Source organism: Crocodylus siamensis, chromosome 2, assembly GCF_052110815.1.
Source record: "Crocodylus siamensis isolate JL-2025a chromosome 2, ASM5211081v1, whole genome shotgun sequence".
Classification (NCBI taxonomy): domain Eukaryota; kingdom Metazoa; phylum Chordata; order Crocodylia; family Crocodylidae; genus Crocodylus; species Crocodylus siamensis.
The window spans coordinates 66,055,603-66,116,550 of record NC_143396.1 but is presented as its reverse complement, the minus strand read 5'-3'; the positions used below and the strand labels follow the sequence as shown (position 1 = coordinate 66,116,550).

General features: G+C 44.0%; 1 long non-coding RNA gene and 1 pseudogene across 1 annotated transcript; both read left to right on the top strand.

The window, feature by feature from the left end:
• The first annotated feature begins 444 nt into the window (after nucleotides 1-444).
• Nucleotides 445-59,805, top strand: LOC149870343 (uncharacterized). Its single transcript, XR_016440437.1, has 3 exons — nucleotides 445-540; nucleotides 55,666-55,746; nucleotides 57,859-59,805. It is a non-coding gene; the product is annotated as an uncharacterized LOC149870343 (long non-coding RNA).
• LOC149870344 (uncharacterized) lies at nucleotides 6,201-13,493 on the top strand (annotated as a pseudogene).
• Nucleotides 59,806-60,948: the final 1,143 nt, after the last annotated feature.

Below are 60,948 nucleotides of genomic sequence, written 5' to 3'. Positions count from 1 at the left end.
GAAATATCACTACTTTCTTCCTTTCACAGTTTGTAAATAGTGTCTAGTCTCATTTTGAATCTAGGCTGAAAAAAAAAACATATGCCATTTTTGGAAAAACAAAGCACCTTTCAGAAATGTCAAAGTGTCTAGTTTTTGGGGTTTTTTTCCCCAAGGGACGGGGGGCTATAGCATTTGGCTGATGAACCAGAGTTCATTAGCCAAATGAACTCTGGTTGCATTTGGCTAATAGTCCTTGCTGTCCAAAAATATATTCTTTTCTGTGGGGGGAGGACGGGTGTGGGGTGGGGAGGAGAACCAAAATGCAGAGCTTTAGCCTTGAGCAGAGCTAAGTAATGGAAAAGTTGACAAGTTAGTTTCTCAGCTGGAGTAAATTATCATGCCTTAGCTGACTTGATCCAGCTGTTGATCCACACTTCTTGCTCTGGATTTTGAGGAAGGATTTGGAAGAGAAGAATGAAGTCACTTTTCATGATTAAGAGTGTCTCAAGCAAAGGAAACTGAACAAAGGAATTACTGGGAAAGCTGAATGAAGGAAATGTAAGTGGTAAACTACAGGATTTATGTAGGAAAGTAGTAAGATAGGAAAGTTTTATGGAGAATTTTAAAGGCTAAGTTAAAGCTTAAAGGAAATACAGAAAGAGACAAGAAACTAGAAAAAGGGATTTAAATGAGGGAGTAAAATGTATAATTACAGCAGGGGAGGAAGACTTTGGGAATTCCTGGGAAGGTATGAAATGAAAGGCAAGAAGTCCAGGGAGAAGGGTGTTGCAGTAGACAAGGAATATTCAAACACAAATGAGTGAGCATTGGGGAGGGAAAGAAAAGTAAGTGTTTTAGAAATCTTACATAGGATTTGGTGTCAGCTGGGATGTGAAAGAAGATAGAAAAGAAGATTTTAATATGACAGCATAGTGAGACATTCAGTCATGAAATGGATTTAGTGAATATTTTCAATCAGTTTCTTGAGAGGAAAAATAATGGTCTCAGTAACTCAGCACAAAGAAAAATTTAGGATGAGATTTCTTGTGAAACCATATGAAAGAAATCTGGAGTGGAGAGGTGGAACTTGTCAGCTAGCATTCATACATGCAGTATTACATAAACATGATACTTTCAGTCCTGAAGCTAGCAAGTGTAAAGTGAAAACAAAGTGTAATTTTCAGGCACTGCAGTCTCAGTATAGTGCTGCCTTGCACAGTGTAGACCTGTGGTTCTCAACCTTTTTAAACTCAAGCACACTTTGAAAAAGTTTAGCTTTCACTCATTTTTTGACAATAGCAGAGCAATTCTTTTGTTGCAAAGAGCTTGGAAAGACCACAACAGATTAGGATGTTGAGAGCTGGATTGATTTTTACTGTAACTCTGAAAGAATTAAAGGATAGTGATATTCAACCAGGATGCCACAGCATCTTGAGATACTTTCCAGAATGTCAAGGGATGCAGCCCAATGTTAGCACTCTTAGGTGTGCAAACACGATTCATTAGATAACCCAGAGATTTCAAATAGGAATCCATAACATTAAAAGCATTCTGTGCTGTTGTGGTCTTCTGAGTTCTATGCAAAAGAAATATTGCCCTATTACTCTTCCATAGTTAATAAAATAAGTGAAAGCTAATGGCTGGCATTTTCTGAAGGTTGCCTTCAGTCTAAGGAAGCTGGCTTGAGGCTAAAAAGATTGAGAATCACTGACCTATTCCTTACTGCAGTTTTAATCCTTTGTGTGCTTCAGGAGTAGCACAACACAACATTTAGCCAATACAACCTTTCACAAATGTTAAACAGCAACAGAAGGAAAAAAGGTGTGAAGGAATGGGGTAAGAAAAGACACAGAATTAAAATGGAGAGACACATGTTAGTGTGGGCACTGTGGGGAAAGAAAAATATTTTGTGACAGATTCAAGCTATTTTGAGCCACTGTTTTGTTTTTGTTTTGTTTTTTCCCCCCACAGAATCAGGGCTGTACCTAACCTCATCTTAAATTAAGTGCTAGCAAAGAACTTCAGATTTTTCAAATGTTGAAAGGATTTTTTTTTAAAAAAAGTGGCAGATGCTTCTGCTTAGGGAAGAGTATGAAATGTGGGACTTTTAGATAAAATACATAAAACACATATATGTAGCTCTGTCCAAAAAACCCCAAAACCTTAAGAAGCAAGAATATATGAAACAAGGCTGGACTGCTAGCAATATCCATAACCACAAAACGAGAGAGGAGGCCAAGTAAAAATCCTTTCTTATATAAGAGAGGATAAAGTTAACCTGACAGTGAATCTTTTATATTCTTGACCATGATTCTTCAGATAAGTTAATATTTGACGCTCTTTTTTAATTCTACTGCATAAATAGGAGGAGTGATATAGATAGTTATTTTAACCAGCTCTTTATCTGTACCAATGCCTTGTAAGATAAAGAATGCCTATAAACCTATCCTTCATATTTATTGGAGTGGATGCAGAAAGTCTAAACTTTTGTTACAGTCATGTGGAAAAAAATAATGTATTTCCTGGATACTAGGGATGGTAAATACCGAGAATCTCGATTTTCTTTAATGGAAAAAAAGGTCTAGTAGATTTCTTCTTGTTATCAGGGCATTCTGGGCATAACTACATGTGCATTTAAGTGCATCAAATTGTAATATTATTAGCTTAATGCCTATTAAGCAGGTTTAGGCAGGTATTTGTGCAGGCATTAAAGCACATTAATGCTGTGTGTGGACTGACTTGGAATTAAAGTTAGTCCCAAGTCAGTTGATACACACAGAGTTAATGCACTTTAATGCATTTACACATTCATTAATGCACTTTAAATTTTTGCACCTACGTTCAATACCTGTATTTGCAGGTATCAAATTTAGGCACAAATAGCCTAAATTCACCATTTTTAATGCACATAAAGGGCTGGTCCAGACAAGCCCTCACGTGCCTCTTGCAGTGCCTCAAACCCCTTTGAGATTCTGCAAGATGCACGTGCAGGAACAGGAAAAGGTTTCCCCGGTGCAAGTTTGCAGTGCGGGGGCAAAATTAGACCCATGGATATCCAAGGGTAAAAAATAACGGAGCAAAAAAAGCCGGGCAGGGCATGGTCCCGAACCGTGCCCTGAGGCCTCTGGAGGCTGGGTCCTCCACAGAGATGCTCTGGCTTCCAGAGTGTCTCTGTGGTTGGCCCTTGGCCTTGTGCTGAAGCACGCTTCCTGCCTATGCAGGACAGGAAGCATGCCAGCAGCAGGGCTCCAGTGCCAGTAAGTAAGGGGCCAGGGGGGCTGGAGGAGGGGGGAGTGGACTATGAGAGGGACCCTACTGGCTCCGCTCACTCCACCAGCTCCCCCCATCCCTTCCCTGCCAGGTACCAATTGGTTGGGCCCCAGAAGCTCCTGACAGTGAGTAGCCCTTAGCTACTTGCCAGGGCAGCTTTTTGTACTGATGGAGCCAGGACAGGGCAGCTTTTTATACTGCTGGGGACAGCACAGGTGCTGGCCCCAGGCTCTAGCTCCCCCTGGCTGCAGATCTGGGAGAAGCCAGGCAGGTTTTATTTTGCCCTAAGTGGCACTCTTTGCTCCACAACAAAGTGCATGTCCGGGCACACGTGCTGAGGCAAAAAGCCCCGACTCAGACATGCACCACTTCTATTTGAGCTGCTGCAAGCACATGTGCTTGCATGTGTGGATGTGCCCTAAGGGTGCACATGTGTAGACACATGCCCTTAATGTCCATTAACTTAAGTTAATGTGCATTAAAGTGTCAGGTATTGACTCATCCTCTCTCTGACAAACCCCTCCAAGAACAGTACTTTAATCACATGTATGTAATATGGTTGCTATTATACCATTTTGATTCCTAGGTAGGACCTGTAAGTGAGAGTCCATGTTTGACTCTTTTTCTGTGTGGATGGGTGGGGTGAAGGGATTTGTATTTTCCAATGCAATTAAAGAAACCAAAGTATTTGAATCCCTTTATTTCAGATAAAGTGGAACCTAGATTTTAAAGCCATTTTTTGGATTTAGTTTTGCAAAACCAAACTGTGATGAGCAAGGAAGTGTGAAATTAAAACCCAAATATGACCACCTGAGCCATCAATTAGACTCTAAACTAAAAGCCATGTTTAGAACTGAAAATATTCCGCATGGTTTGGAACATTTAAATAACTACCATTTGTGTTGGTTGAAAATTTGTTGAAATCAGCAGCCAACTGCATATAAAAGAACCATTTTCTGGGTTGTAATTTAGATTGGTTGTAATTGCTTCTCAGTTTACATCTGGAAGATGATGTGATACAGTTCGGTGTTCATTTGTAAGGATTTCCTGGGAGCAAAAAAAAGCACCAGAAAAAAAAGTGACACAAAGCATGCGAAAAAAGTGTGCACCTGGACAAATAGGCTGCATCCACATGTGGTGTGGGCGTTTGGTTCCCCAGGGAAAACTAGTAGCCGTGTGCTTTGTGCCACTGCTAGTTGTTCCCAAGGAATGACCAGCCACGCACTCTCTGGCATGCGACAAGTTACCCAGGGGCAGTAGGGGAGGCAATGGCCAGCACTGCTCTGGCTCCAGAAGCCTTACCTGGGGTCCTGGGGGCCTCCCAGGGCTGCAGCAGTAGTGCACGTCTGAATGGCCAGGCTCCACTTCTTGAGTGGCGTGTGCTACCTGTGCATGTGTGGCGCCACTCCACTTTTTTTCTCTGTGGGTTTTTTTGATCCCTGGATATCCAGGGTTCAAATAAACCCTCCGTACTGCTCCCTTGCAGCACAGGGAACTGAACACGTGGTTTGTGGTGCTGCAGATGTCTGCCACACCATATACCACATAGCCATGCTCATTTGGATGTGGCCACAGAGGTCTGGTCCTCCAGGGCAACATTCTGGCTGCTGGCTAGGTGTCTCTAGTGATGCAAAAAGCGGTTCGTTTCCTTTGGAGGCTTGCAAATAATTCTCAGGCACACACTATTAGCAGCACAAAAGATGTATTTGCAAATAGGGTCGGAGCAGAGTCAGAGGACTTCAGATTACTCCGCCCTCTGAGGAAATTCTTAGCTGGCTTTTATCTCTTCCCTCCTGGGCACGTGTGCAGAAACAGGAACTCTTACAACTCATTTCCGGTTCATACAAACATATATGTGATTACGTCACTTCATCCGTCGCATGTATATTATAATTAACTACTTAAGTATGCGGGGCGGATAGGCATATATGCATCAGCTAATTACGCACGCTCAGAAAGCTCTCTAGGTCACCAAGAGTTGAAATCCCCCCGCTTTCAAGGACACAGTCAGTTGAATTCCAGCTTCTGTAATCTGCATGTGAAAGTCAGGGGGAGAGAAAAAGGGAGTGATTCTTAGCACAAAAGGTCCTTGGTAGTGTTTCTGCTTATCAGGTACGAGATGCAAACTGTGCAGTTCTAACAACACTCTATTCATTATGCATTTCTAATAATATTTCTAACACTAGTGCTGTTTGTACTGCTGTTGCTTCAGCACACTGTGTGGTATGCTGGGAACAACCAAAAGCGTGGCAAGGCTCATGGCTGCCTGCTGCTGAGTCTGCTGGACAACAGGGCCTGTCCTGGCCCCACAGATACCCCTAGGACCAGTTTGGCTGCCTTAGAACTGGGCACATGGGACAGCCATGCCACTGTACCAGAGGCCCAGCCATTGAGGCCTGGGCCCTGGCAAGCAGTCCCAGGACCTCTGCTTGAGGGCCACCCAGGCTACAGCTGCAGGCATCACTGAACAGCAAGAGGCACCGGAGTCTGTTGTGGGCAATATAAGCAACTGTGGCGAGGCATGTGGGGGGACCCAGCCTCAGGAGTCTGCCCAGGCCAGGCATCCGGGATCCAGTTGTTGGCCTGAGGAGGTTACTGACCTCCTGGCCATTTGGGGCCAGAAGGCTACATTGCAGCAGTTCCCTCAGGGACAGCAGACTGAACATATTTAGCAGGTGATTGATCCACAGATGGCCAAATGGAGGCAGCAGTGCAGTAGCAAGGCCAAGGCATTGCCCAGGCAATTTCATGTTGAGAGTGATGCCAACCAATGTTTGGGGGTAGGGCAATCCATCATGGCCCACTTTGAAGAGCTGGATAGAATCATTGGCCCTACAGCCATGTACCCCTCCCCTACCAGCTAGTCCTTTGCCACCAGGGGAGGAGCACAGTCTATAGCAACCAGTCTTGTGACCCAGCCAGAGTCCCCAGAGGCAGGGCCCTCCTCCATGCCTGCAACAGCACCACCACCACCACCACCACCACCCAGCCATGCCAAGAGTGATAGTGAGAAGGGATGCATACCACAGGCACGTGCCGCACTGAGATTGGCTGCTGCCAACGTGGCCAGCAGTGTCTATGAGCAGTCCCCGCTTGCCAATCGTCACCCCCCGCCCTGCTGCGGACACTGCTGCTGGTAGCTGTGGGCTGTCCCTGCTCACCACTCACTGCCATGTTGCCTCCCCGTGCCCAGTCATGGGAGGCACTAGTCATTCATGCCTGCTGCCATAGCCTGGCCTGAGGTGATGCCAGAGCATCAGGTCTCCTGGCTCCTGGTTGACACCAGTGGGAGAAAGGAGGAAGCTGAGGAGCAGGCTGGGGTGTCACACCCTGGTGACCTTGCCATCAGGCCTTACCCCACTCTGTGTCAAGGTCCAGCACTGGCCCTCTGCCAACCCAGGGCCCAGGAACTACAGTCTCTTGGCCAAGGTGCCTGTCTATCACCACAGCCTGTCAGTCCCACACGGGGTGTGGGGATGTGGGAGCCACCCCCTTCCCCTCCCTTCTCCTGTGGACCACTCTTCCTTGTGCCCTGCATGTGCCCCAAACTGGTCTCCACCACCTCCCTCCCTCCTCTCCTGACTCCCACTCCTCTGCCATGCAGGGACCCCCTTCCCAGGAAGGACGGAACAGCCTCCCCACCTTGCCATCACTCCCAGGTGGATGGAGCTGGTCCTAGCCATGAGGTCAGGGGGGATATGGTGGCATTTGCCTATTGGTCTGCAGCTCTGCACCCACTGGAGTGGGTGGTTGAGGGCTTGGGGGTCATGGAATGTCACATCTTTCCTCTAGGGGAAGAAGCTGGCACCATAGTCTGGGCCAGCAGTGATGCTTGTCCAAGGGAGGATCCCTCCAGGTGAGGCCCTGTGGGGCCCATGGGCAAGGGAGGAGGCCTTTGGGCAGCAGGCCACCTAGACACAGTGGGAAGAGATGAGCAGACTCCAGGATTACCACAGTCTTTGTCAGGGCGCCATCCCCACATAGCTTTGGCTTAGGGGCTGTCTGCCTGGCCCTGTGCCTGAGAATGAAGCTCCTCCCTAGGGAGCCTCACTGGGGCCTGTTTTCATCCCATGCCATGTTGCTCTAGCTGAAAATGATCCTCCAATTGCTCTCTCTGCCGACAGCACATCTGTCAGGGGAAAGGCCACTATCCAGTGCCCGGAAGCTGCTTGCCCACTGGGACATTCCATGGGTCATGGATGTACAGCCTGTACTGGGAGCAATGCACACAGTGGGACAGTATCCAGGAGGACCTGCTCCAGAGAGGGGGCCTAGAAATACTGTCAGCAGGTCCTGGCCAAATTCCACTGCTGTCACCATGACCAGGCCCTTGTCCTGGAGGAGGTATGACCTGGGAGGGTGGTCCTGCAGCAGCTGGTGACAGAGATAAAGAGGAGCAGCAGCTGGCTTGGGACAGCTATGAGGAACTGAGGCAACTGCAGGCCTCCATTGAAGCTGCCATTCAGGAGGAGTGTAGGGTGTCACAGCAGGTCCTGGCCGCTTCTGCCACCTCACTCCAGCACATGCCAGCCCCACCACTGGTGCCTGTCCCCTCTCACTAGCCTGCACCCCCACCACCAGGGGCAGGGCCCAGCTGGAAGATTTTTGGCTGGCTGGTGACTCAGCTGGCATCCCAAAAAGGCCCATGGGCCTGCCATGGCAATCAAAGGATGTTGCTTCTGCCTTCCCCCTTCCTAATCCTGTGCTTAGCTGCAACATCTGCCTCTGAGAAGGAGTGCTTACCCTCCAACCCAGAGGAGCCAGTGCCCCAACCTCATCGGCATGGTTCCCACACATGGCATGCAGGGCTGAGGCCAGGCTTAGGGCTGAGGGGCTGCCAACCCCTGATTCCCTCTTCCCTATGCCTCCTCCCCTGCTGTTTTTCCCTGCCAAAAAGGACCCTCTTTCTTCCCCTGATGCTTGTGTAAAAAGTTGCTTTTTATTTCTGGTTATGTATGGGTTTGTGCATGGGAGGAGCTGGGTGAATAGTGGTGTTTTGGAGGGTCTATGTGGAGTACTGTTGGAATGTTGAACTGTTGGTGTTGGAGAAGTTTTGGGGAGAGGGAGGAAATAAAGTTGTTTTTGTTTCCGCAACAGCCACACTGCTTATGTTGTTGCTGTCCTGGCAGTGGCTGGGGATAGAGGGCCCTGGGTTGGTGACCTGGTGTACGTGGTAGGAAGGCTGGTGCCCTACCCAATTAGAACAGATAGGTGGTGATGGCCTCATGTACTCTGGTTCCTGTGTGCCGCCACCAGAGGTCCTAGCCTGTGACAGTGTTTCTGGTTGGTCAGCTCTGCTTCCTTTGTTGCTGGATGCACCATAACACACACATGGATGGATGTAGCCATGGGGCCACAGGTCTGAGGGGGCAGAAGTTGTAGCAGGTAGCAGCAGGTCTCAGCAAGGAGGCAGTCCCCACTAATAGACTTCTGCAGTGGGTACAGGGTTCAAGGACCACTCTAGGTCAGAGCTGCTGCAACAGTCCAGCTGGCATAGGGGGTACTATTCCCAGACACCAACTGGCTGGGCCTGAGAAGCTCCTGAGGGCAAGTAGCCCTGAGTTGTTCACCAAGCCACCAGTTTATACTGCTGGGGCTAGCACAGGTGCTAGCCCCAGCCTCCAGACCTCTGTCGCTGAAGAGCTGGCAAGAGCAATTTACCCAAAGGAGCACAAAGTGCATGAGGCACAAATTTGTGCTACTACAAGCACATGTCCCTGCATATGTGGACATGTCCATGAAATCTAATCATTTTCTCCATTGATTGCTGGGTCTAAAGAAATGCTGAAGGGATCTCAGAGCCCCATGGAAGAGCATTTTTTGTCTGTCTTGGAACAAAGTGCCAGATTTAGAGAGGCAAAGGGCCAAAAAAAATTGAGATATGGCATTTTGCCTAGTTTTGAAGGCAAACTGTTTTGTCAAAAAAAGTTTGAGCAAGCTTTGGTATACCATGTACTGATGTGATCTGGTAAGTTCTGCAACAATTACATTTCAGAAAACTCCTACTAATAAGATCAGTTTGTCAATAACAGCAGTTTGTCAGTTTCATTCCATTTTTTGTACCCCTTCTGAGCCAGACGTGCTCAGGAAGCTCAAGTGGTATTAGGGACTCTATTACATTTAATTTCCTTTATTGAAGATTTCATGGTTGGATACCTTATACACAGTGACAGTGTTTTTGTTTTAGTTAGAAAAAGACATCTTTGATCTATTTTTACAGTGTTCATAAGACATGATGAATAATGCACAGCATTGGCCCCAGTGTATGGAATCATTATAACGTGCATTGTTCAGAAGCTCAACATATGTAGCAGTGATATTTCTACATTTCTTATACTTGGAAGTGCCTGGACTTTTCCTACTGGTCATCTATCTAAAACTACTTTCCTCAATCTGTTGCAGCATAGGTCATTTTGTATTTTCTGTTTGAGCTTTTCAGATTTGTTTACCATTTGTCATGTTTAGCATTTGCTTTCTATTTCTGTGCTGATGGGAGAAATTTCATATATGCTTCTGGTGGTGCAGGGGTTTCTGTCTCTACTTCTTGCTTTAGTCAAGTTACATTTGGCTGTTTATCACTCCATGGTCACTTCTTGTTTTCCAAAAAAAATACTGTTTACTCTTTCTCCTTCACCATGCCTCCTACTTCCTCTAATTAAACTTTAAAACACAATTTAGAAACACAGACATTCATAGCATTCTGGGTTATAAGTCTTGCATTTCCTGAACTGAGGAATTGGGAAAATCTTATTATCATGATGAAAATTTATAAAGTTCAGAGATACATTATATAAAAGGGCTTCTATAAAACTTAAATATTTGTGAATTTCATATTTTGAAATGCAAAACTCAGTAAATGAAAAGCTTAACAAAGCAAAGGGCATTTTTTAAAACACAGCAGTAATACCAGGCTCTGTACATATGCGTTCTACTCAGTCCATATTCAAATATAGGTACTTAGTGACTGATCTGTTTACAGATATGGGTGGGAGAGTGATCAGTTAAGTTTACATATACCAGCTAGAAACTGTTGATTTGTTGTTCAGTTTATAGATTAAAAAATATGTTGGATTCAGGTACACTATGGATGCGTCTACATGTGTCAATTTAAGGTGCATTAGCCATTTTTAAGGTGCGTTAAGGGTGCAGGTCTACATGTGCATGCTCTTAATGCACCTTAAAATGGTGATTTTTTTTTTTTTTAGGCGATTCATGCCTAAATTTGATACCTGAAAAAACAGGTGTAGACTCTGAGCCCCCACCCCCAACCCCAGACAAACAACCCCTCCATTCACCAACCAACCACCCCAATCCCTGCCCCTGCCCCTCCTCCTCCTGAACTTATTTCCTCAGCTTTGGCATCAGCAAACACTGAGAAAACTGGCACTGGGAGTAGCTTGTGGGATGTGCAGGGTTGGTGGGCTGGGGGGTGCTGGCTGGCCCAGTTGTCCATCTGGAAGTGGGGTAATAAAAAAAAAGCCTGGTGTTGGGGAGTCAGTAGGGAAAGTAGCTCCCCGGGGCTTGGGCTGTACTGGGAACTGTACAGAAGTTAAAGAAAGTTAGAATGGTCTAAAAATAGCCAAACTGATATAAGTTAGACTACTTTGGAAGTAGAAATTTCATGGCATTGAAATTTCAATTGACCTGGCCATTTTTAGACCAATCTAGCCTTCCTGTAACTTCTGTATGGTTTACACTTGATTTCACCTAACAAAGGATATAAGTGTAGGATCTGCATTGGGGTAAACTAAGTTATGGGTGTCCATTATTAATGAATCTAACCTTCTCCTAACCTCCCCACATCTGTATGTAGCCTTAGAAAACAACACTTACAGTAGAATATTATAGATTGAATCACATGCTATTCTTTTATTAAAGTAACCATTTAGAAGAAAATAAGATAAAGCAATCACAAGAATACAAAACAACTATATCAATAAGTCTTTAAAAATGTGCTAAGATTTAAGTGTGGAAAACTGGCAGTGGTACTAATCACCCCAAACTTAGGAAGCCTTATTTTCTTGGTATTCCCCTATTATAACATCAGAATGAATATGCGCTGTGCTAATTCATTGTGAAGACCTTATCTCCTACCAGACTGGAATTTAAAGGGGAAACTGAACTATGAAGCAACCTGCCATTTGCTTTTGTGACATAGCTATACAGGCAGTCCTCAGACTTACAACATAATTGGTTCCTGAAAACCACATTAAGTTGAAACGTTGTAACTCAGAACCAATTTTCTCATAAGAAACAATGTTATAAATGAGGGATTGGTTCCTGAACCAAGGCCTGATACCCTCTTTTCACCAAAAATATCCCAGAATTTTGTATCCTATCAATTATAGATGAGTAATACAGCTACATCGCTATTTACAATATAAATATTTTAATCATATTGATTTAAAAGGACTTTGAGGTGACTTGGCTGGAGTCTTCTCAGGAGTCTTGGCTGCAGGTTTTTTTGGAGTCTTGTCTAGTTTCTTAAAGAAAGTGTCCAAGGAAGTTTGAACAGTTGTCTCCAGGGAGATGAGTGACGCAGCAAACTTGTTCACCACCATGGTATTGCATTGGATCAAACATTGTACATTGAAACTGGTGTTGTAAAGTTGAAACAGGGCGTCAATTTATAAATGTTGTAAGTGCAAAACATTGTAACTCGAAACGTAAGTTGAAGACTGCCTGTACACATTCTGTATGGAACAGAGTTTAGGAGGAATTACCTGTTTGATCTAAAGTGACATTGAACATTGACATTTATATTAATTGAATATTTCTATATATTTTTTTTCCATTCACAAGTTATTGTTTCACTAAAAGCAAGCATAACTTTGTAATGTAGTGGTGTTTTGCTGGATATTTATACGAAAAGATGAGTCTTACAGAATTCTCTGAAGACCAGTGTATTCTGAAGGAGTGTGGTAAGAGGGGACTATCTTTGATGTAGTCCAAGAAAATCTTCCCAAGAATGAGATGATTAAAACTACCATTTTGTTATGCAGTTTAACTGGCTCCTTTTCAGTGGTTTAAATGCACACCTGCCAATTTTATTTAATTTTAACTTTTTAAGGGAGAAAATTACACAGTATACTGCCTGCTTTCTTCAGTAAAAATTCATTACTTTTTTCTTATTCATTGAGAACTATCTAGCTCACCTGTTTTTAAGTGTTTGGGTGAATGAAGTTCTAGCAAGAGTGAAAGACTTGTTTTGCTTCAGCTAAACACAGTCTCAGACCTCAAAATACTTAGATATATTATGCAGTCAATCCAGTCATCTCCAGTCCAGTTTTAGAGTGTGTTTTCACTAATCAGTTCTGTTCTATAGACCAGGGGTAGGCAAAATACAGCCTGTGGGCCAGGCAGGCAGCTGCCCATGGCTGCCCCTTCAGTGGCTCACATGGGGCTGAGCCCTGCCCACTGATGGCCCCAGGTCTGGGCAGTGCTCACAGCTTCCTGGCAGAGCTGCTACCGGTATGGCTGCAGCTGCCCAGGTACTGCTCAGCACAACCCAGCCCCAAGTACTGCTTGGCTTGCCCCATCTCCAGTGCCACCTCCTCCTCCTGCCCCTACCTGGGAAAGTGGCAGCAGCACCCAGGGGTCTGCATGCCGGGTACCACATGCCCAGCCAGGTTGTGGGAAAGCTTCAGCCAGGAACTCCTGTTCCAGTGTGCTGGTCTCCAGCTCCAACTTCTGTCCCGGCTGCCTTTTCACCAATTCCAGAGCTGTAGGAAAGGAAAAGAAATAGAACAGTTTCCCTGGTTTCCTGATTGTGCTTTTTTTTTTTTTATCTTTTTGCTCTGTAGTTTACTGATTTAGTGACTTGGCATATAAACCACAGTGGCTTTGTTTTCACACTTTCTTTGTGTGATCCTTGTTATGAAGTTGCTTCTTATGAAATACTGACTTAATAATATTTTTGATTAATATTTAATTGTTGTATATGAATTCCACAAGGGAATTACTTTTAGTTTAGTTCCTTTTTAGTAGGGAATTCTTGTTTGTAATTTTCCTTAGTCTCTGTTCTAATGCTTGACACGAAGATATGGTAAAAGGCAGTATGAGTGACTTATCATTTGAAAAGCTGGAGAAATCTCCCATATGAATGTATCCAGTTCTTGTATTATTAGGAGGAAAATATTGTAATTTGCAGCTTTCAGACTCTACAACTTTCTCTCTCCGTATATAGAATTCCCATTGGTGAAGTTAGTGAGCTGAGTGTGAAGGTGAAGGGCAGTGTGTGATTCAAATCTTTTTTCAGTGAAAAATGGTTATGCCTGTTAACAGTTGAGACTATCTAGATGGGTCTCTCAATTCCCTGCCCACACACACAGAGACATATCCTAGGGTGTCTTTACATGTGCTCGGGACGGGGGAAGGGAAAGGTGGGGTGGTGGTGGCGGGAGGCCCACTTTAATTAAAGTGACTCCAATTAAAGCACCTGCAGCGTCTTGAGTATTCAGACTGGCTGGCATACTTCAGAATGGCAGCAGGAGCACTTTAAAGCTTGTTTGATGAGCTTTCGTTAAAGCACCTCCACCGCCATTTTGAAGCATGGAGACACTGAATACACAGGATGTGGAGGCTACTGGAGTGTGCTAATTACCACACTCCAGCCGACTTGATTGAGTCTGTTCTGACACCCTGTCATTACAGCATGTTGGACCAGCATCCCCACACATCTACAGGCACCCCCAGTCATATTTTTTGTTACTTACTCTAAACCCAGGAATATCATTAAGCCGTAGTATACCTAATTCTGTATTTCTTGCTTAGAATTTTAACAAACTGGAACACTATTTGTTAAAATGTGGGGGGGGGGGGGGGTTGGGGAGGATTTGCTGATTTAACATCCCTTTGTGAAACACTTTATGTAGTTGTTACATAGGGAAAATAATTTTTTTTTAATACTCTAAAATGATTGGTAAAAGGTAAATATTGAAGAAAATATTTGCTGAGAGAATTTGCTGAAGAAGAGAATAATTCAACATTGCACATTTCACATGATGGAACAAAATTGTACAAATGAGCTATGCATTTAAAAGAAAGCTTTGCCTGGGAAAGATAAATAGACCGACTTTCCATATTTCAATGCAGTGGTTGTATATCTTTGAGCACCAGTGAGAGTCCTGATCTTCTTTTATAACTGTTTTCTCATTAAATAAAAGCTGTGCAGTTCCAAGTATAAATTAGCATTCTACTTGATGAGAATAATAAAATATATAAGGAAGACTAAATCTTGAAGTCTCAGTCTCAGGTTTTACCCTTGATGTCATTCATAATCTCCTGTATTTCCAAAGGGAACATTCAGCCAAATAACTATATATCTTACTTTTATGGGCTTTTTTTTCCCCTTTGTATATTATTTTACATTCCTTCATAATTTGTCTGTAATAGTAATGTACTAAGACAGTGCTTCCCAAACTTTTACTTTAGCATGACCCCATTTCCTCAGCATGGCTCCTCACTCCTGACTCACAGGCCCTTGCCACCCCCCCCAGCAGCTGAGCCCTGGCTGCTACCCAGGGAGGCAGCAGTTGCTGCAGCTAAAATGCAGTGTGGAGCCCAACTTCCACCTCCCCACCATGATCTCCTCTTCTGCAGGCAGCATGGCTGGATTGGAGCCCATGAGGGAGGCAGATGTAGACTGCCCACTGTGGGCTTGGGGCTCCATGCTCTGCTGCCCTCCCCCTGGGACCCAGCATGGAAGGGAACACTGTGCTACTACAGCCACCAAGCTGAGGTATCTCCTACCCACCTGGCAGCAACAGGGGCACAACTCCATGCCACCACCACTGCCATGCCTCACTTTGGTGGCATAGCAACATGGGCCCTCCTACCCACTGGGCCACAGAGTTGGCTCCTCTGGAGCTGGTCTCCACTGTGGGTGCAGAATCTTGGGGAGCACACCCCCTCACCCTGTCACCTTGCCTCCTCATCCCTTTCTGCTGCATCACCTGTGCCCCCCTGCTCCCCTTCTATGTTGCCTATGCCCCCCTGCCCCTCCAGCACCTTGCCTGTGCCCCCTTCCACCCCCCGGCCCCATAATCTTACTTGGAGGGAGCTGCAGGATCTGCTCTCCACGACTGCTTGGCTGCCACATGCACACATGCATGTGGTGTCCCCTGCCTCTGATCACCATTCTCTGCTTCCCCAGCCCCAAGCAGCCCCTTGCAGGCTGGAACTCTGCCACCCTGAAAGGAGAAATCTGCATTTTTCTTCTTTAAAGGAGAAAATCCATGTTTTTTCATGGTGAACAGAAAACCTGCATCTCTGTTTATCATGACCCCATCCACTGAGGTTGTGACTGCATTTGGGGTCGTGACTCACAATTTGGGAACTGCTGGATTAAGATGTTCTATTATTACTTTGGTATAATGCAAGAATTGAAATAATATATTATTTTTAGTTTTAAGATTATTTTTTTAAAAGAACAAGTCCTACTTTTTTATTGTAGAAGAGAAGATATTTCAAGGTGTCTTCTGTTTGGGAGGTAAAAATAGTTTGAAATTTGGGAATGATACATTTGCTGAGTGAAGAGAAGGTCTACTTTCAACTTTATCACTTCCGTTTGTTTGTATTGCAAGACATTTTGAACATCAATGTGTTCTAGACTCCTGTAGTTTTTGGTAAAAACTGCAAAACTAGAATAGTATGATCTCTACTCCTGTAAAGGAGATTAAACTGACCCAGAGAGTGCCTATGTGATGTGTATGACAGCCACTATTTCTAGTCTATGTAACAGGACAGCCTGGGATCCAGCAACACTGAATAAAAAGATAAAACGACTGTTCTGATATCACTCTTTTTAGAGCAAAGAGAAAAGAAATATACTTTCCTCACTTCCTTGTTAGTTTTAGTGCTTACTCCTGTAATAAGAGAAGTTATAAGGATCTTGATCCCCATGCTAAACTCAAGGGTGTTTGCAACCATCTCTAATCCCAGATTAAAGTTAAGGGTGAGGTTTTGATTTGAGGCACATTCACATACAATAAAATAAGGATTAAATGCCCCTTTGTACCTTGGCTTAATTGCTCATGTATTATTTCTAGAGAGGGAGTGAACTGAAAGAGGCAAAGCAGCAGGAAATACACAGAGCCCTGCGTCTTCTTGCAACTGTTGGACAGTGTCATTGACCCTGCTTGGGTGAAAAATAATCTATTGTTGTTTATGACACAGGCTAGCCATTACTACCCTAAGTTGTTAGAGCCAGTATCTGGACTGGCCTTGTCACTTGGAGGTACTTCTCTGAGATGAAATATTTTTCCAGGACTATTCTTATAGTAGTACAGCATATGCATCCTTACCTATCGTGTGAAATCAGTTTTTTTTGTCAGGGAAATACCGTCCATTTCTAACTTTGCTGTCAGGGGATAGAGTCATGGCATAAGATTTGGAGAAACCTACAGGTTATGTTCTAGAGTTCTTCTCATATGGTTTGGTGGAAAAGAAGTTTTGGGCAAGCTAGAGCACATGACACTAGAAGAATGATCTCTTTCTCATATAGGGAGCTTCTTTAGCAATTATGATGCAGTAACAGTGGTTAGATGGATCTGCTGACAACTTATGCCTTGGTTGTGAAGTGGATTTTTTCCCCTTTCTGATTTCCTAGCTGGATATTCAGGAGACAATGTTGGGATAAGACAGGGGTTTTCAACCTTTTTAAAGAAGTGTACCCCTTTTGGTGGTGGCAGCTGGGTGTGTGTGTGGGGGGGTGTCACGCTTGGCAACTGCTGCTGCCGCTCACCACCCCATGCTGCTGCTGCCACCCACTGCTCTGCGCCACTTCTGTTGCCATGCTCCACTTTCCCCTGGCTGGTTGCATGTGCAGCTCTGCTGGCTGCTGGTGGGCCCCATGCCCGGCCAGTTGCACACCACCCATCAGCATCCTATGGAGCCACATGTGCAACCAGATGTGGGAAAGTGGCGTATGGTGGTGGCACAGGGTAGTGGGTGGTGATGGCACCCACTGTGTGTGAGCCCCAGCCCCCCTTCATCTGACTGGCTGGGTGGCATCTGTGCGGCCTGCAGAGGGTGTCGCTGCTCTTGCCACTCCCAGCCCTGCTCCTGGGAGGCAGCGGCACGGGGTGTTGGATGGTGGCGCGGGATGGTGGGTGGCAGCAACGGCTGCTGTGTGCGAGCCCCCCCATCCCATGTCCATATGCAGAAGAGTGCTACTGCCCTTGCTTCTCCCTCCCCACTCCTGGGAGCAGGCACAGAAACACACTTTCCCTTTGGAGCCGCTTCAACCGGATCGAAGCAGAAACCCGGTCCGGAGCTTTGGATCAGATCCCTGGCATCTGAAGCTGCCTACTCGCACAGGCCTAGTATTTACTGGCTTTCCCATGCTTCTGTGAATAGGTACCTGTCATATAGATGAGTAGATATCAGAGAAGACTTAAAATATGACACATGACAAGAGACTGAGTGAAAAAAAATGCAGGCTTACCATGCCATGGGTCACTACAATTTGTAATTTATGAAGAAGCATTTCATGTTATCTTGGTACTCTCCATTCAACTTTGTAACATACTAACACAGAATACCAATATAGTGACAATACAGTGTAGCCCCAAAGCCACTTTTTGTTAACAGCTTTTCATCAGCCTTATCTTCTGTAATGAAAGTTCCAGACCCTGTGTAGGCCTTCTTAAATATTTCTGTCACAAATGGCTGGGATGATCTAGTTCGGGATTGTCCTCCTTTGAGCAGGGTGCTGGACTAGAAAACCTCTTGTGGTCTCTTCTAACCCTAATTTTCTATAATTCCATGATAATATTGGTGTTTATCTTATATATTGAGTAAAAATTCTATTGCTCACGTTCGTGCTACCATAAGCAATTTTTATTATCTCTTGTGACCTAATATAACACACAAGTATTTCATTGTGTCTGCTCTAGTAACTTTGCATATCTTTTGACTAGGAATTTCTGTCAGTATGTATAATGTACCTTTTAATAGGTGATTCCCTTTAATTGTTTTGATTCTGAAATGGTATTCCCCGCTGAAGTATCTGCTTCTGGAGTACCACACCAGACCATGAAGAAGTGGAGTGACCTGCTATACAGACCCATGGTACAATTATTTTAATCTCTGGCTTTCTCTTTTTTTCCCCCCTTAAACTTTTGGAACTCTTTTTTGATATCTATAGCATTATGGTGGGCCAGCTTCTCCGTGATTTGACTTAGTGCAGTTCCAATGATTTCATAGATTTCTAGTTGTCCAGACAAATTTTAAGTGCATGCTGGTAACACAAGAGTTAAGTTCGATCATGCGCAGACAAGCAGACGAGGCCTGTGGAAGATTCCACAGCATGCCCAGCATGTGCCCCCGTGCGACCTCAGGGCTTGTCAGTCAAATCTGACCTAGTTTCTAACAACCCGCATGCTCAGATCTGTCAACTATCTGGCTTGTCAGTCAAACTCTTATTACTGTGAACCTGCTCAACTCTGAAAAGCATGATGTAATTAGACTAGAAAGTTCCACGAAGGAGACAACCTGATTGGCTACCTGGTTGTCATAAAAGACTTGTGAGCCCCCCTGCCCAGGGGGGAGAGACCGGAGAGACTGTCTCGCAGGGAGAGATCCGTCCTGAGAGCAGAGGCTGTTCTGACAGGGACTGCTCCTCAGGAGGGCTTTAGGCCCACTGATCCTGGTCTCCTCACGACTGCGGTTTTGCGATCGATTCCTCTTCGTCTTCGATCGGATTATTCCGTATTGATCTTCTGGCTGCTACTGAACCGATTTCTCTCATTGACTACTGACCACAAGCCCGATAGACCCAACCCTACATCGACCACCGACTGTGACATTGTTACCTCACTCCAGCACCGACCCCGGCATCGCTCCACATCAACCTCAGCATTTCATCGACCACCGTTTCATCCGCGTTGGACTCTCGTTACAGTTTTGTTGTTCGTCCTCCCATTCATGAGCTGTTGACCAGCCCTGGGACTATTGAGTTGGGCAGCTGCACCTAGCTTTGGCTAGAAAGCAAGGGCTCAGCTCGAGAACCCTGTGGGCCAACAGACCCCTTTGTCGTTTGTTATCTAACTGTAACCGAAGCAAACTTCTCTGCCTATGCTCCAGAAGCGTAAGTAAAATAAAATCCATCCTTTGAAACTGTACAAGTCCACGTACCGCTCAGACTCCTTGCCGCTAATCCTGCCTGTTCTGTACTGAAACCCTAGGCCCACCGTGACCTTGGGGCTGTTCCCCAACACTAGTGTCGGAAGGGACCTTGTAGATCATCAGGTCCAATCCTCTGCTCTGGGCAGGGAAGAGTGCTGGGGTCAAGTAACCACAGTCAGGTGCTTGTCTAATCTTTTCTTGAACACCTCCAAGTTAGGGGAAAGCACCACCTCCTTTGGAATCCCATTCCATATTTTGGCAATCCCCACTGTAAAGAATTTCTTCCTGATGTCCAACCTAAATCTACTCTCCTTTCAGTTTGTGGCCAGTATTTCTAGTAACCCCAAGGGGAGCCCTGGTAAACAGAGTATCCCCTATGCCTTGCTGACCCCCCCGATGAGTTTGTAGACAGCTACAAGATCACCTCTCAGCCTTCTTTTGTGGAGGCTGAAGAGATTCAGGCCCCTCAGTCTGTCTTCACAGGATCTTACCTGTAGGCCCTCAACCATATGAGTAGCCCTCCTCTGAACCTCTCAAGGTTATCCACATCCCTCTTGAAGTGCGGAGCCCAAAACCGGATGTAGTACTCTAGCTGTAACCTTACCAATGCTGCATAGAGTGGAAGTATCACCTCCCTAGACCTGCTTGTGATGCACCTACTAATGCAAGAAAGAATGTGGCTAGCCTTACTTATTACCTTATCACATTGGTGACTCGTGTTCATTTTTGCATTGACTATGACTCTGAGATCCCTTTCCACTGCCGTGGTACTCAGAATGGTACTTCCCAGTCTATAGATGTATTGGAGAGTCTTTCTCCCCAGGTGTAGCACCTTGCACTTAATCTTGTTAAATTGCATCCTATTCTGATCTGCCCACTTCCCCAGTCTATCCAGATCCACCTGAATTTGCTCCCTGCCCTCCAGTGTGTTTACTATACCCCATAGTTTGGTGTTGCTTGCAAATTTGGACAGAGTGCTTTTAACACCCTCATCCAAATCACTGATGAAGATATGTGCTGTCCACAGTGCTGTCAAATTGAGCCAGAATAGAATCTGGCTCTTTATTATTGCCCTATTTCCCTTACTCTGCCTTATAAACATTTATTCTATGGTAATTTTAATTAACGTACATTCATTCAAAGAAAAGCTTTATTTACTTTATGTCCATTTGCAAGCTATGCAAAAAAAAAAAGGACAAAATGGAATTTGTTAAGCTATGAGACTACATTATTCTTATACTTACAAATATATCAAGTTAGGAAATCTGGAGATGTCATTGTTAAACTAGTTGCTCAACTAACAGATATAATTTATGCTGTTAATATAACTAATTAAAGGTGAGATGCTGGTAAACACAAACTAGTCAAAGTATAACCATTGTTAACAATTATTTTATTTTACATAAAATGGAAAAATTAATGCCATTTTTTGAATAAGCTTTAATGGTAATAAGAATACTAATGATCTGAGGGAGGGGCAAGTCCTGAAGATGCTGCACAGGATAGCCTACTGAAAATGCTCCTGGGAGCTGGTTAGACAAAAGTAAAAAGAGTCGGCTTGCTTAGTTCTGGTAACTGAGTGCAGAAGAGGCATGAATCAGACCTATGGGAACAGATACCCCTAACTGCCAGGCAATGTACTTGATGATGAAGAGAAAGCTGAGGGGGGATTTGGTAACATTTTTCAAAAACCTGAATGATGATTAGAGAGAGGCATGATATGGGCTTTTCTTTGTGGCCGTGGGGGACAGGACTAGGAGCAATGGCTTCAGGCTGCATCAGAGAAAATTTAAAATAGAGTTTAGGAGGAACTTTTTGACTATGAGTGTGGTCAGGCATTGGAACAGGCTACCTAGAGAAGTTATGGATTCTCCAGGCTTGGAAAATTTCAAAAGCAGGTTAGACAGACACTTGGCTGAGATGGTTTATTTAGGGGTGATCCTGAATTGAGCAGGGGGCTAGATTAGCTGACCCTGTGAAGTCCCTTCCAGCCTGACTTTCATATAGATCCTAAGGATTAAGTACATATTTCTTAGCAGTTTGTTGAGTATACTGGAGAGAATTCGCCCAGTGTTTGCTTGGTGTGAACTGGCTTTCTTTGTTTGCCTCCTACCTTGAGACTTTTGAATTATAAAAGGATTTTCACAGAACACTTATTTTTCCAATAGTATATTTCTTCATTAATTGTAAGGAATTACTTACTGGACTGTAGTAGCTTTAGTTTATATATGCTACATGGTCACTAGATGGAGGTAGACAACCATAGAGAAGGAGCATTTCTCTGAGCTGCATACAGTATAATGAAAGGTCATCTCTGGATGGCCTGCACAGCATAGGCTATACTTAATCTTTTGAAATGCTATTCTTCTGGTATTTGGATATGAGGTCACCTGATTTACTACTTATAGTAGCAGTACCTGATGGTATCTGGGTTTGAATACTTGAATCTATAAAATATATTATAAAAGATGAAGGGTAAGAGCTAAAATACTAAGATGAAAATTGATCTTGAGTACCTCTATTAGCAGCTCCACATTCAGAGTGATTTATTTTATATCAGCTAAGTGTGTGAAATTGCCTTCTATGTGACATAAGAAAAAAAGAGGGAATGAAATTATATTGGTTTTTAAAATTCACAAAATACAGATTAGAAACAAAGAAATATTCGTTTTACCATTGACAAACCTACATATTTTTCCAGTGGCTATAACACCTAGATACTATATGTATAATGTAATTCCTTTGTCTATCTAATATATGCCTAAAGGTCCAGAAACATAAAAGAACCTCTTTGATTTTGTGTGTTTTCTGGTTATATGTAAATAAGGCTTCAGTTGTATATGTATCAATAACTACCATTTAAGCTGTACTTCCTCTTATTATTTATTATGGGCATGTCTACATGTGGATTTATGGCACCTTTTTCTGCAGTTCCTGGCCAAAAATGCACTCATTGTTTGTGCTGCCCCTGGCCACTTCCCCAGTGTGGCATTCGACCACTGCCCACAGGCCCCAGCACTGCTGTGCATGTTGGGGGCTGTCCAGGGTAGCCTGCCTAGGGCAGGCTGCAAACACATTTGCCGAGCTAGCTACATTAAAGAGTCTTAAGTCATACATGTGTAGATGTGCACTAAATCGCCTTAATGCACCTTAGGCTAAGACATTAAGTTTAGGCACACATAAATTCATGTGTAGACATGCCCCAGAATAAGTAATAAAAGGAAGTGAAGCTTAAATAGTAGACTAAGTCCCAAGTCAGTTGGCACACTGACAGGTACTGCTGCTGTGGAACTGCCGCTCTAGCTCTGGTGTCTCTGCCTTGGAGAACAGCACCTGCCACTTCTTTTTCTTGGCAGTGCCTGGTGGCAGCACAGGGCCCCGTGGGCTTGGCTCTGGTCTGCTCAATCAACATATGCAGTGTTAAGGCGCCTTAAGGCTTCTACACATACCTTAAGACTCCTTAACTATTCCAGCCTAAATTTGATTCCCACTTTATGCAGGTATCAAATGTAGGCATGATTAACCTAAAATTGCCATTTTGAAGGTACACTGAGGGTGTATATGTGTAGACCTGCACTCTTAATGCACCTTAAAAATGGCTACAGCACTGTAAATTGGCATGTGTAGTTGTGTCCCATGGATATACTACATTACAGATGCCAAAGACTGAAAAGCTTCTGTTTTTGCTAGTACTAGTTTGAATTCCCTTTTCTGTATGGAAGAAAACATGCTGCTGTGATGAAGCAATATTTGGTGTAGAAGTTGACTTTTACTGTGTATAAGAGAGAAGAAACATATAGTGACAAGCCAAAAGGTTTTTGAGAAATAACAAAGGCTTTATTTTTCCTATGTCATTAAGATGAAAATGGTTTGTAGGCAATCTGTGTTTGGATGTGTTGGTGAACTATTGAATGCCCTGAGACTTCAAAAAGTTGAAGCTTCATTATTTTGGGTTTTGTTTTTCTTTCTTTTTGGTTCTGTTAATCCCTTCTTATGTTGTGTATTTACTATAAGAAACTGATTTTTAATGGACTAATTAAGGGTTTAATAACAGTAGATGAATAACTCTCCTACATCAGTGAAGCGTTAGTTGTAACTAAAATGGGGGTTATTTACTTGAAAAAGTGTGATGACTTCTCTTCACTACCAATGCATTGAAAAGTCAGATAGTTGATTTAAGCTTTTTAAGCTCTGTCACAAAACACAGCAAGGGTTTCATGTAGAGCAGAGGCACTGTGAGTTCAGTTATAATGGAACTTCACCCATAATGAGGTAGTGCAAAGGTCAGTTCTCTTCAGTGTATTTCATTATCTTATGGTGACTTTAATTCAAGTCAGGTTCTAATGGACTAATCTCTTTGGGATATAGCAAGTAACACCTATCAGATGGGTGATAACACATCCATTCCAAGGGATTATCACCTCAACCTCCTCTTTGTTGCCTGAGTGGAGAAAGACAAGGAAAATTTGGTAACTTGCCTTGCTGAACCTGTTCCATGGTGAATAAATAGGAGCCATTCTCTTTGCAAATTACTCTCAGCTGAGAATCATGACATAATTATCTTCCAGAAGTCTGTCTCCTACTGCAGCTGTCACTGTCCAATGAATTGCAAGGTCTAAGAAGGAGCTGGTTTAAGACTGGCTCTATAAAGATACAGCTATACCTGCCTTGTTATTCTGTGGCTGACCTCGGGTAGCTGGACCTCAGCTACCTCTTACCCCCAGTTCTGGGGAAAACCTTTGTGTAAGATTCCCAAAATACTATGCCCAGAGTTTTCAGGCTATGTTTACACTGCAGACTTACTGTGCTTGTTAACAGTGACCTCAGATGCATCATGTCACTTTGTGAGGTGTGCCCCTGGAATTGGAAGTAGGGTTGCTATATTTGCATTGTGCTGCAGACAAGCTAACACATTTTTTCAGCTCTGCTAGCCTGCTTGCACTGTAATAGAGTAAATATGGTTACAGTGCTTCCAAGTCAGGAGGCCGCCCATGCTGGGCAGCACAGTATGTATGTAGGGCTTGGGTCCATCCACACTGGGAATTCCAAAAGGTGTGTTCTTTCTGGCTTCTTCAGCAAATGAAGCAAGGATACCACAAAACAGCTTCATTCACTGTCAAATGCTACTTCATCCCTTAGATGCAAATGAAGCAAACAAAGCATGTGGAAGCATATGCACAATGAGAGGGGATTTGCACAGGCAACTGAGACTCTCTAGTATTGATTTTACAGTGCTCGATTCCTGAAATCATAATGCTCTTGACCATTTTGTTTTCTTATCTGTAATTTACTAATGTTTTCTAAACACTTAATAAATTTAATCATGTATCGGTATTTTGATATCCACATGGCTTATCATGAAGGTTGAGAACAAAAGATTCACAGTTATAGACCTCTATAACTTGAGCTAAGGGAGTAGTTGGTAGCAATGTTATAGTGTTATCCTTTATATCAGTCTAGAAAAAGATGACAAAAACAAATTTCGCTCTTGGTTTCACAAATATTTGTTTACAGCAGAGGAATTTAGAGTTTCAGGATTCCCAGGTTCAATTCCAGGTTCTGAAGTGGAGTGTGCACTACTGGCTACAAACCCTTTTGCCCTCCTTCTTCCTGCCTTTTCTCCTGCCTCTTTAAATCCTCCTCCTATGACTTTCTTTCAGTTCAGCTCCTCTTTGCCACCTTCCTTGATTCTGTTCCCTGCATCTGTCTCCCTTCATCCTTCTGTATTCAGGCCAGGATGTTTCCTCATTCACCTACACAATGCTTGGGTGCCAGCTTTCAAGCAAAAAATAATGGGTTCAACTACAGCTTTTAGGCTGGAGTAAACTAATTAACTCCACCATAGGCTAGTCCTGCTAGATACAAGTACTAACCTATTGTGGAGTTATTTAGGTTGTCACAGTGCATGTGTAGATGCTGACAGAGTTGGCTAGGGCATTAGGGTGCTTCAGTGCAGGAGCTGCCTTCTGACTAGCCCCACACTGAAGCAACCAATGCCCCAGCCAGCCCCTCCTCAACATGCTGATCCAGGTCAGAGCAGCCCCAGGCTAGCAGGCTGACCCCCAGGACCTCTTGCCAGCCAGGGCTGCATCGCCCCAGGTCAACATGCTGCGATCCTGGTTGCACATGAAAAAGCTGTGCCTGGGAGCAATAAACTTCATTTGAACTGTCCCAACTCCACTGCCCCATGGTTAGTGATGTGCATGCAACTCATGGCTGCCATTTTCTTCATCACTTCCCTGGAAATTACACCTACTCACCTGCCACAGTGGATAATCTACACTCAAAAAATATCTGCGTCCACAAAGCTGTACACCAACTGGAGGTGAGCAGAAATTATGGGTCCTCTTTTCATCTAGAGCAAGGACAGAACTTGGCAGTCTCTCAGGAGAAGCCTTTGGAAGCAGGCTGTCCACAGGTGGTAACTTCATTGATACTCACTTCATTGCCAACTCTGGGGTAGACCCAGAGCCATCCAGTGATAAGACAGGTGAGGTCCCAGAGAATAATGGTAAGTCCATTCTGATATTTGGGACTGCTGAGACCTCAGTCCTGTGCCAGCCTTTAGAACAGGACAGGTTGGGTGGCTCCAACCTGAGGAGGACCAGATGACCACCCTGCCAATATCTTATCCATCTGCTGTCATAACAACTTGGCTGTTCTGCCACTATCTTTCCCAACTGCCTTGCCATTATCTCAGCACCCAGGGCCCAGCCCTGCATGGCTGCAATCTGAGTACACTGGCAAGTACCAGGGCACCCATACTATGAGGCACACTGAGATGTCTGATCACCAGGCCCTTAGATGTAGAGAGGCACAACAGCATCAGTTCTGGCACATTTAAAAAGCACTTCAACTGGAAAGGGGCCATATGTTTTTGTGGTACATGGGTGCTCCAGATTAGAAGGGTTTCAAATTGGGGCATAAATTTAAGTACTTAACAAGCATGTGTATCTATGCCCTAGAATAAAAAAATCAAAGTCTCTAGCTTTTGAAAACACCAACCAGGGATGAATGAGTGTAAATTTGGTGTGTCAAAGAAAAGAATTTCAAAGAATGTAGTTCTTTTTTTCCCTTGCAAAAAAGAGAAAAGATTAAACAGAATTAATAGGACCTGATTTGCTAGACAGGATATAGCAAAACAAGTCAGCAGCAGCTAGGATGATAAGTCTATTGAAGTATAATTGAAATCATTATTTATTTCCATCCACTTATAGTTTACTTTCTGAATCACTAAAAACAGGGTATGCACAAAATGAATTGAATATTTAAGTATTTTCATTAACCCAACTCCTTTTGGAAAGCTCTCTGGGTACCAGGCTTGCAGTTCTTAGCAGTTACATGTATAGCCTGCCTGTCTCTTCATGGAATTTCAACTGAGCTACTAAAAAATAAGATCTCACTTCTGAACAGAAGAGAGAAAACAATACCTAGAAAAGGCTTGAAGTTCCATCAAGGTGCAAGCAAAATTTACCTAGCACTTATATTGATGCTAAAATTACTTTTGTCTGCTTCCGACTGCTACATCAATGGTATTAAAGAGCACCTAATCACGTAACAACTGGTATAATGATCATATCATGAATCATTTTTCCCTCCCCCAGACATTAATTTTATTCTTAATTTTGGGGCTTCAAGACTGCCAAGCTGATTCAGGGGCAGGGACCTGAGGGGTCCAAGGCCTCAAATGCCTCTACACGAATGCTCGAAGTATGGGGAAGAAGCAGGAGGAACTCGCCCTCCTCCTAGCTGTCACCAGCCCTGACATAGTAGGGATCACAGAAACGTGGTGGGACTCATCGCATGACTGGGCGGTGAGTGTCAAGGGCTATAGGCTATACAGGAAGGACAGGATAGGAAGGAAAGGTGGAGGAGTAGCACTCTACATCAAGGAGGAATATACTTCCTCGTTAATTAGCATGGGGGTAGAGGGGGGGCACTCTGAGGTGCTCTGGGTTAGAGTAAAAGGCAGTCCAGGGGAGAGAGACTTAACGGTGGGAGTCTACTATAGACCTCCCAACCAGGGAGAAGAGCTCGACCTGGAATTCTTAGGTCAGCTTACAGAGGCAGTGAGGGCTAAGGATGTGGTCATCATGGGGGACCTGAACTTCCCAGACATCTGCTGGGAGGAGCAGTCAGCCAAGTCTGATCGCTCACGTCGGTTCTTAGCCAGAGTGCAGGACCTCCATCTAACCCAGGAGGTGCACAGTCCCACCAGGGGAGACGCCTTGTTGGACCTAGTGCTGGCCACGGGTGATGACCTGGTGAAGGGGGCTGCGGGTGATGGGCCACCTGGGAGACAGAGATCATTGCTTGCTGGAATTCACCATCCAGCGTAAGGTGGCAAAGGGCTGCAGCAAGGCAACAGCCCTAGACTTTAGGAGGGCTGACTTCAACAAGCTAAGGAGGATAGTTGGGGAAGCGCTGAGGACCCAGAGGGGAAGGGAATCAGATGTCGAAGGTGAGTGGTTGCTCCTTAAGGAGACGATCCTCCATGCCCAAAGGGAGGTAATCCCAACAAGGGTCAAAGGGAGCAGGAGGGCACATAAACCCCCATGGCTCACTAAGAGCATCCGGGAATGTCTCCTTGCTAAAAGGGAGGCATATACCCAATGGAGAGATGGGGTCATCGCCAAGAAGGACTATGTTATAGTCGCCCGAGGATGTAGGGGGGCAGTCAGGAGGGCCAAGGCAGAGTTGGAGATAGGACTAGCTTCCCGGATTAAGGACAATAAGAAGTCCTTCTTCAAATACATAGGGGGTAAAAAGAGGGTCCCGGGTAATGTGGGGCCCCTGCAGGACACGATGGGCAACTTAGTCATCACGCCAGATGACAAAGCTAACATATTTAACGATTTCTTTGCCTCTGTCTTCCTAAGTAGGGACCAGTTCAGCCACCTCCCTGCTGGGCCCCCCTCGGGCCCCGAGAGAGACACGCCTGGGCCAAGGGTTAGCGAGGAGTTAGTTAGGGTACTTCTGGAGAGGCTGGACGTGTTCAAGTCCGCTGGTCCGGACGATCTTCACCCTAGGGTTCTACAGGAACTGGCTGAGGTCATTGCGGGACCCCTGGCACGGCTCTATGAGCACTCATGGTGCTCTGGCGAGGTGCCGGAGGACTGGAAGAGGGCCAATGTGGTCCCTATCTTCAAAAAGGGAAAAAAAGAGGACCCGGGAAATTACAGGCCAGTTAGTCTGACCTCAATCCCGGGTAAGCTCTTTGAAAAAATTATCCTGGCACACATCCAGGAGGGCCTTGCGGGGGAATGCATGCTCAGGGGCAACCAACATGGGTTTATCAGTGGCAGGTCTTGTCAGACCAACCTGGTGGCCTTTTACGATCAGGTCACCAAATCATTAGACGCAGGGGTTGCTGTGGATGTAGTCTTTTTGGACTTCCGGAAGGCTTTCGACACTGTCTCTCACCCTGTCCTCATCAAAAAGCTGGGAGACTGTGGTGTCGATGCCCACACGGTCAAATGGGTCGCCAACTGGTTGGAGGGCCGCACCTAGAGGGTGGTAGTGGATGGGTTCTTCTCGACCTGGAAGGATGTGGGCAGTGGGGTTCCGCAGGGCTCGGTCCTCGGGCCTGCACTGTTCAACATCTTCATCAGTGACTTGGATGAGGGGGTAGAAAGCACCCTGTTCAAGTTTGCTGATGACACTAAGATGTGGGGGGATGTGGGTGCACTAGAAGGGTGCAATAGGCTACAAGCTGACCTTGACAGGTTGCAACAGTGGGCGGATGAGAATAGGATGGGGTTTAACACTGATAAGTGCAAGGTGTTGCACATGGGGAGGAAGAACCGGCACCACACTTACAGGTTGGGGAACTCCCCTCTTGCCAGCACGGAGACGGAAAAGGATCTTGGAGTCGTCATTGACTCCACGATGAACATGGGCCGGCAGTGTGGGGAGGCAGTCAAGAAGGCCAATCGTACCCTGTCATGCATCCACAGATGCATCTCGAGCAGGTCCAGGGAGGTGATCCTCCCCCTCTATGCGGCACTGGTCAGGCCGCAGCTGGAGTACTGCGTCCAGTTCTGGGCGCCACACTTCAAGAGGGACGTGGACAATATGGAAAGAGTTCAGAGGAGGGCCACTCGTATGATCAGGGGTCAGCAGGGCAGGCCTTATGAGGATAGGCTACGGGACCTGAACCTGTTTAGCCTCCACAAGAGAAGGTTAAGGGGGGACCTTGTGGCCTGCTACAAACTGGTCAGGGGGGATCAGCAGGTATTGGGGGAGTCCCTGTTCCCCCGTGCGCTGCCAGGAGTGACCAGGAATAACGGTCACAAACTGGCGGAGGGTAAGTTTAGATTAGATATTGGGAGGCGCTACTTCACAGTCAGGGTGGCTAGGGCCTGGAACCAGCTTCCAGGGGAAGTGGTGCAGGCTCCTAGCCTGGGGATTTTTAAAAGGAAGTTAGATGAGCACCTTGCCGGGGTCATCTGACCCCGGTGCTCTTTCCTGCTAAGGCAGGGGGTCGGACTAGATGATCTACCTAGGTCCCTTCCGACTCTAGCTACTATGAAACTATGAAACTATGAGTCATCTCTTCATAGTGGTTGAACTTTTAGGCTAGGGACAGACATTCAAAATGCCCAAGCCTGAATTGATTCAGTCTTTGCAGGTTAGTTTAACCTGCAGAGAGTGATCTGGTTTGCAAGTGGATAAATGTTTGGCACATGCCTGCAGTGGCTCAAGCCAGAAGCCCAGGGGTGCCAGAGCAGCCCTCCACAGGGAAGCTGAGCTGAGGAGGGGGTGTGGCCAGGCCTCCCCTCCCCCCCGTGGCTCCCTGACAGCCAGGATTTCAGGCACACAAGGCTGCCCATTCTCAGAAGGGAACTCTTCCCCACCACCGCGGGGCTAGGAGGGGGGTCCTGTTCAGTGTTGGGGGGCTCTTTTCCCTCCTTCTCTCCCCCCCCATGGTGTGGTGGGGAGGGGATCTCTGTGAAGCTGCCTGGCCCCAGAGGGGGACTCTTCTTCCTGCTTCTCCCCTATTGTTGCAGGGTGGGGAGGGGGGCTCTATGGGATGCAGCCTAGCCCCAGAAGGAGACTCTTCCCCCAAGTACTCCCCCCCAGGGCAGGGGGAGGCTCTATTCCATGCTGGGAGGAACTCTTCCCCTCCTCCTCCCCTCAGGGCAGCAGGAGTATCCAGCTCAGTTGGGCAGGGTGTGGGATGTGAGGGAGGGTAGGGACCCCCACATCCACCATGGTGTGCAGCAGCAGCAGGGAGGGAGGTCAGGGTGCTTGTGCCTGGTGCAGACATGGTTCCAGCCAGCTCTGTGGGGGGAGAGAGCAGATCTTGCCTTATCCCTGTGGTTCTGCTCCCTTAGCCAGCATCTCCAGCACTTGCAGTGGGGGAAGCCCCACACTGGAGCCAGCTGCTTCCCCTTCTCCCTGCCGTGCAGGTTTCTGCACTCTGCTGGGAGTGGAGGTAGGCCCACCCCCTGCTTCCCCTCAGAGTCCAGTGCAGGGCTTGCCTTCTCTGAGTGTAGAGCTGCAGGCTCATGGCATAGATCCCTGGGGATAGAGGCAGCTGGGCAGGCTGTGCGAGGCTGCACGCCTTACCTCCAGCACAGCACTGGCTGCCTCTATTTTGGTGCCGCACCATGCCCCTGCAGCTCTACACTTGCAGAGGGGAAGCCCTGCATACCTTGCTTCCATCTTGTTGTGCAGAGGGGCCTTGCCCAGCCACTGTGCAGCTTCTGGGTGGGACTGCTGCTACCACTGTCACTGCTGCACCTGGGAGACCTGGAGGACCTGCTAAGCTTCCCCATCCTCCAGCAGCACCTCCCCATCTCCCTGCTGCAGCATGCAGGATGGGTGGGGTACAATTGGTGGGTGCTTGTGGGCTGGATGGAGTTACCTGGTGGACCAGATCCAGCCCGTGGACTGCATTTGGCCTACCCCCCATTTAGAATCACAATTTAAGCTGGTAATATGGTGTGAAATACCAACAAACATTGAAGAAAAGAAGATGGATAAACAAAGGAAAAAAGGAGTAGGTTATAATTGATTTCAGGACAACATTTAAAAAGATCTGTTTTGTTCCCCCTATTATTTACCTTATGTCTCTGGAATTTCCTCCTTAGCAGTCAAGTGTCAAAGCATTCTTTGCTTTGACTGAGAAAAATCAGATTTCACATCTGTCTGTGGATAGCTCAATACTAATTTATTAATGTTATTTCTTCCATTTATATATTTATATATCTTTGAAGTACATAGAGTAAAAAAATATATCTCCTTTCAAAAGAAAATGTTGAAGCATCTATCAATTTAAGTACGCAATTCATAAATAAATTAGTGGTTTATATTATCAGATGGTGTTAGGTGAGTATTGGTTATTTGCGACAGTAATTACTACTCCATATCCTAGGGAACAAATATAATTTTACCTCCACTTATAAACTCTACCTATGAATAGCTGTTAAGTCATAATTCTATTACTTAAAACAAACTATACTGAAAAAAAAGAAGAAAGGGAGACATGGTTGTCAGTTAAGTAAAAAACATACTGGGTGTGTCCACACAAGACACTTTATTGTACAGTAGGGCTAATTACTGTTCAGTAAACGTCCACAAGTGCAGATGCTTACAGCACAGTAATTGGCTCTAATTGTGAGTAAATTTGCTACCTGCAAATGAGATTACTTACTGTGCAGTAGCACATGTATAGACACCTGACCAGCTGCTGGTCAGCCAGGCAGCCGGGGGCAGGACATTGCTTCCTGCCCTTGAGAGCTACCTGCTGCCAGGGTGGGCTCTGCCACTGGAGCCCAGGCAGGGACAATGTCTCTCTGCCCTGGCAGCAGGGAGCTTGGACCAAGCCCTGGTGCTGCATAAGGCTAGGCTTGGGCCTCCAACCCCTAGCATAACATAAAGCGCCCACTACATGCAGCTGTGCATGTGGCCCTAAGCCAGGCTGGTGGCAGCAGAGTCAGGGAGCAGCAAAGCCCAGTGGCGAACAGAGCTCAACCTGGAGAATGGAAGGCAACCCTCTGGGACTGTGGAGTAGTAGATTATCCTGGAAAGAGGGTCCCAACAGGGGAGGGTCCCCTCAGCGTTGCGAAGGGGCACCACGTGGGCCACTCCTGGGTGATAGCAGGGGAGCTTAGGAGTCTTTGGGGTCTCCCTTTTCCTTTTCTTCCCCCCCCGCTTTCCTGTAGTGGTACCTTGGGAGTGGGTCCTCTGCCCTGGAGGGCACCCAGGTAGTTTAAGGATTGCTGGTTATATTTGTAGAGTGTGTCTTATAGTTTATGTGAATAAGTTGAAGTAATAGTTTCTATATTAGTAGAGTTATAAAGCTGCTTGATCAATATTCTTTGTTCTGGGTTGTTCTATGGTTCATCTGTATTTTTAAATAATAATTGTGTGTGTGTGTATAATATGGTATAGGGTTTATTGTTCTGTAAATTTCTACATATATATGTCCTTACCCTTTAATGGTTTTGTTATAATAATACATTTGTATATAGTTAAGTAATAGATTGACTGGGCCTGACTTTATAGGGGATAGAGGTGGCTGCTGAGGTGTTGTGTCCCTCCGCAGCACACCACCCTGCCAATATTTTCCTCAATTGGAGAGGGGAGTACCAACCCATGTACACCCAGGCTACACAAGGGAGATCCATGTATTGTCTGAGTTGGAGTCCAGGCTTATAGCATGTTGCTTTCTTCTTTCTCCTTAGCATTGGTTACGTAAATAAGTATAGAAGCACATGTCAGATTCTTTAAAAGCATGGGTGTTACTGAGACACAGGGAAAACCCCCAGGATTGGTGATGTCCAAAGCAGTGATTTATGTGACTGCAAGGGTAGTAGGAGTCATGTGGGGATTACATAAGTGCCTCAGGCTCATTTAGGGGGAATGCTAGAAACCTGGAGAAAAACTCAGTAAACAATTTGACACATGAAAATTGCAGGGAGTAAATCCTGGAGAAATATTCTTCCCCAAGAGAATCAGAGAAGCAATGGAAAAGCCTGTAAGGAGTCAGATGATAAACAAACCTGAAAGGGATTTGTGTATGTTTTCTAGGCACAGAGAAAATATTTTAGGAAGAGAAACATACCAGAAGAAGTTTGTGAGTTAGGCGATCCATAGTCCAGAGCTTAGTTTTAATTATAATGCCCTGTAACTGTTTGTGAGAATTTAAAGTGGCAATTTTGGGGCAATTGCTTTCCTAAATGATTGCCTGCAAACAGAACCAGGAGATTCCTTTCTGTCCTGTGTTATTCAAAGGCACAATGGAACATTATGATGAGTTACAAGTGAGTTTAGAAAGGCTTGAAGGTTCAGTCTGGACAAACACAAAAATGTTTGGATATTTAGGTAAATAGATTCATAGATATTAGGGTCAGAAGGGAACTCATCGAGTCCGATGCCCTGCATAGATAGGAAAGCGTGCCGGGTTCAGATGACCCCAGCCAGATGCCCGTCCAACCTCCTCTTAGACCCCCAGGGTAGGGGAGAGCACCACCTCTCTTGGGAGCTCATTCCAGATTTTGGCCACTCTAACTGTGAAGAAGTTCCTTCTAATGTCCCGTCTAAATCTGCTCTCTGCTAGCTTATGGCCATTATTTCTTGTGACCCCCCAGGCATGCCTTGGTGAGTAGAGCCTCACCAATTCCCTTCTGTGCCCCCATGATGAATTTATAGGCAGCCACAAGGTTGCCTCTCAACCTTATCTTGTAGAGGCTGAAGAGGTCCAGATGCCTTAGTCTCTCCTCGTAGGACTTGGTTTGCAAGCCCTTAACCATACTAGTGGCCCTTCTCTGGACCCTCTCCAGGTTATCCACATCCATCTTCAAGTGTGGTGCCCAAAACTGCATGCAGTATTCCAACTGTGGTCTGACCAGCACCTGACAGAGGGGAAGTATCACCTCCTTGGTTCTGTTAAGTGCAGTTAGCTTTTCTGATGACTTCGTCACACTGACGACTCATGTTCATCTTGGAGTCCACCAGGACTCAGAAATCCCTTTCGTCTTTTGTACTACCGAGCAGATCATTTCCTAGGCAGTAAGTATGCTGGACATTTTTCCTCTCTAGGTGCAGCACTTCGCATTTTTCCTTGTTAAATTGCATTCTATTGTTTTTTGCCCATTTGTCCAACCTGTCCAGGTCTGCCTGTAGTTGTTCCCTGCCCTCTGGTGTGTCTACTTCTACCCACAGTTTTGTATCATCCTCAAACTTGGACAGAATACACTTCACTCCCTTGTCCAAGTGACTGATGAGACATTGAAGAGTATTGGTTCAAGGACCGAGCCCTGTGGGACCCCACTGCCCATGCCCTTCCAGGTCAAAACCGACCCGTTCACTACCACTCTCTGGGTGCAGCCCTCTAGCTAATTTGCCACCCACCAGACTGTGTAATCATCCAAGGCACAGCCTCTTAACTTGTTCACCAGTATGGGGTGGGATACCGTATCGAAGACCTTCCTGAAGTCTAAGTAAACGATATCGACCCCTACTCCTGGGTCGAGGTGTTTTGTAACCTGGTCATAAAAAGAGACTAGATTAGTCAGGCATGATCTACCTGCTAAAGTTCTTAATGAACTACTTCGCAGATCTCTTCAGATGGATAATTGGGCTTTAATTCTCACAAGAGGTATGAGATATAATTAGTGTTCTGAATTTTCAGTCTTTGCTGAATTTTGCTGGTAAATTACTAGATATTTTTATTGAAGTTATTTTTTAATTGATTTACATCCATTTTTCAGTGTAAAACAGTAAAAACCAATTGAGGGAGAGGGAGGGCGGTAGCGGCAGCTGCACACAGGCTGTGGGTTGAGGGGAGTGATGACTGCATGAAGGCGTGGGGTGGGTGGTTGGAGCTGCTGCCTGAGGGTACCAGGCTCCCAGCTCTGACCCCAGGTGGGACAGGAGGGGATGAGGGAATTGCTTCCGGGTTAGACAGGTCTCAGCTGAACCAAGTGGCTCCAGCTGCAGCCCTGCCCCAGGCGATGGGAGCTGAAATCCCTGCTGGGGGGGACGGGCAGGCAGGAGAGCCCGGCCTCACTCTCTGTGGTGGGTGCTGCACCTGGCCACCCTACACAGGCCCACAGGGCTGGAGCTGCTGCCTGGGGGTGCAGGACTCCTGGCTCTGACCCTGTGTGGGTGGGAGGGGCTGGTGCCCGTGCTGGTGCTGAGGTTGGGGTCAGGTCCCCTACCTCCTTGATGTCTGGCCACGTGCCAGTCCCTCCTTCCCCCAACTGCCAGGACAGCCCGGTAGCAGTTTGCTGCAGCAGGGGGGAGGGGTGCAGCGCAGCCTGTAGGCCACTCCCAGTGCTGCAGCAGGGAGAAAAGTGGGGGGACGCAGTTCTTGTTGCTATGCACCACCCAGTGGGCTGGGGAGATGCACTGGGCTCTTCCCAGGAGGTGTATGGCCCCAGATCTGTGTGTGGGATGGGAACAGGCTGCCACAGCTGGCTGGGGCCAGTGGCGGCACCAGGCTCTTCCTGGTGCTTGGGGTGGGTGACAGCCTGCTCTTACCATATGTGCAGATCTGGGGGCACGGGGCCCCTGGGAACAGCCCGGTGCAGCTTCCCAGCCTTTCCGGGGGGCACATAGGAGCAAGAGCCATGCACCCACTAACAGCTCCCCCTGCTTTTCTCCTTTCTGCAGCCCCAGGAGTGGCCAACAGGCTGTGCTGCTCCTCTCCCACTGCCCCTTCACTAGTCCCACCCTTACTCCAGTCCCTCCCTCACCACTGTGGGAATGTATTATTATTTTCACTGATTTAAACCAATTTTCTTTTCTTCCTTTTATCCCTATTTCAACCTGGTTTTTATGTTTGGAAGATAAACCCTGAAATAAAAGCTGAAAATGCAGAACACTAGATATAACATTATTTTACTTGAAAACTGACAATTTCCTATGAAATGCTGCCAGTTAGATCAGGCACAGGTTAATTCAGTCTATGTAGTACACCTCCTAGATGAACTTTTGGGGTACCTGTTTTTTATTTGTAGTCTAGTGAAGAAAATATCACAGCTGGCTACAAAATACTGAGGAAGCAAATGGTAGCATTTCATAGGAAATTATAAGGTTTCAAGTAAAATAATGTTATATCTCATGACTCTCATGAGAGTTAAAACCCAATTATTCTTTCAGTGGACATTCTTCACTGAGATAAGTGAGGTAGATAAATCTATGGTGATATCACATTATGGAGAAGAAAAAAATGGAGGGAACAAAATTTAGATAACTATACTTCTCTCAACCTAGATCTTTTTCTACAGATCCAAATAGGGCCCTACCATGGCTGATTGTAGGGATTTTATGTTGTACTCAACTCTTATCAAAATTAGCAAGGAAAATAGAACTAAAATATAACTTTTTTTCAATCTGTTTTCACTAGTTATTCATACAATTAATACTTCTTATTGATTAGTCTTATTTATCAAAAGAAAAGATTTATCTGGGTTACTTCTATGTCCATAGTCATAGTGCAATACAGATATTGAAAATGCCAGGTTATCTTTTCCTGTATATGAAAGTTTTGGGTTTTCTTTTGTTATATTTTTTTTCCTTACAAAAGTTAAGGGTGAGGAGAATTCCTATTTGATGGAATTGCATATTTCTTTTTAATTAATCCATAGGGAATATATCAGTAAAATGTTGGAATACATTAGTAAAACATTGGATCACTTACTGTTCACTTGGAATTAAGGGAAAAAACTTCAAGGATAGCCTAAAAAAAATAAGATCAGAAAAATGTCTATATTTGTGATAAAAGTTTAGTCAGACTACTGGGAGTGCTGAAAGAGACTCCATAAGCATTAATTTCAAAGGGAATACTTCTGGGGATAAATATGAAATATTTTGTCAATGTGTCAGGAAATAACTATCTTATTCCAGCAAATTGCTTTTGACTGTATATTCAGTACCCCCAGATTTGATCCTGATTTCGTGAAGGATTTAATTCAATAAGAAAATAATTTGTTCAAAGGCTTTGCTGAAGTTAAGGGCCAGATCTAAAATGGATTTATGTATCACAAAACTTATTTTGTACGGTATGGTTTGGCAGGATGCTCTACAGCCAGTTGTCTGAGTGGGGGCTGGGCTTAGCCGGGGAGGAGACAGTGGCAAGATCCTGGCAGCAGTGTAGTTCCCCCAACCATATCCAGAGCAGACTTGTAGAGGGGGACCTCCCATCCATACCAGCTGGCCTTACCTCTGTCTCAGCTGAGCCCAATGCCAGTGCAATGGGCAGGAATGGCTTTGGTGTTTCTCTACCCTAGGACAGAAGGGAATATCAGGAAGAGTGAGCAGGGATAGGGAGGGGGCTGCCTTTGAGCAGGAAGGGGGGATTTTCACCTGCTTTCTGGACTTTAAAAATCTCTGGAAGTTCCTGTGACAATGCAGTGAAACAGAGGGGTGCAGCTGTGCCATTGTATATGCTCCACACCTGTCTCTGCCTCCATAAGAATTCTGATTCTATCAGTTACAGCTCCATTGTTAAGGCTGAGTTCTATGATGCACTTTGTGAAGAAGAAGAAAGAAGAGAGATACTTACCAACAGCTGTAAGGAGCCAGGGAGGGAGAAATGAGTGTCCCAGGAGACATGGTTCCAGAGCAGCTACTCCGTAGAGCTAGATTGGCCCCGAGAAGCTGGAAGGGGAAAGCGTGGGGAGCTGAAGTGTGGGGGATGAGTGTCCCAAGCCCTGTGAAGCAGGGCAGGACATCCCCATCCGCATTGAGCCAGTGGACAGTTGACGATTGAGCTCGGAAAAGGTTAAGTAGGCTGGGAGACTCTGGCTGGAAAGAGGGAGGGAGCAATGCCACAAAAGGGCCAGCCTGCAGAAAAACGGCTGAGCCTTGATTTTTGGGGTACTGACTTTGCTTTTTTTTCTTTCATCTTTTTCTCATTTATGGCTGTGTTGCCTGCTATGCCGTCATGTTCACAGGCTGGCAGAGTGTTGCATCAGGTTGGCAGAAGCTCAACCTGAATTATTTTAAGGGGAAAACCCCTCAGACTGATCAATATCCCTGGGACCAAACAGGCTTCTGTTTTTTTGTTTGTTTAGACTACTTTGTTTTGTTGATTTTATTAGAAGGCTTAACCATCAGGGGGAGAGAATATACAGAAAGCTCTCCCTTGGCCAACGACAGGACTTACCTAAAACTGAAGAAGTCCAGTAGTCTGCGTTGATTTAGTTCTATGGAGATGGTTGTCTTGACACACAAGTCTGTGAAAGAAAAAGAAGAGATGCCAGTTAAGATAGAGATAAACAAATGGCATAATATCTAGGTGGTAGGGTGGGGTACAGGGGAGGTCAGAGCCCCATAAGAAATCTACTTCAAGTGATCGTTGACCCGTGGTGGTGAGAATTAATAACTCCTGATAGTTACCTTAAAACAAAGACGTGGCAGGTGAGAGTCAGGACCACTGCTACAGAAAACCAGGCAAGTAATCGTGTGACTGCAGGTCAGGGTTGGGAAGTACCTGGTGTCCATATCTGTAACTTTAACTGGGCCAAGCCCTGACACTCTTGAATCAAGAATACAAGCAAAAAAAAAAATGTTATATATCAATGGTTTTCAAACTGTGATCTTCAGAACTCTGGGGTTCTGTGATAGGTCATCAGGGATTCCACAAAGAGAACAGGGGGCAGTGCCACCATTGCCACCATTCTTGGGCTAGGCTGCCTGGCTGGTTACATGGCCAGCCAGGCCAGGGGTAGGGGTTCCATGACAGAAGAAATCGTATTGTACTAGTAACTGGCATGCTGGGTCATAGGTGGCCAGGTCTGGGGGTCACCTAGGGTCAGGAGAAGTAGCCAAGATCTGAGGGGAGCATGAAGGATCCAAATGCGGCATTTAGGGAGAAAGAATCACCAACTCACCTACAGCCGGGGGGGGTGACTTCCTAAGCAGCACAGCAGCAGAAAGGGCTCTTGGAGCCATATGACATGTGCAGAAGGCTGGCTAGGTCAGGTATTGAGGTCAGACCAAAACTGGAATCCATGGGCAAGCTGGATTGGGTAGCCAGAGAATCTGTCAGAGAGCCAAAAGCAGCACAAAATAAGGATGCAACAACCTAGGTGTCTTGCCCAGATACTTTCTCTTCTGGGTCAGGGTTTTATATTGGGAAGGGTGAAGGGTCATCTGATTCTGGCTGACAATTCTGGTGGTAGGGGTAGATGCATGGCTAGGTTCAGATGGACAGTTTGGGCCAGATGTGTATGACCCGGTGTACTATTGAGGAGGTGGTAGACTGGGATAAGTGGCCATACCAGGTTGACTGAGGCCTCTGGTTCAGGGCCACAGCCTAATAGTAATCTTGACAGTTACTTCACTTCATGCTCAGTAAATAGTCCCTGAGTTTTGGCAAGGGTGGAAAATGTTGATTTTTCTCTGGTCCTTACACTTGCCACTTTATTTTTTGTGTCCTATGAAGATATAATGAAGAGAGAAGAGACTACTATATCTGTACTACAAAGCAAATGCATTCTGACACACTTATTTAGGCTATGTGGCTCTGCTCTCTCCAGACTAACCCATCTGTTTTTAGATTCAGTTCACATCCTTACCACAGCCTTCAGATTTATCCCAAAGAGAACATGTATTTGGCATTAATTACATGAACAAACTGCTCTGAGTACTGAAATATTGTTAATGTGAAGTAACATTCTCATTACTGAGGTCAGTATTACAGTTCAATATCAAAGAGCATATCTCTTCAAAAATCTTTACAGTTAAAAGTAATATTAAATAGTCAAGCCAAGCACTGAAAGGGTCTAAGTACTACTTGTTAAGAATTGACATATGCCTGTTAACTTCAATAGAATTACGCTCATTTTCAAAGGTTGAGTCTGATTATAGTACAGAACTAAATGCTGCACAATTATCCAATTTCTGTTATTTGTTATGGCTTCCAGTTATACCTAGTACTACTTTATCATATAGGCTGCCTAGGTAGCCAATAAGATTCTAGTAAAAAAAAAAAAAAATGTACTGTAGGTTTCCAATAGAACAATAACACATGTGTATTTATATCTGCTTGTCTTTGTGATCATTATAGTACCTGATCATCCCTGTGACAAATAAGCTTGGCACTGCTTGTAGGAATGCTGAATTTTTGGAAGGTGGGAGAGAAAAAACAGCTCAAGACACAGAGGAAAATGAGCAGATTTAACATGGTCATTTCAAGTGAGAAAAATGTCAGCAGTATATTGTATAAACTGGGGGGTGGAATAAAAGCTGCTGAGGATATGATATGTGTTATGTAAGAAATTATAGTATGGAAAGAGATTATAGACATCAGCAGAAATCTAATTGCTTAGAAATGTGTGGAGGAAGATGCATACCATTTGTGTATCTGGGGCTAAAGAGAGGGAACAATTGGAGGTGATCTCAGGAACCCATTATGAACTAGAAAGAGTAGCTGGAGTAGTGGATGGAATTGATGAAGATGTAGGGCTTTGGAGAAGACAAGATGTTTCATTTTCACTTTCTTAGTTAGGCTTGAGATGATTGATAGTAAGACTTGCGGGTTGAGATATGAGATGGAGTAAATGAAAAATTTAAAGAATGGATAGGTTGATTTGGAAAGCATTAGGCTTGTGGTGGCAGATTCTGAGGCAGTTAAGGGTCAGATGAGAGCTCTTGTCAACTGGCAGTTGAGAATTCCAGTCAAGACCGTACCTGTTAAAAGCCTGTTGAGGGCTTAGATAGATTTTTTAAAAAATCACTTAGGGTGTCTTTACATGTGCTCTGGGGTGGCGGGGAGGGCACTTTAATTAGAGTGGCTCTCAGGAGCTGCTCTAATTAAAGTGCCTGCAGTGTCTTCTGTATTCAGTGTCCCGTGCTTCAAAATGGCAGCAGAGGTGCTTTAAATAAAGCTTGTTCAGTGAGCTTTAGTTAAAGTATCCCTACCATTATTTTGAAGTGTGAGGACACTGAATACTCAAGACACCAAGGCTGCTGAAGTGTGATAATTTGATCCAGCAGACTCAATTAATTGAGTATGCTCCAACACCTGTTAAAAAGCACACGTCAGAGCAGGCATCAGGCATGTGTATAGGTGCCCCTAGATACTCTAATTAGAAGAGCATTCATCCAGACTAATGGCAAAGCTTCTACTTGTAATTAGTTAAACCAAAAACTTAGAAATCAATAGTAATCCAAATAAATTTTATAAATGAAGCATGGCATGTGTATCTACTTAACTTCAGTGAATTGTAGGAGCCTAGAACCCTGTGGGATCTGATGTATGATCCACACAATCATACTCTCAACCTTGCCACATATGCATGGGAGGGATGAGTGTGGGATCAAGTACATATGCTTTTACCTGCATATTGGGCATACCATGTGCCCCACAGCTGGGAGCCTGAAAAAATGCCATTCAATTAATGGCATCATAGGAACTAGCCGCAAACTTTTACACATTTTTTGTAAAACTTTGGGTTTATTCCTTGTTTTATGATGTCATTTTTACATGGTAATTTTGGGCATGTCCTGGAGCTCTTAACTCCTGGGTTGCCCACACAGTAACATCTGAAACTAGTTTTAAAGCACTCATTAGGCAGCTCAAAGGTATGCCACTCCAGGGCAGGATTATCTCTCATTTGTGTTACCCAGCTCATTCTGGGTATAGCCACTCTATGGGTCAAGCTTATCCTGGAGAAGAGCAGTGGCCCAGCAGTGGCAGTAGCTGGGCAGGCAGGTTAACTCTTCCTGAGTTTATTGCTTCCAATTAAATGCACGTGTAGACGTTCCCATTGCTAGTTGATACTAGTCTATCTCTTTCTGCTGCCTCTAACTGATAAATTTTCTGTTTACATCTGTTCTTCATGTGCAAGGTACAGCATCTTTTACTCTGTACTACTGATTTTCATTTCATGCAATTCCTATCAGTCAAGTGTGCAAGGTGTTGTACTGTGCTTTCTAGCCATAGAGTTGAGTGTGACATTTCTTTTCTTGTTGTATAAAACTTTTCAAGTTTTCAAAAAGTTTTCCTCATTCCAAATCAAGATAAAACCAAATTAATCCAGATAAAATTGAAGTTCAGTCTGTAGACCTGCCAAGGAGTTCTAGGTAGGCTTGAGTACATGTCCTTTTTATGCCAAAGTACATTCTGCAGTGAAGATTAATGCTTAGTTTGATGGCCTTACCTTAATTAGTGATCAGATATAAAATGCTACTAAGGATAAAATATAGTTTTCTCAAACAGAAGCCAAATAGCTGACAGGCTATTTATATTGGACTGTTAATTTAGTTATGATTAGTTCCTGCCCTACCATCTGTAGGACTGTTTATACTTTACATTAGTGTTTCCCAAACTTTATGGGTTTATGCCTCACTTGCACCCTCTTGCACTCCCCCCACTTTGGAATGGTTATCACCCTTCTCTGCCGATTGCCACCAGTGAGGGGAATTGTAGCAGTCAGAGGTGGGGGAGTCGGCAGCAATTGGTAGTGGAAAGAATCAACCTCCATTGTCAATTGCCACTGGTTTTTCCCCTGCCATCACCTATGGTTGATTCACTGTCAATTTGTATGTGCCTTCCTTAGGGATCTTCTGCACACACTCCCACCAGTAGAAACTGTTGTACATTGTTTTCCAATCACAGAGTTGTGTGGGAATTTGTTTTTAATCCTCTGAAACTTTTCAAGATTTCAAAAAGTTCTCTTCATTCCACATCAGGATAAAAACAAATTCTTATATGGTATTTTGAGAAACAAATGAAACAGCAAGAGAGCAAGCCAGCTCAGAGTAGTCAATCACCTGGTAGCAAGGACATTTGCTGAAGTGTGGGAGAAATCAAGCAGAGCAGCACCATGACCCAGGGTCCCCCACTAATAGATAATTCACCCCAGCAGGTGATAGGCTACTCTGAAATGGGAATGTCTTTCTGCCTGTTTTCAAACAAAATCCGTTTGGTTTTTTTTTTTCAAAGGAACTTGCTTCCATTAGAAATTCCATACTGGAAACGATGAAACTTTCATTGATGCTGGGTTGTTCCTGTGAAAAGTTTTGGTTTAGACAAGTTGGTATTTTCCAGTGAGAAAAGCTCAGTTGACTTTATTCACTTTTATTTTATGACATGTTTCCAATAACAAGTTTTAAGAATGCTTAAGATTGGCAACTACATTTGAATTAAGGAGTTGATGAGAGGGCTCTTATAAGCAGCAATGGAGTGCTTCTGGAATGTGAGGAGCAGATAAAACCAAATGACAGAAAGAAATAGGGTCAATAGAAGCAAAATCTTGTAGGAGGTACTGGGGGCAAAGGGGGCGCTAGTCTAAGGATATCAAGGAACCCAGGTTGGTTAAAATTAAGTTCAGTGATCATTCTTTTTTCCTTCTTTTACAATATTAATAAAAAAGATATTTTGACAAAACACTGCCTACAGCAAAAAAAAAAAAAAAAATTCTTACCCTATGTAGTATTGCACCTAATTTATCTGAAATGTCAAGTAGATTCTTTTGATTAGAGTTCCAATGTCATCATTTCATACACTCAGCCATACTGCAAATTCCTGAGCTTTGTTAGATGTTTCACATTTTAGTGTACTCTTGGTTGACCTTGTACCTCCCAATGTTTTGTACTATTCAACTACCCAGAAATGATAATTCAAAGAAAAGGTATTTCTATTCATGTCAGAGCTCTGTAAAATAACTTGAACATTTTTTTATTTTGTTCCATTCTTACTTTATAAAATATATTTTCAGGGTTCAATTGTTATTGTACTTTCATTAGACTGAGACAATACTTGCCTCTTTTGTGTTAAAAAAGTGTTAACGAATAAAAATAAACATAGTTTATTTCAATAACTTATTTGGTATTTATAATGACTGTTTCTGCTCTTTCTCTCTTTTTGAAACCCAAAAGAAGTGTTGGGGGAATCACTGTTTAAAAGAAACTTTGAAAATGGTAGTGTGTTAGATAATGCTATGTGGAGAAGGGATCTTGCAGATACTGACTTATACAACAAACTGGTACAAAAGCACCCTGCACAGTGAAAATTCTTAACTCTTTCAACAAAAGAGAATAAACATTGAAAGTTGTTTTTGTTATATGTGAATTTATTCTTTGATGAAAAGAAATGTTGAATTAACTAGAACTGCTTTGTCTATATCAGACATACAGAAGGGATGTATTTTTCCTTCTGCTATCCTGTAGAGCAATGGGCGCAGCTACACAAGCAAATAGGTGCAACTGAATTTAATGTGCATTAAGCTAATGAGTATTAAGCAATTTTTGGCAGGTGTCTATACATGCAGGACTTGGGACTAAAGTTAGTCCAAAGTTCCTACAGTCCTGCCATGTGCCCCTGTGGCCACCGGGGGGGGGGAAGACCTCCAGACACATGGCTGCCAGCATTTGGCAGTTATGTTGAACTCAGACCCAAGGACCTTCTCCCAGGCCTAGGTGGGGGCCTGCTGTGGGGCAGCAGGCAGGACCCCTTGGGGCCCTGTGGGGTCAGGGGCAGGGTCTGGGCACTATGGGACATGGATGCAACCACTAGGATCAGGAGGATGTCCATGTCCTGGCAGTTGGCATCCCTCTGCTGCTGAGCAGCTCCAGGCACTCCTGCTTCAGGGCCTTCATGTGAGCCTGGTGGTCCCGCTGCACCCAGTCTTGCACCTCTGCCTAGGTGATGTCCATCTCCCACCAGGCCTGCTCCTGTACCTCCTGCTCCTGGGCCTCCCACTCCTCCACCTCCTACCACTGCCACCAGCTTCTGGAACAGGAGGGTCCAATCCCTGGTGTGCCACTGGCACAGTTAGCATATATGGATGGCTCCAGCAGTGGATGGAGGTGACCCAGAGCCCACATCCCCACTGGGGCTGGTGGCCTCTCCCCTGCATCCAGATGTTGGCCCAGCAGAGGCAAGAGACAGAAGCCTTTTCTGAGGGTTTGCAACATTTCAGAGATATGATGCTGTGCACCAGGGGCTGTGCACTGCCTGGCCTCAGATTAGGGGCTGGCTGTGCACAGTTGCCCACAGACCATGGTAAGCCACCCAGGTAGGCCCAGGCCTAAGAGGGTGCTGCCTGAGCCCCCTATCATCCCATGCTCTTCTGGGGCTGGTGACCCACTGGGTGCTGGCCACAAGCAGCCTGCCTACTCCACCCCCTTCCCAGGGTGTGACAGGCCAGGCTACTGGCAGCACCTGCCGCCATGGCTCCATACCCTGCTCCCCCCTGCTCCATGCAGGCCAACCACACTGCTGTGCTGCCACCCAGCCCATGGCACCCAAGCTCAGGGCATATGGGGCTCCTGGACAACTGAGGTGAGGGCCTGGCTGTACCCCCACTGTCCTCACTGGGCCCTCTCCAGGGAGGCACCTCAGAGCTCCCCCACCCCGCCACTGCTGCTGAGCCCTGAGCATATTCCTGCTCCATCTGCCCCAGGCAGTGCATAATGAGCTGTTTGGGCACCCCTCCACCTGCACAAGTCACTGCTGCTGCTGATCTTCCTTGTGCTCTTGGAATGCCTGTGCTTCTGGTTCAGTATCCTGAGCTACAATGGTGTGGGGGGCTAGATGAGTGCCTGTACTGTGCATTAAATTAGGCTAATGTGCATTAATGTGTCTTGTGTAGATGTGCCTACTGGTTCTTAACCATTTTAGGATCAAGTCACCCCTCAGAAAATGCCAGCTCTCAGTTTTCACTCATTTTTTGACTATGGAAAAATAATACAGCAATTCTTCTGTTGCAACAAACTCAAACAGACCACAACTAATCATAATGCTTTATTACTATGTATTCTTATTCGAAATCATTGAGTTTATCTAGCAAATCATATTTGCACACCTAACAGTGCTAACTTTGTATGGCATCCTGCAACACCCGTGAAAGAAACTTAAGGCACCCCAGGGTGCTGCAGTACCCCGGTTGAGAATCACCAGGTGCATCTATATGAGATGTTTACTACAGAATTGCCTAATTAGCTCCACAGTAAATGTCTCAGCATCTACACGTGCAATCTTTTTAGGCTGCAGGAAACTAATAAACTCTGCTGCAGGTTAGTACTTGTAAATACAGTACTGTTCTGCTACAGAGGTTTCTTTTGTGTGAGCAACACACATATAGACACTGACATGGTTGGCTGGGGTATAAGGTTGCTTCAGTGCAGAGGCTGCCTGCTGGCAAGCCTGGCACTGGAGCGCCCTTGTGCCCCAGCCAGCCCCTCTGCAGCACATTGAGCCAGGTTGGAGCACCCAAGGCTGGTAGACTGTAGGGCTGTGTGAAGCTTCAGGTGGTGATTTGATTTGGAGGAGATTCAGCCCGATTTGGTGGCCAAATCTCTGAATCTGAATTGAATCAGGGGACCAGTTAAAAGGTCCAAATCTATTCAAAGCTCTCTGAATCTTTGGAAAAGAATACACAGAATCAGATAATAGCAAATGTGGAATGTTTTTATTTAAGAGGAAGAGGGAGGAATCTGGTTTATTAGACTGCCTGCTATTGCATGCAAAGCTTTTGAACAATTTTTAAAGGAAAAAAAAAAGGTCTGTAGGTAAATGAAAAACATGATGAAATGAAATATGAGTTCACCAAAGGTAGTTTGTTCAGAATACCATGATATTTCCTTTCATAACTGATTTTTCTAGACAAAGAAAATGCAGTAGATCTTACGTATCTGGAACACAGTAAAGTATTTGATATGGTGTCACATGGAAAATGATAAAGCAGGATTGAGATGACTGGGATTACCAGTAAAACTGTAAGGTGAGTAAGGAAATTGGTCAAGAGGACATAATGGTGGATAATGTTAAAAGAGGAAATATTTGGCTAAAGGGAATAAATAATTGAATTTAAGGTTTGGTCTTGAGACCTACTGAATGTTTTTACACATCCTCCAAGGGTGGGGGTGGTAGGTAGTTTAGAGAGGCTCCGAAAGCTGCTTTAATTAAGGTGCCCGCAGTGTCTCATGTATCCCATGCTTCAAAATAGTGGTGGGGATGTTTTAACTAACACTCGCTAATTAGCACAATCCAAAAGATCTGATTAATCAAGTCTGCTCTGATGCGCTGTAATTACAGAGCAGCAGATCAGCCTCCCAGAATGTCTACAGACACCCATTGTATTTAAGTTTTTTTCCTGGTGACCTTGGCACAAAAATTAGGACTGATGAGTTTTGTGGATAAGACTCATTTGACTTATTGTCAAAAGAGAAGAAGATCATAATATAATACAGACAGACCCAGATAACCTTGAAGACTGGAATAATAGAAATGGGATATGACTTCTGGCTATAAATACAGTGTTGGGGTAAACATTGCAGAAGAAAAAACTGGCATTGAATATAAAAGGACATAACTGGCACTAGAGCAGCTGGGAATAAAAAACTGATGCATAAATTTAGGATGGAAATTGAAGATGGTTTCAAACTTCTTGAACCCTGAGGTTCTGGAACAACTGTCCCCCAGGGGAGGAGGTGTGGGGAAGTGGGGAGGAAACACAATATAACTATTAAAGTAGCACCTGATCAGTTTACAAAAATAATTAGATAACACTATTTGCAAATGCAGGGAGCTGGACTCTGACTCCCTTGCAGTCATGAGATTCCTTCTAGTTCCTTTGTAGAAACCCCATTAAGTACATCTTAATTGTTCCCAACCTACTTCAGGCAACATACAATGTGCTATAAGCCTTCTTAGCAAAAACAAAACAAACATACAAACAAAACCATTTAATATACATGGAAATCACTGTATGTAATATTAACAAATTGTGGGGTGTTTCTCCTAGCCATCTGGCTACCTGGATGAAGGCTGGCCCCTCCTTAGCTAATTCTTGGGGAAGGGACTTCTATGTTGACCAGTTTCTGATTACCTGCAACCCTTCTAAAGGAAGCAGAACTTATTAATGGGATTCAGTTATTTTTGATGCTGCTCTTTTATTTTTTACCTAGCCTGAGATACTACAGTTTGTGTTGTGCTGTGGGGTAAAATGGAATCCTGATCTGTGATCTTAATTAACAGGGGTGGACACAGGAGCTGTGATACAGTTGCACTACTTTGATTCCTGGTCCACACAAATTTTTAAATAAACTGCCTGGCAGTGGCAGCAGCATTTTCTACTTGGGTTGCAGTGAGGAAATCACTTGACTTCATGGCTCATTATAATTCACCTGATTCCTTCTAACTCTTCATTCCACAGGTATTAAAAAGCCTCTCTCCTTCCTAATGTTCCACTAAGCAAGCTGTTTTTTCCTATACAGTTCTGCTGTCTCTTAGCTCCTCCTACTAATGTAACCCCTATTTCACAGCCCTGCAGACTGTTTTTAATTCTAGCTGAAAACATAGTCAGGTGAGAAAATATTAACTCAGGTGAATATTAATTCAGGTGTAGAAATAATTATCAGTGAAATATTGATGCACTGTTAAGATGATCAAAGAGGCTTAATTTTTGTTTTTTGGATCTATAGGAGATGTACATTTAATTCTAATCACTACAGGACTAAAGAAACAACATATTTTATTATTTTTGCTTAGTTTGTTCTTTTTAAAATATAAAGTGTACAATATAGCAAATTAATTCATATTCCAGTAAAGTTGTATTTGTTTTTGCTTTGATCTTAAGCTGAATAACATAGCCCTAAGCCCCTAGTGTATTAGTAAACTTCTGTTTTTGTTTTTGTTCCCCTGGAGAAATATATTTATTGTTATACGTGCGATAATGCACCATCTCCACTCCCTTTTCAAAATCCTAGCTCCATCTAGGGTGGCCATCATAAAGGACATTCTGGTGTTTTGCTACTCTGTCCTCCGTCCTCTATTGATACGAAACCCAACACCTTTATGTCTTCTATTTTTCTCTTCGAGAGAAAAAACATTATCTTTTTCAAGAGAAAAATAGAGGATATAAAGGCATCCAGTTTCATATTAATAGGGGACAGAGGACAACCAGACTGTCCTCTATGATGGCCACCCTAGCTGCATCCATGATTATTAATAACACCATGGAGTTGAGAAGCCTCATGCCTGATATAAGAGAATTTTTGTTGTCCCAGAGTAGCATGTCTTACTGGAAGCCATTGTTTACGTGGCTTGAGAATAAGGATCTATACCTGGTTGCTTCCTGAATGTTTGATCTGAAAACTTAACACCTGATATTGGGCAGAAGTTAATTAAAAGGATTGTTTTGAATTTATTTCCATCAGCAGAAGACTGCTTGAAGTAAGGCATAGGATCTAATTTAAGGCTGGCTCTTTTAGACCTTGCTTATGATTTATATGGAATTTGGATTTCATTCAAACTGAAGTTTCATGTAAAAAAGAAGTGGAGTAAACCTAGATAAGCTAAACCTTTCTTTTGTAAAATACATGTAAATCAAAGTAGCTTTTATGGAGTCCTAGTTGCCAGCTGTCCATAACATACTTGTAAGTTGTAGGAGTAAATTTAGTCAGCTTCTGGCATACTTGACTAAAAAAACCAGACAGAGGCCAGAAGTGCTGATACTGCTTATTTCAGTTAAATGTTCTCAGATAAAGAATTCTGCATGCCTTGTTTTTGTCTTGATATAGTACCCTGTGTACAGACGTTAAGTTTATTTTTCTCTCTGAGAAACCAGAAACTGATAACTATTTCTATAAGCACAATGTTTCACTCTCCTTTAAGTAAACAGCCTGTATGTCTCTCTGTGTGTTAATGATCAGTGATTTACTGTCCAAGGTCATATTCTTTTCCTCTTTCTCTGTCTTAAGTATAAATATGCTTGTAAACTTAGAGAGTGCAAGAAATCCTTTGAAACAGACAAGTGGGTGATTCCCCTTGCTGTATGGAATTCTCCCTGTGACCACAGTATAGCCCTAAATAAAGAAAAGCTGGCTCTGTCAGTTCTGATTCAACCGCAACGCAAAGTTTGATTTCTTCCACAAAGTGAAAGTCTGTCAAAACCACAGCCCAAGTGTGAGACATCCATTCAGATTTCTAATCCTCCCTAGAATGTCATACTATCCACAAAAATGTTTTGTTTATACCAGACATGTTTTGTCACATTTTGCAAGTTGATCTGTGGAAATACGTGGTCTTTTGAAACTTGAAAAGAGAACGAACCAAAAAAGCCATGCATTTCACCAATTTTCACAAATGTAGTTCAACTCCATCAAAAAAGTAAGAGAGTGAAACTGACTCCAACTGAAAAGCTGTATGCACTAATTTTCTTACTTGTTAATAGAATTTGGCCATATCATTGCTGAGCACCATTGTATTTGCTGTGGTTGAGGCAGTGAGGTAAGTTAACGGAAGTCTGTGTAGGGGTATATGTCCTAAAATTAAAACAAATGAATGAACAAAACAGATAATATAATATATTAAATTAAAAATGAACAATTCTACATTGTGGAACTCCATTTATCAGCGGATTCCTAACACAGTTTTCTATTTTGTGCCATCCTTAAGGATGATAGTGTCTAGACTCACAGCATAGTATAAGTTATCAACCATTTTTGTACCAGGAACCATTTGTAAACATCAATGACCAGTCCCAAACCAGTAAATAGTTTAAGTAGAAAACAGCTCCTTTTGGTGCCCCTCACTCCCAACCCACTGCCCCCCCACCCCAGCCCCCAGCTTCCCTGTGTGTGGGGCAGGGAGTGGGTGTGTGGGTCAGGGAGCAGGGTGGAGGGCATGGAGGGCCATGTTCCCCCCCAGCCTTATGCACCCATAGCAGGCATGTGGCTGCAGCCTAGCTGCATTGGCACAGGCAGGAGCCACCTCCATGGCCCAGCGGGTGGGATTCAGTATGGGAGAGCAGAGCAGGGCAGCAAGACTCATTACTGCCACTGCCACTGGGACCTCCATGCCAGCTCCACTGCCAGCAGTGTGACAAGTAGCTAATGGGAGGGTAGGGGAGAACACTCTGCACTTACTTTCTCCTGCTGCCAGCCACTTGTGTGACAGCTTTGGCTTTATCACACTGCCATGGTCCAGCCACTGCTGCTGCTCCCCTCAGGCCATGGCTCTACTCTGGACAGGAGGTGGGGTGGTGGGCAGTGTCACCTGTCACCATGACAAATCATCTATGCTTCCCTTCTCCTGCCCCACCCCCGATAGACTTATCTGCAGGGAGCTGCAGGAGCTCTCCATGTTGCCTGGGTGCCATGTGCATGTGTATGCTCACATGCAAATGGCACCTCCTGCCTGACTGCCCTGCCCCCCAGCCCTAAGCAGCCCCTTGCATCCTGAAACTCTATTTTTAAAGTTTGTTCTACCTTTTCAAATATTCTTATGAGCCACTTTTGGGTCACAATCCATGGGTTTAGAAATGCTGGTATAGACAATGGTGTTAGGGTGACCTTTGTAGTGCTCAGAAGTCACAGTAATAAGAACATGTTAACTTTGGAAAAAACTTTGTAAGCAAGTCTATTTCAGGACATCTCTAGTTTGATTTCCATATAAATAACAAGGGGAATATATTGACCAGCAATATAGAATCACCAGACATTGTGATGTATCTGCCAAATCAAATATGTCATCAGAATGATGTATGGTTTTCAGGTGGGTCACACTGCCGCATAATGGTAAACCCTCACTTGCTTCTAGTTTCTGGGACTAATTGATAAGCCACCATCAGGGTTGCATGACAGTTCATGGCCCTTCCGATACCAGTCCAGTGCTTCCATGTGCAAGATCAGAAGCTGGGGTAAGAAAGCACCTAAGTCAGTCACACTTCAGAGGAGAACAGGGGGCACCATAGAAAAGCACTTGTGTTAGAAAAGCAAACTTTATGCTGTTAGCACAATAGTCCCTAGGCACCAGTTAAGGTCAAACCTCCAGGTTCTGTATAGACATACAGTGAGACGCCTAAAAGTAGACGCCTTGTGTAAATACACAGAAGGTAGAAGAGGAAATAAACAGGTAGAGAGGTAAAGAAACTTGCACAAAGTGATGAAGAAAGTTGGACAAAACTGAGAATTGAACCCAGGTCTCCTCATGCTAGTTATGTGCTCTGTCCTGGAGGTTGCTACTGCTTGTAGCTGAGGATGACAGTGTTGGAGTATGGGCTGTGTGAGCATACAAATGACTGAGAAGGCCAATGCACAATGAACAACTTCTTTCACAAATCCTGCACTCTATCATGCCCTGTAAACCAGCTTGCTGCTGCTGTCAGTTCTTTGGCTCTATGTGTTTTACTAGCTTGTTGGTACGTTGCTCCTGTTTAACATGTTCCATGCCTACTTTTTATTTTTATTTTTATTGGCAGTGAAACTCCCAGTGGTAGACTGATAACATTACTTTGTGCCAGGTAGCATGGAGGAGTGACCTTTGAATGCTTATTAGGCAGCCATGCTTCCTCTTGCCAAACTCTAGCTCCCTGTGCAGTATCTATTTGGATATTTGCATATTGTGTGTCTGTGCTACAGGTCCAGCCCAATAGAGCTGATCCTTCATCATGAAAGCTTCAATATTCATGCACTTGTCATTCTATCAAATCAGTTAACACAAAGCAAGATTTGCAGTGATAGTTGAAACTCGACTACCTCTAATATGTGGGTTGTCCTGTCAGGGCTGTTGTACTTTACCAAATAGGTTTCACACTCTGTTGACTATCTCAACTTAACTATTATAAATCTACAATAGTTTCTGAATCCAAAAACTTGACTAGCTCCCACTTTCTGAATCAACAAGATATGGGGTCACTGTAGACATGGCAGCAGAGTCTCATTCAAACTAGGGTCCTTTGGATTACTAGAGCAGTACATAGAAATCAGGCCCACTGACTTGGGGTAGGTCTCTATTGATTTCTTATTTCTGAGAAAGCCATGAAGAAGCATGCCAACTACTCCTGCTCTACACATGCCAAACATGGACTTGAAGCAGTGAAGCTGCCTGGAAAGCAGTTCCTGCCACCACTTTCAAACTAGCTATTTCTCGTATGATATTACCTTAGTACCTTGCTCAGGTTGTGATGCTGGCCATGGAATGGAGAGCTGGAAGAAGGAAATCCTTGACCTAATTTCTTATCAACCAGAGTAGATTTCCAGGGGCAAATTAAAACTATTCTTTGAGAAAAGATTAAATGCTTTCCCCTTGAGAAAGATGGAAGCACAGGGGAGAATTTTGAGTTAATTACAGTTTTCTTTCTGGTCTGATCCTAGGGCAGCCTATGCTTACTTAGTGTAGAGCTTTGTTAATATATTAATGTATTACATTATAATATATAATATTCAGGAAAAACAGTGAATGATCTTTTTTAAACCTGGAAATTCGTTCTTCTCAATTCTTAAAGAACAAGGGTGTCAACCAATGAAAATGGAGTCTTTGCTACTACAAATATTCGTACAAATATTCATAATGAAAATACTTTAATCCTGTCATGCTTCCTAGCATGCCTGCTGTAGCCAAGAAATAGATTCCTACAACACAGACAAATATTCATTTTCTAGATGTTTGAACTAATATGCAGAAGTATTCATCACAGGAACATATCTGCTCAAATGCATGTGTTGTTTATACTGGAAGAGTTAAATTAGATCATCATAAATAATATCACAATATATTTTAACCTGAGAAAACATAGTATTAGCATTATCTGTTCTTTATATAGTTGTTTTAAAAACTGGATTCACCTTTAAGCCCCTCCAGTAAGTAATATGACTCATGAGTTAGATAAGGGATTTGGTTTTTCTTCCAGTAAATTTCAGTTTGCATCTTCTTCATGGCAGTCACCTATTGCTGACAAAATTTATTTTTTTGGTTACATGCTATGTGACTCTCTGACTCATTTGAAATGTCACTCTGAGGTATTCCAAACTAAATTAGAAGAGTTTTGGTTTTTTGGAAGTAAGGAAATCAACTCACTTTAATATCCATTGTAATTAAATAGCAAGAGAGATTACCTCACTGATTCAAAAACATTTTGAATACATTTTTGTCTATTTGAAATAGATTAACTTATTAATGATACATACTTATTAATGACATAATGTTTGTATGTCAAGTGAGCCATAAAACTTCTTTCAACTTTATATAAAGTGAATTTTACAAATTACCTGGTTGACTTGCGCCAACTCATATATTAATTGATAATGCTAAGTACTTTATTTTCATTGAATATGTCAGGATGGAGTTTATTTGTTAATTTTCTCTGTTGCTACTATCTGTAAGGGAATACCACCTCACATGAATTAACAGGATGCATTGAAATTTCTTTTACTTTCAGTAGGATCCCAGGAGAAACCACTGAAATAAGAATTATTATTTTTTATCGGCTTAATTCCTGCTGGCTGTTTTTGGTATTTGTCTTGTTTTGTGATGTCCTTTATGCTCTGGTAAAATGTATACAGGTTCTGAACCTGTGATTAATGATTTAGTAGCAAATTTCAAGTTCTCTCATAATCTACAGTAGCAGTAACTATAGTTTGGAGGAAGCCAGGGAGGCGTTAAGGATCAGATAAACATAAAAAAGCTCAGAAGTGAAATGCTGACCCTGCTGAAGTCAATGACACAATTTCTTTGAACTTCAGTTGGGTTAAAGCTGACATCCCTTTGTTAGTCTGAATGACATGATTCTGTTCTGCCTGCAACATAATCCTAGATATTTCCTAAGCTTTCCATATTTCTGGAATTTAGAATCAGAAATGAAAAGCAGTTCAAACTCAACTCAATAGTTCAGTAGTAATTTATCCTTCCATCAGAGTAGAGTTAAAGTAGGGGTTTTGGTTCTTTTTTTTTTCCAATTTGGTAATGAAAAAACATGTACTTGTCCACGCACATATGCACCAAAGCATACATGCACACACCTTCTTAGAACGTTCCACTGAATACTCGATTCTATTGATTATGGCTCTTTAGATTTTTTCTGGTTTCTCCATCAGTCTGTATGATCAATATTTCTTTTCTGGTTGTCATACTATTAGAGTATTTCCTTTGGGCATATTCTTCTGCCCATAGCAGACAAACAAAGAGGCTGTCCAATAATTCTTATTGTTCTATCAACAAAACAGAAAAGTTATGTAGTATTTTCATACTTATCTCAAATCCCCAGCAAAATTATCATTATTCATGTGCATCAGATTTTGGCTGTTGAACTTAAGATAGTTTGGGATTGTGTCTTAAACATGCTGTGAAACTAATGGAAGACAATGGAAATCGAAGCTGCTCCAGCCCTAGAAAAAATAACTCCTGACAAGTGCTTTGGTCTGTTCATCCAAAACCCAAGACATCTAAAAGAAAAGAATACTTTTCAAAGTCAGTTGATGAATTGAGAGGTGGATGAGATAATAATCATTAACATTAACAAGTCCAAAATAACCCTTTTTTTCCAGACAGAAGCCTCTTTTCAAGAACACACAACCTACCTCTGTGTCTTCTCCTAACAGGTATGAAAAATGAAAAAACAAAGCCTGAAAGAGTTGCTGCAACAATCCTAACTCAGTTGAAACAGATCTTTGTATACTGAGGTAATTAAAAAGCATTATGGACTTTAACCAGAATCTGGGGCACCAACTAGAAACAGGAGTATTTTAGATAAAAAAGAAAGAATTTGAGTTTTATAAAACACCTTTTCCACTCAAAATTGTTCAAGACACTTTCCAAAACACTCAGTTAAAACTGAGATGTATGGGTGACTGAAATATAGCTTTTTTCAAAATAGCTCAAAGGCATGCTTGGGTCTTCTCTGTTGGGAGAAACAATGCCATCTGGATGATCATATTATACCCTTGACATTTTTCAGAACATCTAAATGGTCCATGCTGAGTATGGATGTGAAAATGTGGTTATGTGCTGAATGTTTAAACATGTTGGGACAAAGCATATTGCAGACTAATTAGCTCCACAGTAAATTCAGTCACAGTATTAGGTCGCAGTAAATTAATTAACTCCATCATAAGATAGTACTGTCCCTGGCATAGTCATTAAGTGGGATTAAGTGCATGTGTAGAAGGTGACTGTCAGGTACAAATGGTGCTCAGTCAGCCCAGCACTGAGCCAGGGGCCAGATTCCTGGCTCATGCCAGTACTGATGTTGTAACCTGGAGCCTGGGGCTGATTCCCCCTCCCCCCATGCTCACTGCCCATGAACGCTGCATGCCCCAAGAGGCTGGGGGGTATGGTGAGCTCCCACAGGCAGCCATGGTGGTGTCAGTGGTGGGAGGGGGGTGGCGAGCACTGACTGCGGCCATGCTTTTTTGTTAGGGCATGACTGTGGAATGCTTTTAAGGGGCCAGTCATGCAACAAATATCATTTCTGTCTGTGGCCTTAGTGCCCCAAAACAGCTTTCCCAATGACACGGACTTCCCAACCATGAAAAACAAGGATTTGGGGGTTTCTTAATTGGAAAATTTGCAGTTTCTATCAGAGAATAGAAAAACCCCAAATCCACTTTTTTCCATGATTAAAATGTAGGTAATCTACTGAACAAAACTAGAAATAATACCAAATACCAGAAATAATACTTTTCAAAATAAGCTGGTAGTTACAAACGTTAAATCATTTTAGTAACAGAATTACTATACCAGTGGTTTCTAACCAGGGTGTTGAAGCATCCTGGGGTACCTTGAGATCCTTTCAAGGGTGCCATGGGGTGCCACACAATGTTGGGTGTGGAAACATGATTTGCAAGATAAATAGGGTGATTTAAATAGGAATCCTTAGTGCTAAACCCATTCTCACCTGCTGAGGTCTTCTGAGTTCTTTGCAACAGAAGAAATGCTCTGTTATTTTTCTGTAATTACAAAATGAGTGAAGACAGAGACCTGGCATTCTCCCAGGGGTGCCTCAATGCTCATAAGAAGTGCCTTCAGTCTAAAGTTTGAGAACCATTGCTCTTTAAAGTGTAGAGGATTACTGAATGCTAATACGATTTTTACAATGGATATAAAAGTTATTCCTTTGGTATATTAAACATCAACTGGAATTTCTGTAACTGAGGAGCAAATATTAGCAAACAGATTTTAATAAACGGGTTACTTGTGAAAGCCAGGACTAGAAAAGTGTCTATAGATTACATTGGACCTGATTCTCCTCTTGCTTACATCAGTGTAAATTCTGAGGAACTCTATTAGGGTCAGTGAAGAATAAAAACTATCATGAGAGAAGAAGCAACCCCGCTGTGATCAATATACCAGAACTAACTTGATATTCAAAGATCACTGAGTACCGAGACATAAAATGCACATAAGTTAATTTGCCTCAAAAACCATTGTTAATAATGAAAAGCTCAGACTGCAGGATTTCCAGAAGGGCTAGCACTACTCTTGTGTGTATTACACTAAAAAAGTATGAATTATTTGAATTTGCAAATAGTAAACAACTGTCAGCTGATCCAAACTACTCTGAGAACTGACTTGCCCGTTTTGCTCCATAGACTGCAGTTCTGTTCACTGTGCCTTCTCCCCAGCTTTCCCGACACACTCTTTCCCCATTTCAATCCTAGTGTCTAAGCACATTAGGAGATCCTTAGTGAGCCTTACTATTGTCTCCTCATTGCCTGTCTTGAGGGGGGGAATATCCTTTTATGGCCAGATGTGATTTCTAGTGCTGTTTTATGTTATCCTCCCTCTCTTCTCAGCATCGGTGAGGCTGCAGCTGGAGCACTGTGTCCAGTTATGGGTGCTGCACTTCAAAAAGAATACAGAGAAGCTTGAAAGAGTCCAAAGGAGGGCCACACAAATGATTAGAGGTCTGGAGAGCAGGCCATACAAGGAGAGGCTGAAGGACATAGGACTGTTCAGCCTGGCAATGGGAAGACTTAGGGAGGACTTGGTGGTAGCCTATAAGTATATAAGAGGCAAAGAACAGTGGCTGGGAAAGCATCTGTTCACCAAGGCAGCCCAAGGGAAGACAAGGAACAAGGGACATAAACTTCTAGAAGATTGTTTCAGATTGGATATAAGGAAAAACTTCTTTACAGTTCGAGTGGCCAGAGTCTGAAGCAGACTTCCCACAGAAGTGGTACAGTCACCTACCCTGGAGATCTTCAAAAGATGACTGGATGCACCCCTTGCTGGGGTCATTTCCAACAGTCTTTCCTGCCTAAGAGCAGGGGGGCTGGACCCAATCTCACACAGTCCCTTCTAGCTTCTAACTTCTATAAATCTATGAATTTACACCCCTCTGACCTTGTGTAAAGGGGTTAGCGTGAGACTGAGAGGATAGCTGTAGTCTGCCTGATTGATTAAGACTAATCCTGTGTTGTTGTGTATGGTATTGCTATTACTATTCTTCCTGTTTTTGGAGTGTAATTCTACTTTCCACTCCTGATAAAACATTAAACTGAAGTTCCTTCTGTCTATCTCTGAGTGATAGGCCAAGTGAAAAGTTAAAAACCTCACAGGTCTGTATAAAAGAAGAGGTCCTGTGACCAACGCCAGCATTCCTTCTCCCTCAGTACAATCAGATTCAATGTCCAAAGAGATGTAGAGGCTTCCCTGAATGCCCCTAGAACGGCTGTCCTACCAGATTTGTATTTGGTGGTTCTCAAACGATGTGCTGTGGCATAGCAATGAAAGTATACTATGAGATCCCCCTGTGTGACACAGTAAATGCTCTCCTTCCTATCTGGTCCGCTTTAGGTGCTTCAGTGGTACCTGTGGCTGCTCTTCTGGGGACTGCTGTCACCACTGCTGCCTTTCCCTGTTCCTAGGCAGCCCCTGTACTGCCTACAACACTAAATGCTCCCAGCTACAATACCCTGCTACAAGTGGCCAAGCAGACAGATGCACAGATGGAGCCATTCTTTGCAGCTTGGCTTTTCCCTTTCACTCTTCCCATGCTCCTGGGGCCAACAGGAAGAGCCAGGGAATGTTCACTGGCATGCGTGCAGCCTCAGCTGCAGAAGCTGCCCTTGCCCTCTGGGGTACCGACCAGTGGACAGGAGGGGGCAGACAGAGGAAAGAGTAGAATGCAGCAGCGTGAGGTCCTGTCCCCACTGCCCTTAAGTGGCACCAGGGAGATCAGAGATTCTCAGCTTTTTTGGCCTCAAAACTCCTGTCCATATCTTTTCCACCAGGACATCTCAACACTAGTATGATTTCCCTTGTCAGGGGCATGGAAAAAACGTACACCTTTTTGGGAGTAAGAGTGAAGTATGGTGCCAATTTTAATTCAGAAAAAGAAAGTGTGCTCAGGTGTCAAACATTTGAAAAGCACTGTTTTTACTCATTAAAATTGGCAAAGTATTTTGAATAGGACACTATTTAAAATACAATTTTGTTTTTATTTGTGCTGTCAGGTATGTCCTTTAATAGGAAAGTGCAGATGCTAGCTGTCAAGGAGCTGGCATTTAGCAAGGCTGACCTGCAGCTGCTCTGGGAGATGAGGAAATTTAGTGCAAGCATGGCTTCACTCAGATTTATTAGCTGCCATATAATTCCCTCCTTTCAGGCCAGCAGCTATGCATATGCCCCTTTCCCTTCCTTTTCAGTGAAGGTGGGTTGGAGAGTAATCCCTGAAGTACCTCCTGCCAATAAATGCTCAGCAGGTCCAGGGTAACATCAGAAAAATGTTTGCTGAACATTCATTTTTGACCCCTTTCTGTCTATTCCTCATGTCTCTCCATCCACTCTTATGAATGTCTCTTAGAAATGTGCAAAGATCAGTCAATGGGATTTGCTGTAAATACTAGTTGAAATGGATGAATAAGTAATTAGCTTAATTTTTTTCATTTTAACCTTTTTTGACAGATGCATGTTTCTAAAGAGTCTCTTTCCTGTCAGCAACAAGGTTTTTAGGATTTTATTTAACTATATATTTTCTTAATGCACTTTAATGAATGCTGTAAAAGGACAGGATATTAATTACCATATTTATTTGGTTCTCAGATTACTTCAAATTTAAGATGACCCCCCTGCCCTCCCCCAATTAGATTCTAGAAATGGGAAAAGTCTAATTTTTTAATAATTACCTGTATCTGGAATCTAATTATTGGGAGGTTGTCTTAAATTTTTCTCCCCAATTCTGTGAAAAGAAAATAGTGGGGGGGGGGGAGGGTGGCAATGGGAGAAGCAAAAGTGAGGAGGCAGGTGGGAGGGGTAAGCAGTGGAGAAAGCATAGGTGAGGAGTAGGAGGTGGGGAAAGCAGGGGCAAGTGGGGGGAAAGCCAAGGCTGTAGGAAAGAAGGGTGGGGGAGCAGGCATTTTGCCCTTCATCCCTTGTCCCCCTGGTGACTTCTGCCCTACCATTTACCTCCTCATTCCGCTGTTTTCCCTACAGATTCAGGCACAGTTGAGCCATAGAGCCACTCCTGCCCCATGCTTAAGAAAGCAGCTGTGCTGGGAGCCTGACTCGGCACCATGCAGATTTCTCCTTCCCTGCTCTGCTCCCTTTCCCCCTCCTGCTTCTGTGAGGGGACAGGGGAAGGGGGAAGTGAGCAGGGCAGAAAATAGTAAATCTGTGGGGTGCTGAGCCAGCCTCCTAGTACAGCTGCTTCCTGCACAATGGGGTGGCATGGAAACACAAAGCAGCAACAGTGTGAAAACTTCTCCTGCATGCTGCTGATGCTATCCCTTCCCCAGCTGGACTCCCTGCACAGCTGTTCTTCACAGCTCCCAGCCATGACACTCAATTCCACGAAGCAGCAATTTGCTACTGCTGTGTGTCATGCAGTTAAATGCAGTTCCTCCCACTCAAAACAAGGAAGAAACAAAGAAGACACTGGCCAC